Source organism: Dermacentor albipictus, chromosome 8 (genome assembly GCF_038994185.2).
Source record: "Dermacentor albipictus isolate Rhodes 1998 colony chromosome 8, USDA_Dalb.pri_finalv2, whole genome shotgun sequence".
NCBI classification, from domain to species: domain Eukaryota; kingdom Metazoa; phylum Arthropoda; class Arachnida; order Ixodida; family Ixodidae; genus Dermacentor; species Dermacentor albipictus.
The window spans coordinates 38,174,140-38,246,228 of NC_091828.1; positions in this window are offsets into that span (position 1 = coordinate 38,174,140).

Sequence of the window (72,089 nt, forward strand, 5' to 3'; positions counted from 1 at the left end):
CTTATCGCCCAATGCGTAAACGCCTACCCGACGAGAAAGCAACTTAATTCCATCGCAGCAGCATATATGTTCTACGAATCAGTATTCATAGGTAGAGAGACGGAATATTGCACAGATAAAGAGGTAGGACCTCCAAATTATGGAAATAGCGTAACATTTACAACCAAACTTTGGCACATCGCTAGTTGCCCTTCGATGCACCTCTTCCCTGTTAAAAGAACATATGTGTGCACAATTTACCAAGCCTTTCTCAAAGGACAACTATGAACGCCACCCGAACAGCCCTAAAACCGTGTGATATTATATGGTCTGTTGAAGATATGCTTTACTCATTCAATTTGCAATGCATGTTCACCGTTTCGCTCGAACTCGAATTACAAGGATTGGGATATATATCAAATAAAATACATGAATATATGAAATGAAATACGTGCGTAATGCGAAACAAATCTGATACTCCTAAACACATATATAGCTGGATAAACTAATATTGCTGTTGGCAAAGCGTGATATATTGATGGCGTAAAGATTATTCAAGACTTTATTTAGGTTTATTTAGGTTTCCTGGTTTGATATATTCTAATGAATGAACCTTATTCGCCATTGCACACGCCCACATGGTGCGACTTACCCCTTCACAGATGCAGTAACGAAAGTCATCTATTGCCACTTGGAAAATACGCTCATATAGGAGATATTACATGTTATCACTGATATATAGAAAAAAGCAGCTTCTGAAAGAACATAATTTTTCCTCCTGTGGTAATGACACTGGACGATAAGGACCAGTTCCTTCCAGTGAACGAGAAATCAACTCTCACTTCTCAAATCATTGTGGTGCTTTAGTGGCTACGCCGTAGTGCTGCTAAGCACAAGGTCACGGCATCAAACCCTGGCCATGACGGCAGCATTTGGATAGGCAAATAGTGTAAAAAAAGCTCGTCTAACATGCCTTGAGGGCACGGTGAAGAACTCCAGGTGATACATTTTATTCCGGAGTCCCTGACTGGTGCGTGTCTCGTAATCAGCTCCTGGGCTTTGCATGTAAAACCTAATAATATTATTTGATTTTCAGTTAACGTTCAAACGATAGTTATTTATACTGCGGTAAGTTATCAATGCACAGAAGTAAAGTTTCTGCATCACAAAGCAAGGGCTGCAGCGCCAAGTTTCTGCAAAAAGTGAAAGGCACTTTTATATGTTTGAGTTAGATACATTCACTAATGGCGGCCTAGCTGAAACCTGAAACACCTAATCCCCTCTGTAAACAGCCATTCTCATTCGCCGCCCCTTCAGCTCGTATTTATTTTCTTCACCATGTTTTCTGCTGGAAGGCAACCTTCGCATACCTCTTGAACATGGAGCATGACTTGCTAGAAAAGAACAGAGTGTACAATTATGCTAATACCAGGAAACTGCCTTCAGTTTCAGTGATCCGAGAATTAGGTGCTCATTCTGGGAGCAATGCCGATTGGATTCTGTATGAATAAAACCAGTTTATGCAGAAGTTTAGGAAGCAGCTGTACGAAGTATTTTTTAATGGAGGTAGGATTTCATCCTTTTTTTTCATATTAGGCGCTTTTCACACACACAACTTTTCTTTGTCTCATCAGAGTTGATTAACCGTCAGCAGCTGCAATCGAATGACACGCCAGTAAGCACATTTAGTTCAACATAAAATGCGTGCGTACTGACTCGGTTCTAATAACACCAGCATTAGCTTTGAACCACTCATGCTTCCTTATCCGCTACAACGCTCAACCAGACGTCTAACGCCTGAGTTATTTTTACCTCACCATCTCTCTCTTTCCACACAGCTTTACGTCACAATCGCAATAAGGGCTTTTTGTTGCATTGACAGCGCAGATTTTGCAACTCTTGCTCTTCCTGATACATGAGAATGAGAGAATGAATGATACAGAATGAGAGCTGTCGGTCGCTTGTGTATTTAAGAACTCAGACCTACTAACACAAATTCCTTCCCAAGAAAATGTAGTCTAACACTAGTAACATTGCTACACGCGTGTGGTATTTGATTGTTTGAACGATGCGCGTGGGCGCAATCACTCGAGAAAAGAGGAGGAAGAACGAACTGGCCTTGCGCTGCCGACGCGTCTCCAGATCCTCATGGTTACCCGCAGGATGCCTTGAACCTCGACGACCCATTACATCCCATGGTCGCTCCGGACCCTGCAGCTGCCCTATATCGCCTTTTGCTTTCCTACCACGACATATTAAAGCGAAAGCTTTACTGGCCGCGAACTTGCTATTTCGCCGTGGCGGTGCTCCGAGGAGGCACATGCCGTCGAAACACACACCTCACCACGGATATGTCTCTCACTCTCTCTCGCTCACTAATCAGTAATGCGCAAGCGCCACTAGTAGCACCGAGCCACAGGTGCTCCGCCGCTGCGCAGCGCGGCGCCTTTCCACCGCCGCCATTTGGTATGACGTCAAACCGCGTTTCTCGTCGTTGCGCTCACCCCGCTCGCTTCGCCAGCTGCGTCGCATGCATGATAACATGTCGGAGGATTCAAAAGGAGAGCTTGTGTGCGCCGCAACCATAGTTGAGGCGGCAGCATGGATGGCGACGATTCTAATAAGCAAGAGGAGGTCTGGAATCGACATCGGAACGAGATGAAGAGGAAAAAATGGCCCAGGAAACAGATGAACAGCGCGCCGAACGACTGGATAAACGCCGCAACATAACTAGACAACCAGACTAACCTGGACTTGCAATCAAGATAGACCAAGGCTAACCATGCTTTGCCTTCAACACTGGTGATGCTGTTCCCATTCACCGCCGACCGTATCGCGTGTCCACGACAGAGTGGAAAGTTATTCAGCAGGGAGTAAACAAGATGCTCGCCAGAGGCATTGTTCAGCCCTCATCGAGTCCTTTGGCGTTGCCGGTCGTGCTCGTCACAAAGAAATATGGCACCTGGCGTTTCTGCATTGATTACCTCCACCTAAACCGAATTACTAAAAAGGATGTTTACCCTTTACCACGAATTGACGACGCTCTTGATTGTCTTCACGGTGCCAAATACTATTCGTCCATCGACTTTCGATCTGGTTATTGGCCGATTTCTGTCGATGAGTATCACCAAGAAAAGACCGCTTTCGTCACTCCAGATGGCCTCTACAAATTTAAGGTTATGCCGTTCGGTTGATACAATACCCCCGCCACGTTCGAACGCATTATCGACTCTCTGCTTCAAGGTTTCAAATGGTCAACTTGCCTTTGTTACCACGACGACGTCCTTGTGTTTTCTCCTACATTTGAGACGCACCTTGAGCGCGTCGCAGCTATCCATGACGTCTTCCGCAAGGCTGGGCTCCAACTAAACTCACCCAAGTACCACTTCGGGTGCCGACAGACTACAGTGCTAGGCCATGACGCTGATGCTTCCGAAGTTCAACCCGACCCGGAGAAGGTTCGAGCAGTAACGGCTTTTCCTGTACCTAAGTCTGTCAAAGACGCCCGGACTTTTGTGGGGCTCTGTTCTTATTTCCGACGGCTCGTGAAAGATTTCGAAGCAATCGCTCGACCCCTCACTGAACGTTCCTCTTACGTGGAGTTCTCCTCAGGCTGCCGCATTTTCATGCCTTATCACGATTCTCACCAGTCCACCGGTGTTGGCCCACTTTAATCCGTCCGCACCTACAGATGTCCGAACCGACACCAGTGGTTATGGGATCGCCGCCGTCTTATCGCAATGCCAACACTGACACGACCGCCTTACAGGCTACGCTAGCCAGACCCTCACAACTACAGAGCGCAACTATTCGATTACCCAGTGCGAATGTCTTGCTCTCGTTTGGGCTTTTTCAAACTTGCGCCCATATTTATATGGCGAGCCCTTCTCAGTAATCACAGACCAGCACGCGCTCTGTAGCTTTCGTCGCTGAGGGATCCTACTGGCCCGGCTGGGTCGTTGGGCCCTCCGACTACAAAATTATCCCTACAAAGTGACTTACAAGTCGGGACGCCAACACCAGGATGCAGATTGCCTCTTTCGCTACCCGGTTGAAGAAACGACCTCTACGTCCGATACAGACCCCGACGCCGGTGTTATCTCTGTTTTTCCACTGCTTCATGTCGCCGATGAGCAGCGCCGTGACCCGTCCTTGCGTATCATCATTGACCGCCTAGAATCGTCACTGGCCGACCGTTCCCTTTGCTTATTCACACTTCAAGATGGCGTACTCTACCGCCACAATGTTTACCCCGACGGCCCTGCATTACTTCTTGTGATCCCTAAACACCTTCGCTCGGCTGTTCCCCACGAACTTCACGACCTCCCCAATGCCGGTCCCCTCGGTGTGTCAAGTATCTACGACCGGATCTACCAACGCTTCTTTTGGCCAGGGCTTGCTCGCACCCTTCGAAGATACGTAGCTGCGTGTGAGAAATGCCAGCGACGCAAGACACCATCGACACTCCCTGCTGGTTACCTTCAAACACTCAACATTCCCACGGAACCATTCTTTCGGGTTGATTTGGAACTTACTTGGCCCTTTTCCTCTTTCTACTTCTGGAAACAGGTGGATCGCTGTGGCCACGGATTACGCCACGCACTACACCATGACCCGAGAGCTTCCTACAAGCTGCGCGACAGATGACGCCGATTTTCTTCTATGAGACATGATTTCATTACAGTGAGCTCCGCGACAACTTCTCACAGACTGTGGCCACACATTCTTATCAAAAGTTAACGCGGACCTCCTGCAATCCTCTGCCACGAGGCACAAGCTATCCACGACATACCATCCGCAAAAAAACGGCCTCACGATTCGTCTCAATCGCACTGTTACAGGCATTCTCGCGAAATATGCCTCTTCAGACCACACTGACTGGGACCTCGCTCTACCATTTGTCGCAGTTGCTTATACTTTCTCGCGCCACGACACTGCCCGGTGATCCCCAATTGTTCCTTCTGTTCTGCTGAGAACCTGCACTGCCCCTCGACACCACCCTTGCTGTTCACGCGGCACCGGCCAGTGAATATGCGCTTGACGCCATCGCCCGCTGTGCCCACGCAAGGTAAATTGCCCGTGACCACCTTGTGAAATGCCAAGAGTCAAAGGCGTTTGAACGACAGGCGACACCGAGACGCGCTCTTCTCGCCGGGTTCTTTGGGGCTTCTATGGTCTCCGTCGCGTCAGGTCGGCCTGTCAGAAAAGCTGCTGTCTTGTTACACAGGCCTATACTGAGTGCTTCTTGCCTTGACTCCCGTCCCCTACGAGATCGCCCCTGACGTCCAATCTGTGTCCTAGTCCAGTGATATCGTGCCCGTTACACGACTCAAGCAGTATCCTCCTTCTAGCGATGACATTTAGACGCTCCGGGAAGTCGCTTCTGCCACCGGGGGATCATGCTACACGCATGTGGTATTTGATTGTTTGAACGAGGCGCGTGGGCGCCATCACTCGAGAAAAGAGGAAGAATAACGAACTGCGCTCGCCATGTGAATCTAAACGGTCAGCGCTGCAACCGCTCTTGTAAATATAACATGAAAATTGTTGCTCGTCTTACTTACTCGTCTTTCGCGTAACTATATAACTGCGGTTCCTTTGGGCCTCTTGGATTATTTTCATCTTCTAGTAATTGGTACTAGCAGCATTTGAGCACTGATTACATGGTCATAAATGCGGTAATGGTGCGGGAATGAGAAATCTCCAAAAAAGGCCCTTTAACGTAAAAGTATTTTAGTCTGTTTTTATTACAATCTTCTCAACTCAAATTTACGTAGCCACCGTAGTAAGCATAGGGAGTTTACGCACAGCATTGTTTGAAAAACTCAGTCAAGCACTCACCCGTTTTATGGGAGATTGCTTCTGCTTGCTTTCAAAGCGCATGACAGTGCCTATAATTAGCAGTCTTCTATAAGTGGCTGACAAGATGCGTGGAGCCCGCTCAAATGGAGAGAGTTCCGATGGCGCCGAACCAAAGCAGTGAAAATAGATAACCGGATGAGGAGGCTAGTTCGGGCTGCTCTGATTCGTGTGGTTCCCCTTACTTAGCTTGCGGTGGGTATTTGAAGATCGCGGTGGTGTGCAACGGAAGCCTGATAATGCCGTTTAAATGGATCCTCAGCAAAGTAGAGTGGGCAGAGCAGTGTCGCATATGTGCCCAAAGCCTTCAATGGAGTTATACTGCTACGCAAAAATGTCTATTGTATGCAAATAAATACATGCTCTCACCCAGTTCCAAGTAACCAGTGCCTGACCGATTGGCAGGCACGCATCTTCAATTACTTTCGGAGCAGGGCAGTTACTTTCGCTGTGGCCACGGATTACGCCACGCGCTACGCCCTGACCCGAGAGCTTCCTACAAGCTGCGTGACAGATGACGCCAATTTTCTTCTACGAGACATGATTTTGTTGCATCGAGCTCCGCGACAACTTCTCACAGACTGTGGCCACACATTCTTATCAAAAGTCTCCGGCTATTGAAAAAAAAATTGGTTTTGTTCGGCATATTAATGCATCTTAACGCGTGCACATCAGTTTGACGCGGTGACTATTTGTGCTTCTGTGATGTGGCGTGACGGAGAGGCCGAGTGGGTGCAACCCGGAAAGGTTTGAGCAGAAATTGTTGCTTAGCGAGCTCGTTGATATCTGATGAGTACATTGCTGCTCTAACAGGACATAGACTTAGGAAGAGAATGAGGAAACGATAGGCCGAGCGCTGAACTTCATGTTTTATTATTACAGCAGAGCGGGGAAGTCAAGCAAATTGTCTGGACTGTGTCCACGCATAAGCCGCATTGACGAAAAGTCAGGACGCCAAAAGAACCAAACCAGATAGTACCTGAAATGTGCGACGTGAGATATATAGGACATTCCGCTGAAATTTCGGAAGACCTACGTGTGCCAAATGGGGAGATGTGTCAATGACCTGGAAGGGGAGCATGAATTGTCCGTGAACAAAACGAAAGGAATAAAAGAAATGTGCACTCACTTACGGAGTGCATGGTTTGCTTGGCCGGCAGATGTCAGCCACTGCTGCGTGAGACTACTAGAATTGGCAGGACTCGTGATAAGTTAGAAAGAGAGCTTTTAGAGGCACATCACATAAAAAGAGAGAGGCTCGAAGTGCACTTGTGACACCTCTGTTTTTCTGTTTGAGAAAGAGGTGGAGGTGTTCAAAACGTCGCTGTAATCGCTCTAGACGATACTGATGTACGTAGGTATGAGCATTTGTTGATTCTTCCTGTTTTGCTGTAAGAATAAAACAGTTGAAGTTGAGTGCTCGTCCTATCGCTCACTATGTTTCTTGCTAAGTCTTTATTTACTGTTACCGCTATAGGGTACCCATCCAAAAACCTGTGACTAATAGCAGAGGGCAACGGCGAAAAGCCGTCAAATCATAAATAACATTTTTTTTGTTCATTCGAATTGTGCACAATAATCGTGTACACGCCATATAAGATGGGGAGATATCGCGGTTTTCGTGACCTCAAATAAAAGACAAGCGAAGTGGGGGTAGTACGAAAATTTTTTGACCAATGCCGGAGGGTTGATTGCAGAATTGGAAAGGAAAAGTTTAAAATGGCGTTACGTTACAGCGCCCAAGTTCAGTGGGCGCGATGGCAGTTTTTCAGGCCATCTTGCGATATATAAGATCACGGATTTTTTTATTTATTTATTTATAGATACTGCGATCTGAAATCAGATCATAGCAGGGTGGGTATACATAGAAATATACAAGCATGTAAACACATACAAATCCATCACATATGCAGGCATTTTCAGACATTGGTGAAGAATACATACCATACAAGAAAAAAAACATACAAGCAGATAACGCACATGAATTCATAATATTTGCAAGCATTTTCAAACATTGATAAGAAATTCTGGGTAACAATATGAGAATTAAGATTCTCATATTAAGATTAAGAATTGATACTGGGCAATCCACTTTTCACACTGCCTCAAAGAGAAAAAATAAAGTAAGCAAGTCTGAATAAATAAGGAACGAGCGGGCGAAAAAAAAAAACAAAGGCTAGACAAAAAATATCACAAAAAGAAGTTGTTTAAAATTTCATGCAAATGTGCCAATTGCATCCATCCAATTTAAGAAGCCCGTTTCCCGCCATACGCACCTGCACTCGTTTTTCTTTTTTTACGAGTATATTACTGCTTCTATGGAGTATACGTACTGGAAGAATTTTGCGATTGTCAACCAGAAGAGTAATAATCGCATGAATGGCAGCCTGAAAATAATTCATTGAGCGCTACTCAGCATCAGGAAGCTGCTCTCAGATTGATGGTTGCTAAGTGCTGTATATATTTGCTAAAATATGCTCTGAAATTTCGATTCAGTTTTACCTTACATATTACTAGTGGAACCTAGCCTTATGGAAATTGATCCACATTAACACTGAATAGAAAAAAATTGACTGCGTAATGCGATACTTAGAGTCACTTTGATGCCTGAACGCCTTGGGGCCGCGTCGTGTTCGATTTGGTGTGTGTCGCACTTAAGAGTCCTGCAGTGGAAATATTTCCGGGGACGTTCCCAGCCTCGTCACCACTGCTACATTAGAGCTAGCTTTCTGCACTTGTGGCACTAACATGAGCTGCGTTGTCTTGAAATTGGTCGCTGATTCACAGTTGACGCCGAATATGTAAGACAAGAAAAACCGATGGAAAGAGTTCCTGAAGATCAGACGAAAGGTAAATGATGAAAGCTAGGCTTTGGCTTGAGCTAGCCGAGACAAGATAAGAGAAAGAAGAAATATCTTTTGGAAGCGAGTTGCCAAAGCAGGTTTCATGACGCTGATTTCATTGCTTCGGCCGAGCGTGATGACAAGAGCTAACTGATTCAGTTTTCTCGCTTGTGGAAATAATGTTTATTTATTTTTGAATCGCTTTGCATTGCACGCACTAAAACTAGGGTGTACACCTCGTGAAAAAAAGAGCATTTCACCCTCGGGGACCTGAAAGACCCACGACAACTCGTCGCCACTGCCAAGAGGGCAGTCGTAGCCTGTGGGTTCCTGGACTAAGGAGCCTTCCCACCTTAGCGTGATACCCAGCCTCGCTCGGAACACTGTTTCATATAATAAACGTTTCTTTCTCTCTCTCTCAGTGTATCAATGTGGTAAAGTGTAGACACAATCATTATAAGAAATATTATTAGGAATATCGGGTGATATGAAGTATGAATCTGTTATTACCCCTGTAACAAAGAAGTAGCAACAGGCGTCTCTCCTAAAAGAATTTTCGCTGATCTTCAGCTTACCATCCCATGTTCTTGACGCGCAAGAGGGCGGCTTATAATCTAACTCTCTAGAGATGGTGATTGTAGAGTAATGTAGGCACAAAAATAAATATATTCTTGCACGTGCGCTGACTCTCCTTCGTGCATGCTAGATTTTTTTTTTGTTTAGATCGGTGTTCTTGTTAGCAGAAGAAACGGTAATTTACTGCGCAAGTGCGTTGTCTCGCATAATTCTAATGAAAAAGTAAGGGCCTGATTCTAGCCGTGTCCGGCGCAAGCGACCATGCGTCCATTCGCGAAGATGAGGTGGACGGCCGGCGTGTTGGCCACAGCTTCGTAGGTGGCAGGCACTGTTCCGCTCAAGGCCCGGGCAGTTTCCTAGGTATTGATCAAGTGTTACTTCCGTGGCAGGTATACGAGAGGAACGAGAGCACGCAGTACACGCCTTCGCATAAAATATCTGCGTAAACAGCACAACTAGAGGTAATGCGAAGTGATCGCGCATGCTCCTAAGCGCAACATCTTCTCGGCGAGCTGAGCGTATCCACGCGGAGAAATACGTGAACGTGTGGCATGTCGTAGAGATTCGTTGTGCCGTAGTAATGTGTCAGCGGGAGACAGTTTCAAAAACGGTAAGGGATATGCCACATCCTGCGGATAACATGGAGCATGGGAGGCCATCTGTGCTGTGATCGTGGCGTTGCAGAACAGGTCAGGAAAGCGGTGGATCAACTACACCCGTAGAGCGCACGGGCACAGATCAATGTAATGCTGCCCGTGAAAAGTGATGTGACGATAGCTGATAAGTCTTCGCAACTCTGACTGCCTCCATAATACGAACATTTGCGGCACTCAGCCGGGCGAAGCAGACAAGGAATGCCGGTATTCAATCTGCAGCCTTCTGTATGTAAGTGTACGCATACATCAAGCCCAATCGTCGCAGCAGAATTTGCGGCATCTGACATCACCGTTCAGAGTCACGGGAGGCACAAAGCGGTCAAAGGCCAGTTTCGCTTGCTTGAACCCTTTGCCCATAGAAAGGAATCTGACAGAGCTGGCAACAGCTGAGGTGATGCAACGTCGATGTATGGATCAAATGCAGCTGCCGTGGGAGGAACTGGAGGCTACGAACGTTACGACTTTGATGGACGAGTTTGTCGATTGTTTTACGCTGTGCGTTTTTCTTCAAAGGCAAGAATATGTGTTGGGCGAGAGAGGCTTGATTAGATGGCGGTAAATATAATGCAGGAGAGCCTCCCCCGAACAAACCACGGTAATACCCTTTTGCCGTTGACGATGTGCTCTGAATAAAAGAAATAAGGTTACTCGCTTCGGATAGCTAAAAAGGTGAACTAGCTATACAGGGTCGGAGTCCACGTTTCTACTTATGAAGTAGTGCTACGGGAAGTACTAGGAATTCGGGCAGCACTTACATCAATTTGAACACCGCGAGCATCGGATTCCAAGTTAAACACTGAGAGCGCTCATCGCGACACAGGAAGCCGGAGAGGGCCCGCCGTACCTGTGCACCTGCACGTACGCAGGAGCGCTCACCAACCAACTAAAAATTGTAGTGAGGCCTGAGCGAGCATGTTTGAAATCTACAACCTCCCTGGGCCTGAACACGAGAGGCAACGGGTGGCATGGGAAGACAGTACAGGCGACAAAGGCTCCACGTTATCCACAAAGTTATCCACGTATGGGACAATAGTGATGATTCTTAGTTCAAGGCACAGGTTCACCCCTAACGTCAGCTTTGCTGAATATACTCGCATCAATATTTTTCAATACCTCTATTGTGTTGATTTATTATGCCGATACGTGTACACGGTTCGTTCACTGGCTCTTGGGAAATACCGAAGCGTTATTATTGATCACACAAAGGATATCACTGTACACAAAATAAGTCGACCCGCCGCGGAATTCCAGGGGTTATGGCGTTGCGCTTCTTAGCTCGAGGTCACTGCTTGTTGCCAGGCAGCGGCAGGCGCATTCCGATGGGGCTGTAAATCCAAAACGCTCGCGCAGCACGAATCACGTGTGCGAGAAAAAAAACAAGTGGCCAACATTTTTGTGATGCCCGCACTATGGCATGCCTCATAGTCATACCGTGGGTTGAGCAAGCTGGACACCAAATATAATTTTAATAGTTTGAACAGAAGAAAATTGCTTTTTAACTACACTTAGCTACTTGAGCTTAAGTGCTCGTAAAGCAGTGTCTAGCACTTAAGCTTCCCTGCATTTTAAGACGCAGTATTCGTGCACCTTTCAACGTTTGATATAGACAAAGTATTTCAACATTATTCGATCGGCATTGCATATCTTGGTGTACCCAGAGACAGAGCTCGGCGTACAATATGTTTTTTTTACTTACATTTTTCTGAGTACCAACAATGAGTGGCATAAACGGCAAACAACGCCAAAATTCCTAGGTTTCTTACAGACAAATAATATACTGCAACAGTGCTTAATTAATTTTACCTCTTACTGTTATGTGTATGTTTGCGGACCTATGCCTTGATACTGTGTTTTCTGGTACTGCATGTTTCCGTTTTCAACTCTTCTAGTAAAAAATTACCTGCACGGGGCCCTAACATTATCAGTTCCAAAGGCCATAGATCATAACACACCATAGTTTTCTTTTTCTTCGCTGCGTACTTTCTTTTTATAGACTGTCGGTCTGACCAAGCAACCAAGGGAAGCAAGCCACTTACAAAAAAAAAAATGTGGGGAATGGTTTTGTGATAGCTGTATTTGTTAAATTGGCATTATTATTGAATTCGGTATACGAGACATGCCCGCCCGCTCCTCGCCGATTTGTTATATTTGGGCCGGTTATCCTGTGATAGAACGCGATTTGGCTTTACAAGTTTTAATAAATGGTGGAATCAATCTGTCCCACAGCGCTTCTTTTAAATTAATCTAATTCCGTGGTGGCATTCACTGTTCAAAACTAAAAAAATTTTTCTGTCTTTTAATGCACGTGTGTATGCCATCACATTCAATGTTTCTGAAAGCACTTTGCTGCCTTAAATAAAAACGCTCCGTGGAGATTACATTTATTTCCTCATTTACCCTTATCATGAGTAGGAATCATATAGACGAGCAAAACAACTTTAATATTTACCCGATAATTGTTGTAAATGCTGTGGATTCTCTAAGCATTCAGCATTGGTCTTCAAATGTGAGCCTTTCAGAGCCATGAAGTTATCGGTTATAGCTGTTACCCAAGTGAAATTTTTTATTTTTGTTTTCCTATAAACAAGTAAGCAGGATTTCGAAATCTAACACAGCCTCATGGCGTCAGCACTAGATCAATAGTAGGACTCCTATCTAATCAGAAAAAGTGTGTCAGTCAGTTACATCTAACACGTTGGGATACGAAAATATTGATTAGGCATTAATGAGTAAATAAAAAATTCCTGAAGCAAATCATAAAGCAGAGAGAAGTAACTAATAAGCACTTGATTTATTTCATGGACCTGTCTCCTTGAGAGGTTATTGCATTTCTGAATATCACATACCCAAACTAAGGAGTGAGATATTGACGAAGTGTCTTCACCTGTTTCATCAAAATGAACATATATCAAAGGAACTAAATCATTATTAAACTTTATCGACACGTCTGCCCAGTGTTAAAGACGAGGACGTAAGATAGGACATAACACAGGCACTGAATTCAACTAAGCTCTATTTCGAGATCGCCAGAACTATATACTTGAGACTTGAGCCAAAAGCATTAAAAAACTCTTGCATGATGTCGCACATCTGCAGAAACCATGTCGCATTAGAGCCTGATAACCAGTTTAGTTACTGGTAAGGGCCATGGATGGCATGCTGATGCAAAGTTCACCCAGCCGATGTACCTTGTCAGCCTCAATAATTTTACGGGTAAGCTGTTTCCGGTATTTGGTGATTACAACGCATTTATCAAATTCAGGAACACAAGGGCCATCTCTGCAGTGAATGCCAAGATGACCTTGAACGGCTGTGTTAACATTATAAAAATGACCTTTCAATCTTTCATTTGCGCATCTGCCCGTTTGCCCGACGTATTTATTTCCGCATGTAAGGGGAACCATATAAATCACACCCATAGCGCACGCTCCCAAATACCTCCTCTGGTTAATGGTGCAAATATTTTGTCGTGTATCATGAGCATTCACGCGCATGCAGAGCGCTGATAATTTACCCCGAGAAAAAAAAGAACATTAACATCAGCTCTACTGCATATCTTCTTCAAGCTGCCCGATATCTTGTTCAAGTAAGGGAGCACCGTCACTGGCTTGTTGTCTCTGGCAGCGCATTGTAATGGCGCTTTTTCTCGCAGCCTGATTTTCTTTAATATGTTTTCTGCTACTGACACTAACCAAAGCCCGGGGTACCCAGCATATGCCAGGCGGGAGGCCTGCGCAAGGAGACTGTGCGGTAAAGAGTGGAAGCAAGACTTGTTTAGGGCATTTGTGAAGTAAAGATTTATCATGCCCCGTTTAAACAGCTCAGGATGGGCTGACTGATAAGGCAGATGTGGCTTAGCAGTCAGCTGAGAAACATTTTGAAAGCGAAATTAATTCTCGGCCGAAATTTTCCCGCTGTTTCAACAAACTTTTCTTGCACCAGCTTTTTTATACCTCAGCTTATAACTCAGAGCGCAAAATCTGCACCCTTCTCAGCACGACCCCGTCACAATATGCTATGAGTCACAGCCGTGTTCTCAATAGTGACGATAGTGAACAGCTCTCTAACAGAACGTAAACGAAGTGTTCCCTCTGCTTTAATAATAATATTTGGGGTTTTACGTGCCAAAATCACTTTCTGATTATGAGGCACGCCGTAGTGGAGGACTCTGGAAATTTTGACCACCTGGGGTTCTTTAACGTGCACCTAAATCTAAGCACACAGGTGTTTTCGCAGTTCGCCTCCATCGAAATGCGGCCGCCGTGGCCGGGATTCGATCCCGCGACCTCGTGCTCAGCAGCCCAACACCATAGCCACTGAGCAACCACAGCGGGTCCCTCTGCTTTACTCACACACCTTGAGTAACTACTTTCAATACTCGTGACAATATTTGATGGTTTGGAAAGAATGATCACTCACGCTCACCTACACTGGCGAAACCATCCAGGAACGGCAATTAAAGCGGTGGGAAAACGGCAGCGGATACGTGCAGGACGGCAAACGGGTGGGGATACCGTGAGAAAATGGCAATATTGTGCTTAGGTTTGTGGAACGCAACAGGCCATGGTATAATCGAACACAAACGCCATAAGCGGTCGCACTTCTCTTTCTTTATGTAGTGTTCATTTGGATTCTCAGTTCTCAAGAACACTGTCCCAACCAGCCCGTGAATGAATGGTCTTGTGCTTAGAAGGAGCAGATATCAGACTCTGGAAACACAGACATTGTATGGATGGAGATACCCGTGACCGGCAAAGCTTGTACAGGCTGCGTTGAAGTCGAATAGAATTGTTTCACGGGTTACCTGATACAATGTTTTTGAAAAGCGAATTATATAGATCCGCGCATGTAAACCGAGAAAAATGAAACACAGACAATATAGAATGGGGCTGATGTGTATAGGTTTGTATAACGATAAATCTGCCATATTAAGTTTGATTCGTGCTTTGTCCTCCATCTCCTCAATACATACTCAATGCATGGCGCTGCCGATCCTGCCAACTTGCTGCAAGACCTAGAAGTACCACAATTTGAATATCTTATATGAGATACTGAATGCACAGGAAGTGAAGCGTCCTCAACGTATGTCAATAAGCAATCCCAGAAAATTGCACTGAATGGCTTAGGAAACGAAAGAGATATTCCAACTTTATCAGCCATGCAATCTCAGCTTTAGAAGTGCTGAACTATTTATTTCAACAGTACAAGCGGCACACTGGGGCTTAAGGACATCGCTTTGCACTATTAAAAACGAAGCGCGATAAGGCGAGAAGCTCGGCTCGCGTGCTGTTATACACAGCAAACTTATTGCGTCGATTGAACGCACGGACATTCAAAATAGTTCGCTGGTGATGACTACGTATTGCACACTTAGTTTTCGGTGACTGTTTCCCACAATATTAACGCCGCTGTACTTTACAGATCAATAGGCAAGCTCTACACACCTTGAGTTTTCTGATAAATACTCCCAATGTACGTGAAGTCCAATAAATGCTTCAATGAATGCATAACCAATGGTTGAATCGCGCCCTATCTTTCATCATAGCAGCCCAATGCTCTTGCCGTTATGTCAAAAAAATTAATTATAGGGTTTTAACGTGCTAAAACCACGATTTGATTATGAGGAACGCTGTATAAGGGGACGTCGGATGTTTGGACTACCTGGGGCTCTATAACGTGCGCCTAAATCTAAGTACACGGGTGTTTTCGCATTTCGCCCCCATTTAAATGCGACTTCCGTGGCCGGGATTAAATACCGCGAACTCGTGCTTAGCAGCCCAACACCATAGCCACAAAGTAACCACAGCGGGTGCCTTTAGGTTATTATCGCACGCATGCTTCCATCGTGCCAAAGCCGCTCTTTCAAAGGTCTCGCACGAGCCTCTCGAGCCAGTTCCTCGCATTTTTCCGTCGCCACAGCGAGCAGTTTGAGACGATGTGTTAGACTACAGTGCCTTTGGATTGGTCAGGTGTCAGATGAAGTCCGCGAAGCCTGCCAGCATTCATTTATATCACATGCGTTATAACGGTTTTCTCAAAAAGTAACATAACCTATAGTAAAGACCAAAAGGAATTGCGTAGGGTAGTGAGAAATCGCAATTATGCTATTACTCTTTCTGAAACATAATTTTGTGAGTATCGGTAAAGATAACAGAAAAAAAAAGATTACATATCTTGCCTTGATTCCCTTTTGTCTCGCTCGGTACGCAGTCATCAGGCTATATTCTTCGCCTGTGTTTTAAATCCCACATAAAGCGAATATATCGATTATTACGACGGAGACAGACTACTACATTTCATTCACTAGGGCGGGAAAAATAATTCTCAGAAGCTGAAGGACGCTTCGTTCCCAGTGCAGACAACCTTCCTCCGATCTCGCATACTGTGCTGCAGTCTTGTGCTCCTGTGCTGCACCTTGAAATTGAGGCAAGGCTGGAAAATAGGAACCATTGGCCCGAACTAATAGACCGTACTACGTGAAATGGTCTAAAACAACGTGCTTACATGTGTAGATGCATGTGACATAGAAACAAATATATTTATTCGTGTGAGAGATAACAGCGTTTGAGCGTCTGGCAAGAAGAAAAATGTGGTACTTGTTCCACCAATTAACTATTTTCATTTTTACAGGCACCGCGAATAAGGCAGTTTCGAAATTGTTTACACTTAATTGGTCATTTCTTGTTTTGCTGGACAAGAATACATTTACAAAGAAAATCTAATAGAGAAAGAGGCTCTAATAGAAAACAATCTCAGGGAGACCTCCCGTTATTACATATAGGAAATGTAGAGCATATGATTAGCAACTAAGTTAAAACAGTGGGAAAGTACAAATCGATGTATTAGACGCAATTAATCAAAGATCTAGTCGCTGAAGCTCCCATGGAAATGAGCGATCGAGAACAATTCTATTTAGAAACAGACGTGCAAGTACAAACAGGGCAGTTATTGAATAGGAAAGTAATGCTTATATAACATCAAGAGTGCGCAATATAGCAGAGCAATGAAATGAATTGATAAACAAATAGTTGTCCAGGAACATAAACCGAGAAACGCAACGAAAGATGGCTATATATATATATATATATATATATATATATATATATATATATATATATATATATATATATATATATATATATATATATATATATTGTGGGAATTTATAAGCTATTCTTTGTCACCTGTACACGATCATCATCATATGCGGTTCATATTGTAACGGACAGTTAAGGAAATTGAGATAAAACTATTTATTGTGGGCGAACTTGTGCCCTGCCGGTAAATAAAAAGCACTGCCGCGTTCTAAACGGAAGATCAGGAAGGCCTTCTTCTTCTCTCTCGAGCGTCACTTCACCTCGTCTTCTTCATGTAGACGCCGACAACGGCCACCTGCGATGCGAGTGCGTGCGGCGAAAACACGTGCCATTATTTCTTCGTCTTTTCCTCCAATGCGCCGTTGTCGTCTTGAAGGGGCGAACGAACCTGCGCGCGTTGTTTAAATGTTTCTGCCTTGTATCATTATCCCCGCTCCAAAGCGCATCGTCCCGATGCGTAAAGCGACGAAATTGTTCACCAGCAGTTGTCCATACTAAAATGGTATATGGCACAGAAACGATGTTTGGTCGAATATTCACTGTCTGTCATAATATGGCTTCAGTCTGACCACATGTACAGTTTCTGTGCGACGCCGGCATCGTGATGAGCTCACTTGTGCTTCTGGCGTAACTTCGTAGTTCAGGGGACTGATGCGGCGAAGTACTCGGTAAGGGCCGAAATAACGGCGCAAAAGCTTTTCGGACCGGCCGCGCGTCCGCATGGGGGTCCACACCCATACTCTGTCGCCTGGTGCATACTAGACTTCCCTTCGCCGCAGGTTGTAACGGTCCGAGTCGATGCGCTGCCTTTGTCGAATGCGATGTCGCGCCAACTGACGTGCTTCTTCGGCCCTCTGTGTAAAGTCACTAATGTCAGGGTTCTGTTCTGTACTGTCGCTGACAGGCAGCATTGCATCCAAGGGTGTGGTAACTGTTCGACCAAAAACAAGTTGGAATGGTGTTACTTGAGTGGTCTCTTGCAATGCGGTATTGTAGGCGAATGTCGCATAGGGCAGGATCTTGTCCCATGTACCGTGCTCTAAGTCTACGTAAATTGACAACATATCGGTCAGCGTCCTGTTCAATCGCTCGGTTAGCCCATTTGTTTGAGGGTGATAGGCAGTTGTTTTCCTGTGGCTGGTATGAGTCAATTTCATGATGGATTGCATCAAATCGGCTGTGAACGAAGTTCCTCGGTCCGTGATAATAATTGCAGGGGCACCGTGTCGTAATACTATCTTGGTGACAAAGAATTCAGCCACTTCAACGGCTGTTGCACTTATCAGAGAGGATGTCTCGGCATATCGGGCTAAGTAATCGGTCGCTACAACAATCCATCGTTTTCCTGATGACGATGTCGGGAAGGGACCAAGCAAGTCCATTCCTACTTGTTCGAACGGGGCTCCTGGGGGTTCTATTGGTTGAAGGAGGCCTGCGGGTTTTAATGGAGGCGTTTTGCGTCTTTGGCAATCCCGACATGTTCGTACATAATGCTGTACTGAATTCAATAGCTTTGGCCAGTAGTACTTAGCATGAATTCGGGCGAACGTCCTGCTCACTCCGCGGTGCCCTGCTGATGGGTCATCGTGACAGGCTTCTAAGATTTCCGATCGCAAAGCTGAAAGAACGACGAGTAGAAATTTTTCTGTGCTGTGGTCAAAATTTCTTTTGTACAGGACGCCATTTCTCATCACATACGATGACAATCCCCGGCAGAAAACTCGCGGAACATGGACGGGGTGTCCCTCGAGGTGCCTGATGAGTAGAAGTAACTCGGCGTCAGACTGCTGGTGTTTGGCCATCTCAGATGTGGTCACGGCTCCAAGAAACGGAAATTCGTATCCATCTTTCACAGGGGCAGATTCGACCGGAGCACGTGATAAACAATCAGCGTCACTGTGCTTGCGACCTGACTTGTACACGACCGTTATGTCGTACTCCTGCAGCCTCAGACTCCATCTAGCAAGTCGTCCAGAAGGATCTTTCAGGTTTGCAAGCCAGCACAATGAGTGATGGTCACTGATTGCTCGGAACGGTCTACCGTATAAGTATGGTCGGAATTTTCCTATGGCCCATATTACTGCGAGGCATTCTTTTTCTGTGGCTGAATAGTTGGTTTCAGCCCTTGAAAGAGTGCGGCTAGCGTATGCAATCACTCTTTCCTCTCCGTTTTGCCATTGAACGAGGATGGCACCGAGTCCTAAATTGCTGGCGTCTGTGTGGATGTCTGTTTCCGCTTCCTCATCAAAGTGCGCAAGGACCGGGTGGTTTTGAAGTCGCCGTCGCAGCTCATTGAATGCATCTTCTTGGTCACTGTGCCATACGAAAGGCATATCTTCTTTCGTTAATCGCATTAACGGCTCGGCAATCTTCGAAAAATTTTTGACGAAACGCCTGTAATAGGAACAAAGTCCTAGGAATCGCCTAACGGCCTTTTTGTCGGCTGGTCTAGGAAACTGTTCTACTGCTGCGGTCTCCTCAGGGTCAGGACGGATGCTTTCGGAGCTAATCACATGGCCGAGAAAAAGGAGCTCATGGAAGCCGAAGTGACATTTTTGTGGCTTTATCGTCAGCCCTGCTGAACTAATAGCTTCGAGCACAGTCCTTAGTCGTTCCACATGCTGAGCAAAGGTGGTAGAAAAAATCACGACATCATCAAGATAAACCAGACAGGACTGCCACTTTAACCCGGAGAGCACAGTGTCCATCATCCGCTGAAAGGTGGCAGGTGCGGAACAAAGGCCGAACGGAAGCACCTTGAATTCGTATAGTCCGTCTGGTGTCACGAATGCTGTCTTCTCACGATCCCGTTCGTCCACTTCTGTTTGCCAATATCCGCTTTTCAGGTCGAGAGAGGAAAAGAATTGCGCATCCCGTAGTCTATCGAGGGTGTCATCGATCCTCGGAAGTGGATAGACATCCCGCTTTGTGACGCCGTTTAGCTTCCGATAATCAACGCAGAAGCGCAAGGTCTGATCCTTTTTCTTTACCAGCACCACAGGCGAAGCCCATGGGCTGGTAGATGGTTGAATTACGTCGTCTCTAAGCATTTCTTCGACTTGTTTGCTGATGATCTCTCTCTCCTTCGGTGACACTCGGTAGGGATGCTGGCAAATATGTCTCACAGCTTCGTCGACAATGATACGGTGTTTGGCGATGGATGTTCTCTGGACTTTCGATGTCGTTGAGAAACACGAGGCGAATTCTTGTACAAGGTTCTCTATTTGCTGCTTCTCGCTCGCTGATAGTGCTGCTTCGATGTTGACGGATGCAAGTATGGAGTCTACGTTGTCAGACTCAAGTATTGCAGCATCGGAAGAGCTCAAATTCGTAATCTGTTCATAATCGTTAAGGCGGGCAATGATGGTTCCCTTCGCAACATGCTGGACTTCATTTCCAATTTGTCAGGAAGACATCTGGGGCCCTATAACGTAAAACTATTCCAATATGTTTCTATTCCAATTTCCTGACGTCAAATTTGCGTAACCACCGACGCAAGCACCGGGCGGTCACCCATAGGGTTGTCTGCACAGACCAATCAAACGCTCTCCTCGTTCATAGGAGGTCCCTTTTGTTTGCTTGGAAAACGAATAACATTGCCTATGCTGAGCGGCTTGTTGTATCTAATTGGCTGACAAGAGGCGAGGAGAACGCTCAAGTGGAGAGGGATTCACTAGGGCAGAGCCAGTGCACTGAAAACCGATAACCGGATGAAGAGGGTGGTGCCGGCGTCTGCGATTGGTCGGCTTTCCCTTACTTAGCTTGTGGTGGCTAGTCAAAAATCGCGGCAGTATGCAACGGAAGCTTAAGAATGACGTTAAAATTGACCCTCAGCAAAGAAGAGTTGGCAGAATGAGGTAGTAAACGTGTCGAAAGTGCTTAAAAACGTTACACGGTCACGCAAGAAGTTTTATTATACGCAAATACACCCATGCTCTCCAGCAGGTGCGAGTAGCCAGCGTCTCAGCGATCGGCGGCAGCTATCTTTTATTCCTTTCGGAACGGGGCAGCCTGCGGCTATTCCGAAAAAAATTCAGTTTTGTTCGGCATATTAATGCATCTTTATCGCGCACACGTCACTTTGACGCGGTGAGTTCGTGCGGTTTTGTGACGTCGCGTAACAGGCAGGTGAAGTGGGTGCAGCCCGAAAACATTTTACCAATAGCCGAAGGCTAATGGCGAAAAGGAGTCGAATCAGAAATAACTGTTTTTCTTTTTTCTGTCAAATCATGCATAATCAGTGTGCACGCATCATATCAGATGGGGAGGTATTGCGGTTTTTGTAACGTCGCGTGACAGACAGGTGAAATAGGGGGTGGTCGAAAAATGTTTTTGACCAATCGCGGAGGGCTGATAGCAGAATTGGAATAGAAAAGTTTGGAATAGTTTTACGTTATAGCGCCCCTGAACACCCGTCACGCAGCCGAACAAGACCCCTCGCCATACAGATCCCTTTTTCGAGTAAGAGTCCAGTGTTACTGTCTGCTATTCCTTCACAGTCGCTGAATACGGTGCTTCTTACGGCGACAGCTATGCTGGATCTTGGGGGTATCGCGACGTCGTCGTCTATAATCTGAAGCGCATCGAATTGTTTGTCACACTCGAACGTCGCGATGGCGTGCTTCGTTGAGAACGACACACAGGATTCCTGCAAGTTGATAACTGCACCGTTCGCCTGCAAAAAGTCCATTCCAACAATTAAATCCCTTGAGCACTCTGATAGGACAATGAAACTGGCGACGTATGTAAAGCTGCGTATTCCGATTCTTGAGGTGCACCTGCCCACCGGGTTGATAAGGTGTCCACCGGCGGTTCGAATTTGCGGTCCTCTCCAAGGGGTCAGCACTTTTTTCAGTCTTCTTGCAAGTACTTTGCTCATAACGGAATAGTCTGCGCCTGTGTCTTCTAAAGCAGTAATTTCGCAGCCGTCTATAAACACACATAAATCGGAAGCTACGTCACTCTTTTCGCAACTGTTCTCGCGTCCGTCGTTATATTTCAGAATCAGCGCTGGAGGCTCCGTTCTTGCGTCGACAGCGGCCTCACCTCCACAGGTCGCCGGTATTAGTTTTCCCGACGTGGGCTTTGGGGGCGTCGCCTTGGGGAGCTGGAGGATGGACGCGGGCTTGGTGATCGATACCTCAGCGGCACTGTTGACCGAGGTTGGTGTTGCTGTGAAGGCTGCGGGCTTTGGCGCGTTGACAAATACTCCTGGATCTCGAAAGGGCGTTCACCGTTTCTTGGGCAGGGAGCGTTTACAGAAAACCCCCGAAGTCCCGCTCTGCGGTATTCGCACATCCTGTAGAGATGACCAGCTTCGCCGCAGTGGTAGCACAGCGGGATTCTATCAGGAGTGCGCCATATGTCAGCCTTCCGGAATCTCGTCCCCGGCGGAGACGGCAAGAACCGAGGTTCAGGTACATGCGCAGTTGCCGCTGCGAAAGTACGTCCTGGAGATCCTCTGAGTACCTCGGCGTACGATACCGTCGGCCGTACCGGTGACGACGCTTGCGGCTGTGCTGGCGGGTGCTGTTCGCGGACTGCTTGTCTCACTTCTTCGCGAACCACTTCTGCTAACGAAGAGACCGCTGTGGGGCCGTTGTTGAGCTGTTGCCTCTGGAGCTCTTCTCGAACCACAGATCTTATGAGTTCTCGTAAGACCTCGATGCTGTTCCCGAACATTGCCGACATTGCATCCATAGAGGTGACGTTCATATCGCGGTTGTAGAGTCTCGCACGCTGTTGAAGAGTCCTTTCCATAGTTGTCGCCTCGGAGCGGAATTCGGCGACGGTGCGTGGAGGGCTGCGAACCAAACCAGCAAAAAGCTCCTGCTTCACACCGCGCATCAGGTGCCGAAGCTTCTTGTCCTCGCTCATGCTCGGGTCGGCCCGGCGGAATAAGCGGGACATATCTTCGAGATACATTGCCACGATTTCGTTGTTTCGCTGGCTTCTTGCTTGCAAAGCGGCTTCAGCTCTTTCCCGGCGGTCTGTGCCCGGATACGTGGCCAACAGCTCCCGTCGGAAGTCATCCCACGACCGGAGGACAGCTTCATGGTTTTCAAACCAAGTTCGCGCACAGTCTTGCAACGCGAAGTAAACGTTGCGGAGCTTCCGGTTTTCGTCCCATCCATTGTAGTCAGCGACGCGCTCGAAGCCTTCCAACCAGTCCTCGGCATCTTCGAAGGTGTCGCCGTGAAAAGGCTCGGGCGTTCTCGGCTGATCAACAACGATGCAGGTTGAGGCTGTCTGGGATGTCATTTCAATGTTGTCCGCTGCTGCTATTGTGGCCTGCTCCGGCAAAAGAGGAAACTCAGGCAGCTCACCACGTAGGCGACGGCTCTTGCGCTGGTGGACAGGCGTAAGCTCGTTGGGTCTGAGATGGCGTGGTTCCGGGCTGCTTTCTCTAACTCGAATTGGGCTGGTAATCATTACCCAGCACCTCCACCAGAATTGTAACGGACAGTTAAGGGAATTGAGATAAAACTATTTATTGTGGGCGAACTTGTGCCCTGCCGGTAAATAAAAAGCACTGCCGCGTTCTAAACGGAAGATCAGGAAGGCCTTCTTCTTCTCTCTCGAGCGTCACTTCACCTCCGCTTCTTCTTGTAGACGCCGACAACGGCCACCTGCGATGCGAGTGCGTGCGGCGAAAACACGTGCCATTATTTCTTCGTCTTTTCCTCCAATGCGCCGTTGTCGTCTTGAGGGGGCGAACAAACCTGCGCGCGTTGTTTAAATGTTTCGGCCTTGTATCAATATGGGGTTCTTCTTCATTGGCTCTCGAGTGTGCTCCGTGCTGTGGGCGTGGTCGGTTCGCGTAATCTTTTGACGCGGAATAAAAGCCGTGATTACTGCTGCGTCACAAGTGGTGGAGTGTGCTCTTCGGTCCCCCGTCCTCTGACTCCCCGCTCAACCTCATGGAGTTTCGATCAGGTCGCCGATTGTGCCAGCTGTCCGCCAACATGTCGCAGGAGGAGCCAACAGGCACTTCTACTTCCACCATCTCGGCCTCGAATACCCCAGCCTCTCGATGGGGGCGAAATGCGAAAACACCCGTGTGCTTAGATTTAGGTTCACGTTAAAGAACCCCAGGTGGTCAAAATTTCCGGAGTCCTCCACTACGGCGTGCCTCATAATCAGAAAGTGGTTTTGGCACGTAAAACCCCAAATATTATTATTACCCCAGCCTCTCCGTATTGGGTTGTCAGTGGGTACCAGCGTGATCCCCACCTGTTTGATGGACTTCGCCGTGAAGACGTCGAGGATTGGCTGGACGACTATGACCGAGTGAGTTCGGCTAACCGTTGGGACGATGCGTCCAAGCTACGTCACGTCGCCTTTTATCTGACAGGCGTAGCGAAGACTTGGTTTTTCAACCATGATGTTGATTTCACGAACCGGGGCGCTTTCAAACAGCAGCTCCGCCAAATCTTCGGCACACCGGCTGTTCGTTCTGCCCTCGCACAAAAAAAAGACGCTCGACACTCGCAAGCAACAACCCGGTGAATCTTATACGTCGTACATCGAGGATGTGCTTGCTCTTTGTCGACGCGTGAACACGGCCATGACCGAATCAGACAGGGTTCGCCACATCCTCAAAGGCATCGGAGCTATTGCTTTCAATGCTTTAGCCATCCAGAACCCCGCTACCGTCGCTGATATCGTCGCTACTTGCCAGCGCCTTGACGAGCTCGAGTCAGTACGGTTGCAGCCGGACACCACTGCAAACACTAGCGCCGACGACCCTACGTTACGAGCAATGATACGCGCAATAATTCGAGAAGAGCTCCAGTATCTTGGCTTAGCAGCAGGACCTATGCCTTCTCATGCCTCCGATACCAATCTGCGAGATGTCACCAAGGAGGAATTGGCATCCATGGCTGGTGCAGCGTACATGGACCCTCTAACACCTAGGGCCCCATCGACGTACGCACAAGTAGCCGCAGCTACTCCAGTCATCGTCCCACAGATGCCTCCAAAACCAACGCCGGCTCACATCGCTTCCATGACTACCAGCGCATTTACCCAAACCAGCTATCCCCAGTGGCGTCCTCCTCGTCCCATCTGCTACTACTGCAGCTATCGTGGCCACATAGCGCGTTTTTGTCGCAAGCGCCAGCAAGACGAGCGTCGCGGATATGACGAATACGAACGGGATGACTTTTCGCCCGGAGCTACTTTCCAACGTCTAGGGTGCTTCCATGACCAACGCCGTCCTTATGGTCCACCGCGCGGACGCTCTCCATTGCCTACTGTAGCATCCGAGACGGCTTACCGTCCTGCGAGACGCCGCTCGCCGTCACCCCTTCGCCGCTCTACGTCCCCACTGAGACCTGCTTCGCAATTCGCCGAGCGTCGTCCGGAAAACCTGAATTATGCAGCTTTTGGAGGAAAAGCTGCATCGAACGACAGGACAGAAATTCCTCCATCGCGTCCGTACAATGTGATATTGGTTGTAGTAGAAGGTGCACAAGTAGAAGCTTTAATAGACACTGGTGCTAGTGCTTCAGTCATTCACCGTGATTTGTGTTCGCGACTTCGGAAAGTTACGACCCCCTATGATGGACCTACGCTACTCGCTGCTCAAGGGGCCTCCATTCGACCTATCGTCATGTGCACAGCTCGTATTTCCATCGATGGACTTCTACATCACGTACAATTTGCAGTGCTAAGTTCGTGTGCCCAGCAGCTCATATTGGGTTGGGATTTCCTTTCTACGGCCTCCGCCTGCATCTGCTGTGGACAACGCGTTCTCCACATGACCGACACGACCTATTCACTTCATGCAGATGACACACCCCTTCACTTCCTTGCTGCCGAAGATACCGCGTTACCTGCTCGCCATCAAAGCATCGTTACTATCACGTCTGATGTGATTGACTGCGGCGACGTGCTCATCTTACCATCTGCACGCTGTCTTGCAAGAGGGATAGCCTTTGCATCAGGGCTCGTTAGGCTTGATCATGGCTCTGCACTTCTCTACGCTACAAACGCGACATTCGAAAAGATTCTCATTCCTAAAGGCACTACATTGGCTTCCGCCACTGCATCAGAGTCTATATCTGTTATTTCATTTAAACCAGCTTCCTCTGAAGGTCCTTGTACCGGACGGGCCGCATCTCCTTCAGCTCTTGCAGCTGCCATCAGTTTTTATCTGGCACCTTCGCAGTCACAACAATTGCTTGCTTTGCTCCAAAAACATGAAGTTTCCTTTGACGCGCATTCATCTTCGTTGGGAAAGACTTCGATTACGACGCATCGGATAGAGACAGATGGTACAGCCATCGTACAATCGCACAATCCATCGCGCCATATATATATATATATACATATATATATATATATATATATATATATATATATATACAAACACATAGTTCACGTACTGTATGTTGTTTGTTGTTGGTCAAAACTGTTATAGAAGCTACCGGAAATAGCGTACTGATTTGATCATAACACTCACTTATCTTCATTTAATTTTTCAATAATCATGGCATGATTTATTGTAGCATGGTACAGAATGCGAAAATGAAATTGCAGAAAAGAGGGCTCTCATTTCACCTAAGTGTTCACTTTGAGAAGCAAGGGGTCATTATTTTCACGAAACCGTGTTTTATTTGTATCGTAAGGTTGCACTGAAGGAACTAACGCAGTTGTATGTCACTGTTTCTCCAACTAAACAATAGAAGGACTAGTTTATATGGCAATGCGCAGGGTAATGGTATAATTTTAAATGAGTGAGAAAAATGGGTTCGTCTGATGCGGTGTACGAACTGTGGGTAATTATTCTGAATGCCCGGTTCTGAATGTGATTGAGGGATGTCAAGTGCGTTGGGTATGTCTTGCCCCACGATGAAATGCAGCAAGGTGACTTTTAATGAAAGCGGTGTAAAGCGATTTTCGAACATGTTGCTGAAAACACTGTTATGGTTGCAAAAGCTGCCTTTGCCGGGAAGCGGCAACCGTGTGGCAGGTCTATACATGGTGGCACACGTCACGGCTCTGTCAGTCAGTGCGGTGCTCGGTGCGATGCCTCAGTATATCGCGAAATGAAAACACGTAAGAACTGCGCTCAAATTTCGCATTCGGGAGTGTCACCACTCACCGGTCTCTCCTCATCGCGTATCGTTGAAGGCAAAGCTCTCGTGGTCGCCTACCTTAGCGCTACCGCACCCGCTTGGTCGTGTTCGCCTGTTCTGACCACTTTGGGCAACCACGCTGCGAGGCGTACAATATGGAAGTCACATGGTAGTTCTTAAATTTTAATGACCTTGCTAAATGGGACAGTACAGTGATTGGAACAATTACCTTAGGCATCTCTGAGCTGTCAACACTTTTAAATGTGCAAGCTACCCCACAAAAAGAAGAAAAATATAAATATAGGCTCGCGTTGAGGTGGTTATTGTACATGACTGCTTCATTACTGCATAAGAATACTGTGATATGGAGACATGTACGTTAGTATTCATGCATCGAGATGGGGGAAGAGAGCTGCACTTATGTGAGTCAAGTAGGTTATGACAGTGCACTTATACTCCGGCTCTAGTGAGGTGAGAGATCATGTACAGGAATCGTTCATCTCTCTCTCTCTCTCTCTATATATATATATATATATATATATATATATATATATATATATATATATATATATATATGTATATGTATATATATATATATATATATATATATACTTTGACTTGCAGTGCGGTGCGTCAGCCCCAGCATCGCGATTCCCATTTCTCTAGCCCTACTTTTTGCAGCGTTCTTTATTCTAAGAACGACTCTTTTTGCATAATACCAGACAAAGAATACGCGTAACCGTAATTATATACAGCTTGCAAATGCGCTTGAACGGCAGTAGTTTTCCAGTTTTTTTTTTTTTCCGTACGCCTTGCTTTCAGTTAGATTTCAGCTCCATTATTTACTTCACCTGAGAAATTAAACGTTTCGACTGAGTGCACTAGAAAGAATAAATAAGTGAGCCAAGCGGTTTGCAAGTTCATCGCTCTGTCTGACCTGGTGTCACGAGAACAGAAGCCCAAGCATCGCTGCTAATTACCTTTGGACAGAACTCCAATTATAATATCCCTTTCAAAGGAGACTTTTTTTGCAGCGCATGTTGTGTCTTTACTTTAATTAAATAGTGCCGCTGACCTTGTAACTACATAGCAAGAAAAATCTCAAGAGACTGCAGACAACTGAGGCTACATAAAATTCATCGTTTGAATTTATGTTGGCATAATGAAATTTTAACGTGACCTCTCCCGTCGTCTTTCGTGTCGTGTATAATATTTAGCGCTGCTTTTTTATTATTCTAGCAAACTGTCAGAACAGCACTACGGAAGCGTTGATGTTGGTAATGAGACATTGAAGCCCAATTTTTCATTTATCGGAGTGAATTCATAACGCTATTGGTTATCCCTCAAAACATACACTGAATTTGTTCCACATCGCCCATACCTTAATTCTACAACTGCGAGGTGGGCAATGAAAGCGTTGCTGAAGTTCTTGCATGACACGAAAGTAAACTAACTTTGTTTAATGGGATCTTTGTCTAATGTCTTAAGCATTCACAGCTATTCTTGCGCTCGTCATCATTGACGCTAATACTTTCACTGCGCTTCCCTCTTTCCAAGTGCAGACTCGAGCACACCAGCTTAGGTCGATCCCTCTGATTCCCTCGCAACAATATCTCTCTCTCTCTATCTTTTCTCGACATGAAGCCGACCTGTGAGAGCGTGGTTGACTGCAATGCAACGAAACAAAAAGCGGGGTAAATTTTCGTGAATACTCCCAAGATTAGATGCCGTTTCTTTTAAATTTCTATCCACACATTGCTCCTTTTAGTCTACCTCTCTACCTTAAAGTAAGGAAAACTTATGCCATTGACAAGTTCCACTCGTAATCTTACGTTCGTTTCAAAATTTTATAGCAGTCCATCGGATAAATGAAAGGTCGCAATTTTGGGGGATTTTTGTATACACTTCTTTTGCCACTCCCTATACCGGCAAGCCTGCAACCTTGATCACTGGATGTGGTGTATGTGCCATCGACATAGTCGGAAAGCTTGCCTCTGAGTAAATCAAACTGAAGTGAAGGATATGCTTTGAAACAATATTGCAATATAAATACGTGTTATCAGTGGCGTAGCAACAAGGTGGGGGGGGGGGGGGGGGGTCTGGGGGCCCGTGGGCCCAGGGTGCAAGGGGCCAGTGGGAGGGGGGGGGCAGGTGTCATACGCCTGAAGACCCTCCTTTTTCCGCCGGGTTGACTGGGCGCAAATGGCAAAGAACGCTCCGATATCCAGTACCCCGAGCTCATGTACCCGATGCGTTGCGCCACAGAATTGTCGGCTGCAGCTCTATCAACACCCCATGACATATTTGAGCGAATGTGCGGACTCAAAAATTTAATTCCCATAATGGTTGCTAAACTATTCGTCTTAACGGAATGTTTCATGTGGAGTGGGCCGTGCGTTCATGCTGGTAGCAGGAGTCGCTAAACATACAGTAAGGCGTTGTAAGGCGTTGAGGCTCTTGGGTCCCTCTTCCGTTCAGAACGCGCAGCGAAGACGAACAAAGACAGCAGCAAGAGGGCGTTGAGCGAGCGCGCCCGGCGCTCTAGTTTACGGCGAAGCGTTCATTAAGAGCGACGTTGCATAAGTGCGGCCGTCAAAAATCGCGAATGGGATTCTCTGGATCGTCTTCAGACTCGGTGCGGCCGAAGAGTTTGGCGGCGTATGACTCGACAAGCTGTACATAGTCGCGGGCGCCGCGATGTTCAGCTCGCTTTTACTTCCCCTCTCCCGCTCGCTCCGAGAAGCCGCTGCGAAACCTGCCGTTATGTTTCCCGCTTTCCTTCTTACCCTCGAACGTTTCAAAAAACCGTTGCTATTGTGTGACTTCATGTGACAAGTACAGTGTCTGTGTCAGCTGCACAGAATTTTAAAAAAACGTGAATTATGCAAGGATATTTCCCGATATTCTATGAATTAATGTGTCTGTGATTACTATGAACTCGGTAGCGTGAAAAATATGGCAGGTAAGTAATAACCATATCCTTAATAATCCCCTAATTAGCACTTATAGAGGAAGCACTTCTATTCCAGAATTGAGGATTCAAAGTCATATTATTAACTCAACAAAAACGTCTTAAAAAAATTGTTTTGGGTGCTACAACATACAGTACTTTGGCACTGCGGGCGGCGCCCAGTATGGTAGTAATGACAGAAATATGATACAGTGAACCAGTGAGGTTGATCTCTCAACCCTCTCCACTGCGAGTGCAGACCAACAGGTTTCGCCGGCAAGGGCTCCATCGAGGTCCTTTTTGTTTATAGTGAAGCCAAGAATCGATGCGAAGCATGCTCTATTCTGTTCCCAATCTTTTGGTGGTACTGCAGCTAGGATAATCATGTTTGTCCGTATAGCACCAAATAAAAACAAGGCTTTATTGATCACAATGAAGAGAAGTCGTAATTGTCATAACATTGGCGCCCGCGCAGCAGGGAGGCAGGTGCCGTTTTCCGTTTTTCTAATATGGTGGGGAGATCAGCGTCACTGAGACACAATTTGATTTTCGTTTGCGTTCAGGGCTGCCCACAGCCAAAATTCTGCGGGCCATAGTACCTACGACAATTTTTGTGAACTTGTTGTTGGGCAAGATATGAATGTCGGCCTTAAATTTCGCAAAGGCAATGTTACCGCTAAAATTGGTAATTACAACACTATAACATTTTTTTTAACTTGTGACGTGAGTCATATTTGCCACGATGCCGCATTTATATTGGTTGCCAAGCCTTACAGTCTGACAGAAGATCTGCACATGCGCTTATCACAAGTTATCAGTGCAGCACATTGCGTTATTTGGCGCAGAAAAAACAGCGTGTATTGGCCTCGAGCTCCATCACAGGAAAAGCTGGCGCTACCGTCAGCGTGACGTGCTATTAGGGATCACGTGGACATAGCGGCTGCGTTGACTGCTTCGGGAGCGCCGAATCGAGCTGAAAAGGAAAGTTTAAGTTCCTTCGTACGCTGCGGTCCTCATTTATCGGCGAGATTTTCCCGCTGCACGTGTCTCCATTACAACGATTGAAAGCACTAGAATAGGTAGTGGCTGCCTTTGAAGGTGCGCAACATGGTAGGCTACTGTTCGGTGCCGCAGTGCCGGACGTTCGCAAGGGAGCCCGGTGTCAGCCTTATTCACACGTAGCCGCAGGACAAGAAGCTGCGTGAAGCTTGGCTCGCGAAACATAAAACCGGCAAGCAGTCATCGCCTACAACTCGGGCATGCAGCAAGCACAGACGCAAGGAAGATTTCTGCTTCAGCGCTGGGTTTGCAATGTTCGAAAAACGCGCACTGAGACGCTCGCCCGAGTCCGCTGTCTGACTAATTTCATGATGGTTTGGTCTATGAAATTGTCGATGTTATAGATACTGGCATATTCACTGGAGTGGATAGGGAGCGGTAAGAAGCACATAAAAAAAAGCATGGCATATGGTCATGTTTGTGTTATGAATTAATGCACTGGATTACAAAAAAAGGAAGCAGCGGGAAATCGCACGCTGAGAACACCGATAAACATATAGTGCGACGCAACTGGAGCAATAATATTGAAAGGTCCAAGAATTTAGAAAAAAAAAGAAGCTTGGATCGTCGTGACGTCTGGCACATCAGTCCCCGTAGGCGTCGAAGTCTCTACAATGAAATTATTTTTGCACAGCTCGGATATCGCCCACGCAACATCGGTTGCTTTTATACAGTAATATGCAGATATTCTGCGGCCTAAAGCTCATGGCACGGTGCGAAAACGCGCACGCGGCGAAAGCGAAACAGTGCGCGGACAAGCATGCAGACACGGAGTCGGTCACTGCGAATCTGCGCGATCGCTGCATTGAGGCTTCATTCTATTACGCTCGATTTGGATATACAAACACTATAAGAACATATTTCACATAGTTTTGTCTCGGCGTTTGCCTACTTTTCACGCAAAAAGCCGGTTCGTGAGACTAAAACGCGGCGCCTGCGCACAGTGGCGTTCACTGTACGTATACGGTAAAGAGATAGCGTCTGTAAACGATTCTGTGCTTTCAGTTTGCCGAAGATTATTATTTAGACAGTAAAAATCTTCTCTCGTTTCTTAGGTACTTACAGAAATTTCTGGGAGCGCTCCCTCGTGGTGCTTTCAGTGAGCGCTCACAGCAAAACCTATGAGGAGCATGCCGCGTGATCCCTCGTACTACGCCAGCGAGGTGCTTCCGATAGATGGCTACTCCGTAACTCCTCGCCGCCAATACCTGCTGTATTCGCGACCTCTCGGAAAGAAAGCGAAGGAGAGGGGGACCCGGGAGACGTGCGCGGCGTCCAAGGCGGCTGTACTTGTGCTGAAACCCGGAAATTGTCGGTATCCACGCGTTCCTCGACTACAGCCGGGGGAGGGGGGGATGACAGAAGACCTATGGGCCCCGGGTAACAGACGACCTAGCTACGCCACCAGGTGTTATATATACATATATGTGTGTGTGCAATAAGCTGAAGAATCCATGAACATGTTTTCAAGCGAAGCATCATGCACTAATACCACTACTACTCTCTAGTTAACCTCCACGGAGCTAGGTGACGCGAGGGGTCGCATTACGCAACGTTGATCTAGCCCATTATTTTTTGCTACAGCGCAATCCATGCGAATTTCGCTCATTATCTCCAGCAAATGGCTGTAGTGCACAGAGTCTTGCCTCATGGCAGTCACCACATCGTAACGGTAACACTGAAGGAGATAATGTCGTCGTTTCTATTCGCGCTCTTGAATAAAAAAAAAGTTTACTGAATGGCAGCCTCTTGTTTAAGGGTCGTGAGCCGATGTCGGGCAGCTACCATCTCGGTTCTACTGTTTCTACGGGCAAAGCCTTAAGCAAAGTAATGTGACGTACAAGTTACTCAAGATAGAGAAATTAAATATTCTCGGAAGCAGAATCTCTAGACAAACAGTACCGGCTTAAAATATATCAGATTCACTAAGATCGAATAAAGTTTTCTGCTGTATATGCGCTCTTCTGCCAGCTGCGTATAATGCTCTTCTTCTCCATTCTTCTTTCATTACCATTTGATTTCCTTTACAATTTGCATTTTTTTATCAGCATTTCAGTCCACATTGGCATGGTCCACCTTGCGAAACCAAACAATTTAGTTTGCAGACTGCGTTATAGATAGAGGCTCCAGACGTCTTTATTTGCTTTCGTATACTAGCTTTCGTTAAAGACTCTAAAGTACAGCACTCAATTTTTCTCTTATGCGATCGGGAGTGCAATACACAGTGGGCGTAGAGCAGGTCAAGTTAGAGAAATCCCTCTTTTTCCCTTTAACCAGGTTAAGGTCCCTTCTTGAGCATTTAAGCGGGGTTTGTGCGGCCGGGTAAATTATTTTTGAAAAACTCATAATTTGGTTTCCTTCTGCATGACTGTACTTTCTTTTGCGAAGCATAGTGAATGATAAGATGACGAAAAGTCTGAGTAATTCATGGCTGAGCTGGTTAGTTTATTAGAGCAGTACACGGCGCCAGAGAACACGACAAAAAGAAAAAGAGTGATTGTGCTCATCTCCTTTTCTTCTTCGTCATGTTCTTTTGGGGCGTTTGCCACTACGAGAATTTTGCACATGGCAAAGCCACGAGCTCCGTCAATTATGCGTGGCTGATGGGGGGGCAGGCACGACGAACTTGCCCATATCGAATGCTAAAATGTGCACACTCAGAAGTCGCAGTATAAAGGAGTGACAAAAGAAACTCATTGCATTATTTACTTGGCTTTTTTCACCGGCCTCCCTTCTGTAGCCATGTATACATAACTCCCATAGCATACGTCACACCAAGAGGCGGAGACACACGTATCCATTTCGTATATAACACTTTCACAAGATCACGCTTATAAAACAAGATAAGTTGTACAGAATAGCACTAAATGGTTACTATCGTCAGATTCGTATCATGTCATTGCTTTCATACTTAATGTGGAGTCGAGTTTCAACGTTCTGGAATATTTCATGCGCTTTTGTGTGCATGCGTGCGTGTGTGTGTGTGTGTGTGTGTGTGTGTATGTATGTGTATGTATGTGTGTGTGTGTGTGTGTGCGTGTGTGTGTATGCAGCTTCAATTTTTTTAATCGCCTGGCAGATATACCGAAATTCGCCCAAATGAGGCGAAAGCCTAAAGAGAGATAGTACAGTTTGATTGTCCAAGCGGCTGAATATAACTATTCACTAGTCAAGTGTGGTTACTTATTTTAGATCTGATGTTCAAATAACACAACTGAAGCCGAGCAGTCCAAAAATGGAGTCATGTCTACTTACTTTGCTAATCAGAAGTACTAAAACTAACACCACTTTCGAAATATACGCTCCAATCTGTTAAGTAATGGCTTGGCGTTAGTGGTAATAATAAACTGAACAGCTTGACGCTCGCTTTTCGGAAACTATTAGCAGAAAGTCCATAATATTTCGTAACGCCAGTTTATGCCTGATATAATAAATGTGCTGCACTTTTTCTGCCAACGAACTGCAACTTCATTGGTGCCCACCTTAAATTTCGCAATTGCAGTGTCTGCCCTACATTGAGAAACTAAACGCATCACCAGTATTTCATTTATCTACGTGGACAAAGCGTTTGGTCCCAAAAGAAATGTGCACTTCTTAACATATTGCGTTTATAAAGGCAGAACAACGTTATCTGTTTTATGTGATTTCTAAAAAGTGATTATAAAGAAATCAGCCTCAATTCCACCGGGTCAATAGGGATGTACAGCGAAGCTGTTGCCGACGGTAAACAAGCACCACCACCGCCAGCAACGTACGTAACACTCGAACGCACGTGTGCCGAAGTGCAGCAAACATCCTCATTCTTTAAAGGCACCCAGTAAACGCAAGTGCTATATTGAAATAAATAAATGTTTGAAAGTGAAATGCATCGGAAAAGGCCTAAAATGTAACTCACGCACAAGCTGCAGACATGATAGCTTCTAGTTGTAAATCTAATATACGAGAAAACATAATTCTGTTATCATGAGCGAAAACTGAAATACAAAAGCCTTTTCCAGCTGCCGTTAGAGGTTTCTCTGAGTGGCCACTGGCGCTAGGTGGCGGTACCGCTTTTAGAGATTGTTTTCCATAATGTCAGAACGGCCTTCTTTGATTAATCTCCCCAGCACTGCCATAATAAGTTCGTCCGTTCTTTTTGGATGAAATAACTGTGTTTGATACATGCCATTATCATGACAAATTGATCAAAATAATTCAGTGCTCGCCCCAAAGTAAGTGCTACCCATATACCGTCGACGACAGCGTTTCTAGGCTGCTGAAACAAAACCCACGTGTTTGCTCGGCTTGCGAAAGCTAATTCCTAGCAAATTATTGTCAGTAATCGCTCCAATTATGTACGTTCAAAGCACTGAGATATACGTATTATATGTTAAACGAGAACACAGTAGCCGTAAAGTATTTCTTCTCAATTACAGTACATGCCCGAAAAATAGAATATGCCGTGAGCAACAAATCGCTGTGACAAGTATAAAAAAAGAAACATTGATTGCAGCATAGTGCTGATTGAACCTTACTACAGTAGGTGTTGTCATCAATTTCTTGCAGCTAAGAAGCCAACAAAACAGTGTATGCAGCCATATCAATCAAACAAATTTTTAAGGTGACCCTATGAAGCGGGATGCAATAGAGAAATGTGAATTAAAAAAATACCCCAACTGTCAGAGCTTTCGTTCGTCCCTCCTGATGTTGACACGCTCCGAGCAATGCGGCAGGAAGAAAAATAAAATAAAATTGTCATATTAATCTTTTTTTTTAATTTACACGGACAGCACACTCGAGTCCTCATATATGTTGCACCGATTCGCTCCTTGTCTTGGGCGCGTTGCCGTTCAACTGTGCGTGCGCCAACAGCGTAAAGCGCTGGATCCGTGGTGTTGTGTAGCGAACTGGCTGCTAGGAACTGTATTCCGGCCGTCAAGATGAGGTCACGAAAACCGCAGAATTCATATTTCGCTTAAAAACGTACTTAAATTAGGCGCTACGGTAATTTGGGTGTGCAACTAAAGCAGACTACAGCTGTCTGCTGCTGTGGTCACCAAAATGACACATTTTGAAGGATAGCATATACGCGTCCGTCTCAGCGTTTCCTTTATTTAGCATGACGCTCATTCGCCTAAATGCACTAATTAGATTTTCGCTAGTTACGTCAAGGCACATATTGCAAGTAACAACTTGTAGCCGCTGAGTTTGGATGGTGCATTCACTTGGAGTAAATTTACAGAACAGTGCCAGTTTTGAGATGTGCGCCATCAAACTCGTCGCAACAGTGCACTGTTGCTCCACTTACTTTTTTAAAAAAATTCTCTCACATCTAATGAATCTCAAAAGCAGCTGAAATGGATGTATGTATTTACAGATGGATAGATTGACTTAAATGTGGTTCTTTAGGGAGCGCGTTAAAGCGCAGTGGACCGCTCCCATGGCGGGACATTGAGATCAAACCTATCCGCCGCGTCGCGGGCCCGTTGGACCATCCATAACTGTTTTCATGAAGTGCCCATGTGCTTTCTCCCACACTTTGGGAAATATTATCTCAGAACTGATGTAATCCTGGAGACTCATTTCAAGTGGGGACATCTTGCCGCCTCATTGGCTAAAATTCACAAATTGTGAACACATGAAGTAAATAATAAATAAATAATTAATTAGGAAGGCAATTCTTCCATTTTTGGTAATTAGATGACTACGCGTTTTGCTTCCTCGTGCTCTTAATGTACCCGTCTTCGAACAATCCAGCTCAACGACAAGAATCCTGCAACATGACCAAAACATTCTGAAAACCTAAATATAGTTGTTCCGCACGCTGACAGCGTACAAATGGAAGAAGCATAAGTTCCGCCCTGCTATCTCAAGTAGGCTCATGGCAGACGTTTACCGCTTTCTGCTTTTTAAGCACAAATCACACGTTGGTGATGAGTCTAGCGATACAATTCGCGGCATTTTATATGGTGCAACGGGAACCAATTTAGCGGCCTGAACCGCGGCGCAGTGTTCTCTAAATTATTGAAAAGGTGGAAAAACGATGGAGCTCCCTTATGGTATTCGCAAAGAAACGAATATTATTGCGAAAGAACTTAACGGCAATAAAGACGCCATGACGTGAAACAAGAAACTATTTTCCTACTCGCGTTTTTTCTGACTCGTGTTTTTAGCGCTGTAGTTTTGTTTGCATGTTTTACTATGCCTGCAACCTACTCGACCACCTTTCAGCAATTGTACATATAACGTAAGAGCACTCTTGACCAAATCAACTCGTTTGAACCCTGCAGTTTTTTGTAGTTGTTTTTTTAGTGTGGAGAGCAGAGTAGAAATCCTCAGTGCTTACGTGGGCCAATTTAGCGGCCGCATTGGTTATGTTCATATCACCTCAGTACCGCAGGAAATCCTCACGTGCTGGGGCCCTCGCTGTACGAGGCAAAGAAACCCACAACAGCATAATTCACCGGCACAATGAGCAACTTTTCTTCAAGAAAAGCTGCGAACGAGAACGGCATATTTTTCAGACGCACATCAGCCATGTAAGTCGATCTTATGCACGAAAGGTACTGTTGGATAAGATCAGAAACCGTGTCCAGCATTGCACAGCCTGCTTTTACATTCCTTTTGCCCTTCATTCGGTTCCAATGTGAAAATACTATCGCGCCTCCGTTATTGCTCGAATTTGTCACTGGGCAGAGCACGTGATATCATTACCAAAAATAACGCTGAAATATCTAGGGGCCGGAACCGGCTTTTAAACTCCTAACGCCAGCTTCGTCTGACAGATGCTGGCGCTTGAACGGCACGCAGCTTCAATCTAAGCTGTATGCGTTCTCCAGTACCTGCCACATGAGCCAAAGTATTTTGACTGAGTATGGCATATGAGGCAGCGCTCTTTGCAAGCGGGATTCAACGAAAGACAATTTCGTCGGAGGGCTGCGGTGGTCTTCGTTGGCACGTATGATGATGTTTGAGGTTTAATGGCGCAAGGGCCAGTTATGGCCAAAGAGCGCCATGCAAGTGGTAATTAATATGTCGTGGTCCGATGGGCTCTGTGAATTTAATGTGACTTTGCTGTAGAGGGGCCTAAAGGAGTTTGTGTAAATTGCATAAAAATTGCCCGTAATAAAATTATGACAATGATTAAAGACATGTACTATGATCACTAAAATACATTAAAAAGAATGATGCATTATATAAAATATGCGAGAGACTGAAATTGTCTAAGAGCACTACTGCCACGCCAGAGCCCTTGAAACGCAAGGGCCGAGAGGCATGTGCTATACAAAATAGCTATCACAGCGGCATTCTCTGGAGAGAGGATACGCTATGAACGTATAGGGCTAATTACATGTAACACAACATCTTTCAGGAAGTCTAGGACTGCGTTAGTGTCAAAGAGTGGTTCTTGGCCGAGTAACGTTACAGAATGAAGGGGAATGTGCTGACAGTATGCTAATGGAAAATGTTTCTTTCTGTCAGATTCGGCTTTCCGACACTCCAGGAGGACATGGAGGACTATCAGCCTCTCCCCGCATCTCCCACAGGTTGGGGGCTCATTTCCAGTAAGTAAAAAGTTATGCGTGCCAAAAGTGAGTCCCATTCTTAGACGACAGAATAGGACATCTGTCCGGCGTGATTTTGTTACAGGAGGCCAGAAACCTAATTGTGGCTTTATTACATGCAGCTTATTATTTGTTTCCAGGTCCCACAAGCGCTGCCAGTAGTTTCGCAGTTTCCTTCTTAAGAAAGGCTTCAGGTCTGCGACAGGGACTGTAGCGGTAGAATTAACAGTGTGTGATGCAATTGATGTGGCCATTTGGTCCACTAACACGTTACCCTGGATGCCCCTATGTCCAGGCACCCAGCATATTATCACATGCTGGTTAGATACATATGCTTTACTTAGGGCGGAATGGAGTTCAATGATTATAGGATTTTTGTGCTTACAGAACGATATCAAACACTCCACAACACTTAGGGAGTCCGTGTATATAATTTATTTTTTGAGTTTTGATTTCCTTATATGCTTCACGGTCGACAGTATTGCGTAGGCCTCAGCCGTGAAGATACTAGTTTCCGGATGCAGTAAATCGTATTCCGAGAAGGATGGACCGACGGCTGCAAAGGACACCCCGTCGCGTGACTTCGATGCATCTGTGTAGAACTCAGTGCAGGAGTATTTGTACTGGAGTTCCCGGAACTGCATTTGGATTTCAATCTCCGGAGCATGCTTTGTGACTTCCACGAAAGATATATCACATTGTATGAGCTGCCACTCCCACGGAGGCAGCAGCTTGGCTGGATGCATTAGGGGAAGCTCGAGGAGTGGAACGTGCATTTCTTCACTAAGCTCTCTCACACGCAGCGAGAAAGGCTGTCTTACGGAGGGACGATTGCGAAAGAGTGTAGCATATGTCATGTCATTAATGCTATTAAAACAGGGATGTTGTGGATTTGAGTGGACATTCAGAAAATATGTTTGGCTGATGCATGTTCTCTGCAGATGAAGTGACCACTCATTTGATTCCACGTATATACTTTGTGTGGGACTCGAATGAGGCTCTTATAGATATTCATTAAACACTTTCTGTCACTACCCCATGTAGTCTGGGATAGAAGTTTGATTATGTTCATTGTTTTCAGACATTTTTTTTAAAGATATTTAATGTGGGGGACGAAAGTGAGTCTGTAGTCAAATATGACAACTAGGAATTTGTGCTCTTTGCTGATAGGTATTCGTTGTCCACACAGTTTTAAGGAAGGATCCGGAACCAGGCCTCTCTTTCTTGTAAAAATAACGCAAGAGCTTTTGTTAGGATTGATCGTAAATCCATTCTTGTCTGCCCACACTGAGACTTTGTTCAGGCCATGCTGTACCTGTCTCTCGCAGACTGCGAGGTTACAAGATTTGAAGGCTATTTGAATGTCGTCCACGTAGACAGAGTAAAAGATGGCGGGTGGTAATGAAGCACGAAGCGTGTTCATCTTCACGACAAAGAGCGTGCAGCTCAGCACGCCTCCTTGGGGTACACCCGTTTCTTGCGTAAAAGGGCGTGAGAGTGCATTGCCGACTTTTACCCGGAAAGTACGATTTGACAGACAGCTTTCTATTATATTATGCATATTACCGTGGATGCCCATTTCTGACACGTCTCTTAAGATTCCGTAACGCCACGTCGTATCGTACGCCTTCTCCATATCGAGGAATATGGATAAGAAGAATTGTTTGTGTACAAATGCGTCACGGATATTCGCTTCTACACGTACAAGATGGTCAGTTGTGGATCGCCCTTCTCGGAAGCCGCACTGATAGGGATCAAGGATTTTGCTCAGTTCAAGGAAATGAATGAGTCGCCGATTAATCATTTTTTCAAACACGTTACAAATGCAGCTCGTGAGGGCTATCGGGCGGTAACTTGACACTGAGGAAGGGTCCTTGCCTTGTTTCAAAACAGGGACCACAATGGCTTCCTTCCATGCAGTAGGAAGGTACCCTGCATCCCAAATGGTGTTGAAAAGTGTGACTAGTGTATCCTGCGTGTCATTGTGTAAGTTTTTGAGCATTTCATACATGATTCTATCAGATCCTGGTGCGGAGCTGTTGCATGCGCTCAAGGCAGCTCTCAATTCGGCAATACAAAAAGGACGGTTGTAAGGCTCATTCTCTCAACCTTTTCTTGTTAATGGCTTACGTTCTTCTGTTTGTTTGTATTTGAGAAAGGATTGTGTATAATTTGCTTGACTTGACACGCTCTCAAAATATTCCCCAAGTGAGTCTGCCTGGTCTTGCAGTGTATCGCCCTGTGTGTTTACCAGGGGGAGCGAATGATTTTCTCGCCCTCTAATCCTATTAACTCTGTTCCAGCCTTTGGCCTCATCCCTAAACGAGTTAATACTCGATAAAAACTTGTGCCAGCTTTCTCTTCTGGCCTGTCGGCGGGTTCGCCTGCCTTGGGATTTTACTTGCTTAAAGTTGACTAGATTCTCTGCAGTGGGAGAAGCACGTAGCAACCCCCACGCTTTGTTTTGTTTCTTGCGAGCGATCCTGCAGTCTTCGTTCCACCGCGGGACCCACCGTTTACATGCTAAGCCATTTACTTCTGATATGCATTTAGATGCAATATGTATAATGAAGGCTGTGAGATACTGCACAGCAGCATCAATTCCTACACAAGACATGTCATTCCATGAGATATTAGTTAAATTTCGGAACTTCTCCCAGTCGGCTGTATCGATCTTGCACCTAGGAGCTTGTGGTAGACATTCTTTTTCTTTGTATGTTTTTAGCAGTATGGGGAAGTGGTCGCTTCCGTAAGGATTCTTGGTGACTTCCCATTCGAGTTCAGACAGTATACAAGTAGAAACTGGGCTGAGGTCAATTGAAGAAAATGTTCTGTTTGCGAGAGAATAATATGTGGGTGTCTTCTTATTCAGCAGACACGCACCGCACGAAAAAAGAAATTGTTCAACGAGGCGACCTCGCGCATCGATACGAGAGTCTCCCCACAGGCTGCTGTGCGCATTGAGATCGCCAAGAACAACATAGGGTTCTGGCAATTGATTTATCAAGGACTGAAATTCATGTTTGTATAGTTGGTAATGCGGGGGTATGTAAAGCGAGCAAATGGTGATGAGTTTGTTTAGTAGGACAGCTCGAACCGCCAGTGCTTCAAGGGGCGTTTGTAGCTGTAAAGGATGGCACGCTATATTTCAATGAGTGACTATGGCAACACCGCCCGATGATGCGACGGCATCATCGCGATCTTTGCGAAAAGTTAGATACTGTCGAAGAAAGTTTGTGTGTTTGTTTTTTAAATGTGTTTCCTGTAAACACAGCACTTTTGGATTGTGTTTTTGTATAAGTTCCTGCACATCATCAAGGTTTCTGAGAAGACCTCTGACGTTCCATTGAATTATTTGTGCATCCATATTGGGAGATAATATGTGCTGTGTGTAAAGAAACAGAAGTAGTGTTTATGGAAATTACAGTGATTAAATTACAGAGCCCTTTCGAGCCCCTGTAACGGGAGTTTTGCTCTTTCTGGAGCGTTCGAGGGAGCCTCGCCGCTCCTTAGGCGCTTGGCGTGCCGTGGGGATAGGTGTTGTGTCCATTGCCTCTTGTGAGGCGCCGGACACGTGCTCTTGCGAGCGAGAAGTTATCAGGAAGAGTCCCGCCTTGGAGGGCAAGACCGCTGCGCCCACCAGCCCGGAGGTCGATGGGGCTCCCTGGGGGATTTGGCTGCGCCGGCCGTTGACAGCGCTGGAAGGGACCGGGGAGGTTGAGGCAGCCTCGGCTGCGCCCACCTGCAGGATCGATGGTCCCTTCTCCACGGTTGACGGAGCAGCGCTAGCTGCAACCACCGCTGGGGCAGACGGCGTAACTGCCGACTCACTGCTTGTGGGTCGGACAGCCGCCGGAGGCCGTTGTGACGCTGCCCCCTGACGCGCCACTTCGGCAAAGCTTTTCTTGGGCAGGGATGAAACCCGCCTGCGTGCCTCTTTGAAAGTGATATTTTCCTTGACTTTAATTGTTAAATTTCCTTTTCTTTCTTCCAGGATGGGCACGACCGCGAGTACGCGGCGTGCTCCCCATCGAAGTTTACACAGCGGAGAGCGTTCTCACAGGTTTCAGTGGTGTGTTCTTTGGCACTGCATTTAGCACAAGTTTGGCAGCCTCGGCAGCTGTGCGAGCTGTGGCCGAAGCGCTGGCATTTGAAACATCGGAGTGGATTAGGCACGTAAGGCCTGACACGGAGCTTTATGTACCCGGCCTCAATTGATTCGGGCAGGACACTTGAATTGAAGGTGAGAATTAGGTGTTTGGTTGCAATTTCTTTACCATCGCGCCTCATCTTTATTCTTTTCACATTAACAACATTTTGCTCATTGAAGCCCTCTAGGAGCTCTGCCTCTGTCAGCTGAAGCAGGTCATCATCTGAGACAGCGCCGCGTGAAGTGTTCATAGTGCGGTGCGGAGTCACTGTCACTTGAACGTCCCCAAATGACACGAGATTGGATAACTTTTCAAATTGTTTCAGATCCTGGAGCTCCAAGAGGAGATCTCCACTTGCCATCCTTGTCGCCTTGTAACCTGGACCAAGGGCGTCAGTTAAAGACTTTGATACTAGAAATGGGGAAATTGCACGCACTTGTGTGTCTGACTTTTCGGAGTGAATCACATGAAATCGTGGGAAGTTGGGTCTTTCACGACCAAAGAACTTGAATACATCTTCGGTGCGCCCTCTTTTGTGAGGGCGATCAAGGAGGGGAGGGAAGGAACTAGCCATAGAATAATGTAATTTTCGGCAATAACGCCAACCACCCACCGTGGAGCCCTACAAGGGGACGTTACAGGGACTGTAGAAACATGTCCTGCAAACGCCAGCTGTACGTTATCATTATAACCAAATATGAGATAACCTAGGTTGGTTATTCACACAAGGTTAACCCTTGCTGCCTGGAAAAATTGGAAGTAAACGGAAGCTAGGAGAAGACAGGAAAGGCGGAAAGTGAGAGAAAGACGAAGGCTGGAGGGAGAGAGAAAAAGGCAACTACCAATTTCCCCCGGGTGGGTCAGTCCGGGGGTGCCGTCTACGTGTGCCGTCTACGGGGGTGCCGTCTACGTCTACGTGCCAAAGAGGTGTCTACACACCTCTTTGGCAACACACCAAAGAGGTGTGTTGCCTCTGCCGGGGGGCCTTAACGGTCCGAGCACCCGGCATCGGCTCAACCTCCAGGTTCCCCCTTTCCCCGGACCCGGCTAAGCCGCGCACGGCTACACGCGGGAGGGTCCAACCCGCATGTGCTCGGGTCCGTGGTGTCGCAACGCACCAAACGACTGCTGGCGCAGACGCCCCTGCGGGGTTCGTTGGGACGTATTCGCGCGTGTTCTGCTGAAGGGCAAGTGTGTGTCTGCAGATAAACTTCACCTGCGCTTGATACTTCACATAAAACTGTAAAACAATACGAAGGACATAGGCGCCGGCATACACTGCACAACGTTTGCAAAAGTAAATATAAAACTTCTGTGTGTCCTGCGAATTGAAATTTCGAAAGTGACCTATTGGTCTGCGATAGGTTTATTCATTTTTTATTTTCAGAATTGTAGAGTTCGTTTTTATGAAGCCATTTCCGCTTGAAAGGTTGCACATCTTACTACCACTTGCATATTTTTCTCAACATTTATTATTTCGATGTGTCGCTTTTATTTCTTCGAAACTCGTACGGAATTATTGCTCTGTGAGCAATTTGAGTGTTGATAACGGTGTGTTTCATATTCTTTTTTTTCTGGCAAACCTCATGTAGCATGCGACTAATGCGCTCTTAAACTTCATAATGTTTAAGAGCGCATTTTTATGCAAGCAAATATACGTATCTAATACTTCACAAATCGTCTTGTTGACTCACTACCCGTTCTTCGTCCGCACGGATTTGCTCTGCCCAATGTTTTACGAAGTAAGACACGTCCTAAAATAAAAGAGCACTAACAACAATGATAGACCGCAATGAAGCTGTAAGGAACTCGCCTCTGTGGCTCAAGGCAATGGCTAATGTTTCCTAATAAATTGTGTGAAGTGAGCACAGCTTCAATCTATCAAGAAGGTTTAGGCTTGTCCCTGCGGGCATTCCTACGCGCTGGTTTCACTGCGTTGGCGACAGGCGCTCTCTGGGCTAATGTTAATTTTCGTCCCGTCAACCGGCAAGCCGCTTCAAGTCCATGAATCGCGTGCAATATGCAAACGTGTCAAACTTGCGATAAAGTAACCCGAATGACCTGCCAGAGGGGCGATTGAATGTAGAAACGTCCGTGATAGTGTATTCGCTAGAAGAAGCACACAGATAAAGTAGAGAGAGATGTAATTGAAGCGAGGTATACCATACACTTTACCACTTTGTTCCCAGCGCAAACACTGACGTAAAGTGAAGGAGAGAGAGAAAAGACAAAATTTCACAACAATCACCGGCGTTATAGATAAGGCACAGCGTATACCTACAGTCGGGCCATTCACGTATGCTACACTCAAGTACCTTAGATGCGATCGTGTGCAATACGCATTGAAACATTCAAAGCTGCTTTGATGCTGACTTTGCTTTGGGGACAGTCCTGAATGGCCTAGATATTTCTCCACCTTGAGTATGTAATTTGCATGCGCAAAAAACTGTTTGCAATGCCTTTAACTGAATCCAGCCGAACAGGGAGTGGGTTAAATTTTTTAACGTTATAAATTGCCCTCTGCACCAGTTGGCAAACTTCGTTTCGCTGTTTGTCTCAAAAGAACCCTAAAGAGGTTGCAGTCTATCTTTCAGAAAAATGGAGGGCTCGGAGGGGTTTCAGGAGTAAATACAAGGACGTTAATACACTTTAGATTGTTGGTTAGCCTGTGTATGCACAGAGAGTAATGCCCTATCGACAAGCAGGGTTACTATGTAGCCCCTTGTAACATGCTTTGCAAGCGAAATCATTACGGCATTCAAAACCGCGGGAAAATGTCGTGCGCAACCTGAGCGTCGTCCCGCCATCTCGCTGGTATTCTATCACTGCACTAAAATAGAAGCGCGAATAAAACCGTTCCCTTTGCTTCTGTAAAAGTGTTACAAGAGGAATACTCATTCATATCCGGTGTAAGAACGAAATGAACATGTTTTGTACACCAGGAAAGTGTAAATTTTACAGCCTGGAAGGGCCCCTGAAACATTGTTTTAACTAATTATAGAATGGCCTCACAAGTAAAGTGCGCCAAATTAAAAATTTCCCGCCAGAAAATTTTTTCGAATACTTCAACTATATCCGGAGTTATAAAATGTGCTTACGCATTGACGTGCGGCTGTCTTTCTTCTTCCTTCGTACTCGCACGCTGGAAGCTGCACCAACGGAACTTGCAAGGGCAAAGGTCCCGCGCATTGCACATTTTCGGTTTTCTTTTTGTGTCCGTTATGACGGTACTTCAGGTACGGGCATGCGCGCTGCTCTCGCTTCTTATTTCTCTATATCAGGTGGACGCTCAGGCTGCCTCCAGCCGCCACGCCCATTGAGCTGCGTCACCAACAGACGCCAATCAGAGCACGCAGTTTTCGGCAGCCAGAGGGCTCGTCATGACACCTCGCGGCGGCCACGGTAGTTACGCAGCCTAGCATGCCAGTCCGGTCTCTGTTGCCGCATGCATGAGACTCAGCTTCTCGCCGAGTTCGAGTGTCGGCCACAACTACACCCTACACACACGTATATATATATATATATATATATATATATATATTGAAGTGGGGTTTATGTAGCTCGTTCGAGGGATCGCAGGTAGCTCTAGATACGAGTCCTAGCGCTTCGCACCAACAACCCGCGCTCGTGTCTCGCGCCGCAGCGGTGGCAGTCCGCACAGTGCCACATGCATATTACCCACTACAACTACAGTGCCACATGCATATTACCCGCTACAACTTCCCCCGGGGCGAAGAGGAGCCATCCTGGCGACCTAAGGCGATGCTACGATAAGGGGGTCGTGGTACGGCTTCAGGCGGCTGATGTGAACAGTCTCGCGGCCACGGCGGCGTTTGTCCGAAGATGGCGTCACCGGTTCGACCACATAATTCACAGGCGAAGTACACGCGACGATCCGGTACGGACCTTGATATTTCGGGGCAAGCTTTGGGCTAAGGCCTGGAGCTTGGAAGGGCAGCCGAAGCCAGACGTGAGAGTCCACGGCGAAGGACTGTGTGGGCTGATCGTTGCGGATTCCTTGGGTATCCGACGTGAACGAGCGAGCCAGTTGGCGGCACTCTTCAGCATGGCGAGCAACTTCGGAAAGAGGGGTGAATTCAGAGGCATCCGGGTGATATGGTAGTACGGTGTCGAGGGTAGTGGATGGTTCACGCCCATAAAGAAGGAAAAATGGTGAGAAGCCTGTGGTAGCCTGAACGGCGGTATTGTATGCGTACGTCACAAAAGGGAGGACATCGTCCCAATTGGAATGATCCGACGCAACATACATGGTGAGCATGTCCCCAAGGGTGCGGTTGAATCGTTCCGTTAGACCGTTAGTTTGTGGGTGATACGCCGTAGTGGTGCGGTGAATAGTGCGGCACGCGGCGAGTAGCTCATTAACAACTTCGGACAAGAAGACACGGCCTCGGTCACTGAGCAGTTCTCGCGGTGCGCCGTGCCGTAAGACGAAATGCCGTAAGATGAATGCGGCGACGTCGCGAGCAGCAGCCGAAGCAAGTGCAGCAGTCTCAGCATATCTTGTCAGGTGGTCTACTGCGACAATTATCCAACGATTTCCGGTAGAGCTGCATGGAAGAGGCCCATAAAGGTCGATGCCAACCCGATCAAAAGGACGTGCAGGACACGGTAAAGGTTGCAGAGGGCCTGTCGCATGAGAAGATGTCTTGCGTCGCTGACAGGCTGCACATGACCGAATGTATTTGCGGACATAAGAATACATGCCGCGCCAGTAGTACCGCTGGCGGAGCCGCTCGTAGGTTTTCAGGACGCCAGCATGAGCTTGTTGTGGGTCTGCATGGAAATACGTGCATACGTCGGAACGCAAATGGCGAGGGATGACTAGTAGCCATTTGCGACCGTCGGGCTGATAGTTTCGGCGGTACAAGATGGCGTCCCGTAGCACGAAGTGGGTGGCTTGGCGACGAATGGCTCGAGGGCATGTAGACGTTGAAGAACTGCTAAGAATGTCAATAAGAGAAACAATCCACGGATCTTTTCTCTGTTCAGACGGCATGTCAGTAACAGCAAGCGTAGCAACCGGGCACTCTGTGGATGAAGGTGGCCTTTCGTCGGATCGCATGGGCGCACGGGAGAGCGCATCTGCATCAGAATGTTGGCGCCCGGATCGATAAATGACGCGAATGTCAAATTCTTGGATCCGAAGAGCCCAACGTCCAAGACGCCCCGACGGGTCTTTCAGTGACGCAAGCCAGCAGAGCGCGTGGTGGTCTGTCACAACGTCGAACGGACGGCCATACAAGTAAGGGCGAAATTTGTTTAAGGCCCAAACAATAGCTAAACATTCTTTTTCCGTGACAGAATAATTGGATTCTGCCTTCGTGAGAGCACGACTCGCATATGCAACCACATATTCTGCAAAGCCAGGCTTCCGTTGTGCAAGGACGGCCCCAAGACCAACGCCGCTGGCGTCGGTATGAACTTCAGTCGGTGCACTCGGGTCGTAGTGGCGTAGGACAGGCGGTGAGGTAAGCCGACGACGCAAAGTGGTGAAGGCTTGGTCACACGCCGGAGTCCAGTCGCGAAGGTCACCAGAGCCAGCCAGGAGCTTCGTCAGGGGAGCGATGATGCAGGCAAAATTGCGCACAAAGCGGCGAAAATAAGAGCAAAGACCGACGAAACTGCGGAGCTCTTTCACTGTAGTCGGCCGCGGAAATTCTGCGACAGCACGAAGTTTGTCAGGGTCGGGAAGGACGCCGTCTTTGGACACGACATGGCCAAGTATGGTCAGCTGGCGGGCTCCGAAGCGGCACTTTTTCAAGTTAAGTTGAAGGCCGGCGGTGGTAAGGCAAGTAAGGACTTCGCGTAGACGAGAGAGGTGAGTGGTGAAATCAGGGGAGAAAACTACCACGTCGTCTAAATAACATAAGCATGTCTTCCATTTGAGGCCTCGTAGAAGATTGTCCATCATCCTTTCGAATGTCGCGGGTGCATTGCAGAGGCCGAATGGCATTACAGTAAACTCATACAGGCCATCAGGCGTAATAAAAGCTGTCTTGGAGCGGTCGGATTCATCCACTGGCACTTGCCAATAGCCCGATCGCAAGTCCAAAGAAGAAAAGAATTCGGCACCATGAAGACAATCTAAGGCGTCATCTATGCGCGGTAGAGGATAGACATCTTTTCGTGTAATCTTGTTGAGGCGACGATAGTCCACACAGAAACGAATCGAGCCATCTTTTTTCTTAATGAGTACTACAGGAGATGACCAAGGGCTGCAGGATGGCTTGATAACACCACGTTCAAGCATGTCTTCAACTTGCTCGGCGATGACACGACGCTCGGTGGATGACACGCGGTACGGACGCTGGCGTAATGGTGCGTGATGTCCCGTATCAATGTGGTGAGAGACGGTACTTGTGCGGCCTAATGATGCTTGGTTGCAGTCAAAAGAGGCGTGAAAATCATTTAAAAGAGTAATAAGCCGCTCACGTTGTGTCGGCTCGAGGTCAGCGGCAATAGAGCGACAAAAAACATCCGGTGGTACTCGGTTAGATGGCACATGGGGTGCCAGTGCTGTTACGTTGGCAGTATCCACGTCGTCGGGAACAGGGAAAGGCACAATAACGTCAGCGTCCACGGTCTGGATGGTACCAATAGTCTCGCCACAGTGCAAAGCCAAAGTGTACGAATTTGGGTTAGAAATCAGTATTTCTGCAGCTCCATGGTGCACCGTGAGGAGAGCGAAAGGCAACAATATAGGCTGGCGGCGAATGAAGACGGCAGCGGGTGAAAACATGACCGTCGCTTCGGCAAGCGATGCGCATGAAAGAGGGACAAATACCGCGCTGTGAGGGGGAAGGTCAGTATCGGAAGCTACACAGATCCTGGTAACATCATGAACTTTAACGTCGTGAGATGGCATATCGCACAGAACGGAGAACTGAACCTCAGCACGTGCACAGTCAATGACGGCGTGATGGCGCGACAGAAAATCCCAACCGAGAATCACATCGTGGGAGCAACAAGTTAGCACAAAGAAATCAATCGGATACAAAATGTCTCGAATCAACACCCTGGCAGTGCACATAGCGACTGGCTGAACTTGCTGTGCACTGGCTGTTCTAAGCAATAATACCGAAGGCATCATGGTCACTTTCCGTAATTTACGGCAAAGTTTCTCACTAATCACAGATACAGCAGCACCTGTATCGACGAGGGCAAGACATTTGATGCTATCAACAGACACTTCAATAACGTTAGCGGGGGAAAAACGAGGACTTTGATGTTCCGACGATGACGCAGTTCGTGCCTCAGGAACTGCGGAAATCAGTTTTCCGCCTCAGTAGTACTGGCACTGGGCCTACGACGCATGGGTGAGAGTGAGCGCCGACGAGGGGAAGGCGAGCGACGAGTATTGTAGAGCTGTGACTGCGGTGCTGGTATGTCATCAGCAGCGTAGACTTCCGATGGTGGTCGCTGAGGCATACGGTATGGTCGGAATCCGGTGCTGGGTGGTCGCGCGGTGCCCACGAAGGCCGGCAAGCGCCGGCGGCAGAAGCGCGCTACATGCCCCGGTGTACCGCAGGCATAGCATATTGGGCGGTTGTCAGGAGTACGCCAAGGATTTGTGCCTTGCTGCTGTGCGCTGAAAAAGGGAGCGACCTGCTGGCGAGGCGAGGGCGGATGAGAGAACACAGGCTGGAGAGGCGCTGAAGGCGGAGGAGAGAATCCCGGCAGACGAGGCGCCCGTGCAGCGGCTTCAGCATACGTCAGAGGCGCGGCCACGGGAGCCGGCTGACACGGAGGTGGAAGAGCTTCGGTCACTTGCTCTTGAATTACCTGTCGGATCGCTGGAGCCAAATATTGAGAAGGCTTCTCCGTGGTCGGCAAAATCGAGAGCTGTCGCGCGACCTCCTCGCGCACAAATTCTTTTATTTGCGTCAGCAAAGTTGTGTGGTTGTCGCCAATAACCAATGCTGCTAACGAATCTTCCGTAGGCGGTGGGCGCCGAGCTAAGATGCGTTGTTTCCGTAGCTCGTCAAAACTTTGGCACAAGTTGATAACTTCGGCCACCGTACGCGGATCCTTCGCTAGCAACATTTGAAATGCGTCCTCATCAATGCCTTTCATAATGTGTTTTATCTTGTCCTGTTCCGCCATTGACGGATTCACGCGCTTACACAGGTCAATGACATCTTCGATGTAACTTGTGAACGTTTCACCGTGATGTTGCGCGCGCCCCCGTAAGCGTTGTTCTGCGCGAAGCTTGCGCACAGCGGGGCGCCCGAACACTTCTGTGAAACTTGTCTTGAATCTGCTCCACGTTGTGAAATCGTGTTCGTGGTTTCGGAACCAGAGGTTCGCGACGCCGGTTAAGTAAAACAGCACATTGTGCAACTTTGTGACGTCGTCCCACTTGTTATGCTGGCTCACCCTTTCGTAAGATGACAACCAATCCTCCACGTCATGATCATCGGTGCCGCTAAAGATGGCAGGATCACGCTGGCGCAATGCACCGGAAACGATGGCCGTCGGAGGCTGGGGTGCATCTTCCTGGGTGGTTTCGTCAGGCATGGTCGCAGCAGTCGGTAGCGTCCTGCTTCGGAGTTCCAGTTTTTGAGGTTACCCCGCAGCTCCACCAAATGAAGTGGGGTTTATGTAGCTCGTTCGAGGGATCGCAGGTAGCTCTAGATACGAGTCCTAGCGCTTCGCACCAACAACCCGCGCTCGTGTCTCGCGCCGCAACGGTGGCAGTCCGCACAGTGCCACATGCATATTACCCGCTACAATATATATATATATATATATATATATATATATATATATATATATATATATATATATATATATATATATATATATATATATGTATATGTATATATATATATATATATGTATATGTATATATATATATATATATATATATATATATATATATATATATATATATATATATATATATATATATATATATATATATATATATATATATATATATATATGCTCTGATGCTCTGAAATCCAGCGATTTGTTACTGGCGTAACCTCCACAGAAAACTGTTGTTATCTACGGCTCATGATTCCAAGAGAGAGAGAGGGGGAGAACCTTTATTCGAACCATCGAGGTGGTTGTTCTTGAGGTCGAGTAGGTGGTGTCCGCATTCCAGGACTCCACTGGCCATGGCTGCTCGACGTGCTTGCTAGACGAGAGCTTCTTAGTGCAACTTCCAAGTGAAATGGCTCACATCCCCCGTAGGCCGGGGCCACAAGCACTCAGCAAACAGAAGTGAACAGTGCATCATTCTTTAGAATTACGCATACGGCACACAGAACAGCCTACGTTTCAATACACAACAAGCTCAAAACAAATATCCAAACCACATAATTGATGAGAAGGCGCTCCTGCGCCTATATGCAATTGGAAGCACATTGCGCTATCCGCATACGTTTCCCGGGAGAGATTCCTGTTGGGCAAGCTGCCGCGGCGACAGCAGTTTGACTGCCGCCTATGAAGCCGGCAATGAGGTAACTACACTTTCGGACGTAAAAGAAGCGCTCACCTACCAAATTATTTGTGTTGCGACAGTGCTATGAGAAAGCCACGAATAATAAGAGCTTACGAAGAGCAGCGCGCCTATGCAAAACGCGGCAAATTTAGCTCCTCTCTGGTCCTCTCTTTGTAGGTGCACGAAGCAGCGGCGCAAGCCAAGTCGAAGGCCATCGAAATGTCTTAGGCTAATATTTAGGTAAACTAGACGTGAATGTGGCCACGTGAATAAGTTTAACCGAATTCGCAATGATTACTCGTCCTAGTAGTCGTTTACAGATTCCCTGTCCAACCACCTTCAGAGCGTGAATGGGAGACTATTTTTTTTAAAACTCTTTTACGGCACTTTTTTCTCTACATGCTCCCACGTAAAGTTAATTCCGGCATCCAAGAGTATTGTTTTTAGAAGCAGATATAACCTTAGTAAAGCCATTTCCTGACGCTTACTTCAATATAGACTCCACTGTGGTAATTGGGTACAATTTGTCTCATGTCAAAGCATTGTCTCTTTTTAGTATGAGGTACATAAACAAGTCCAACAGTACCGCATCTGGACTATGAAATGGCTAAGGGGATTGGTGCAATGGTTCGGGGAGCAGTAAATGAGTAAAAGTTGTTTGATAGGCAACGAGACATGAAAGAAGTACTAGTAAAAACATTGAACGCGATTTTTAAGTAGGTCAAAAGATGGTGTGGCTCGTGTTATCGATACGCTTGTTAGAAATGGTAGGACTTCTGCACTTCACTTACAGTGGAACACGCAGACAATAAGATAAATGTGCAAACAAATTATTTCATAAACGAAAATTTGAGGGCTGCAGTCTCTGTCTTTCTTGAGCAGCCCATAGATTTGTAAACCGGAAGTGTTCACCATTCTGTTTCCGTGTGTGCACCTAAACTATTTCTTGTTCTCATCTACATTTCCAAGCGCATTGCATTTGCTTACCTTGAACAGCACACGTTTTTGTTTCCTTTCGGTTGCCGAAAGTACGTGGAAACAAGATTACGAGGAACAAAACCAAAGGTGTAATTCGCTTTTGCCTTCACGCACTCAGCTTTCGTGAAAGGAAACCAAGGCTTCATCTCGCCATTAATGATAAAATGGAGCAAAAAATCCTTGATTCACAATCTGGTTTGTGCGCAAGAATGTGGAACGTGTTTCTGTTGCTGAAGCAGACGGCCAGCTATAGACGTTATTTTTCTAGTTCCAATCTAGTCTTCGTGTATTTTGCACTCTTTTCGCCGCACCAAGCGTTTCTCGCCGACAAGCCAATTCCCAAAAGTTCGAGCTGGCACCGCCTAGAGGCCCCATAAAGTCCACTAACGTAGTTATTTAATAAAAGGTGATAAAGCGCGGAAGCAATAAGTTAGCTCTACATTGAAGAACCCGATAAATAAATGGCAGTTGTCGAGTGGTAGCGCACAGCATCGCCAACAAGCCGAGTACAAGCAACGGGCCTCCTTGTTCCATGTTCTACGTGCGAGGCATTCCGCGAGGCTTCAATAGGATCGGTTGGCTAAGTGCTGAGAAAAAAAAGCTGTTTTGTCTGCGGGAATTCAGCTAGAAGTGAAGTGGCTGCCGTCTGCAAGAAAACGAAATTGTTCTCCATGTCAGCGGACAGCATGTGCAGACCAACGAGTGCCTGTACACGTAGCCTGAGTAAATAGGGTTGCTGACGGTGCTTTCTCCACCTGCGATAGCTACCGTGCTGGACAAAGCAAGCCCTATTGCAGGGATCCAATTACAGTGAGCGGTAATGAAGTAAAAGATGCACTAGCAGAAGGATAGGACTGCTATTGAGCATTCTTCAACGGAACTTCCTAATTTCCTCCACTACATTTTCAAAGAAAATGTCGTTTGTTTAGCAGAAATGGTTGTGCAGCATTACACGTTATATGGCGTTTATGTTCTTTTCCATCGGAATCATTGCTCATACACTTGAGAAAGCTGGGCCGGTATTTTGTAGTGATGCCTTTTCCGATTCTATGCTTTCTCAGGCTTTTTGCGCTTGGCCGGTGGTCAGAGCGACGGTCTGCCCACATTATCAACGGGATCAGGCGGCCGTGTGTGGTGGATGATAAGAATAGCATAGAATAAGGCATAAGGCATCTCTACAAAATAGCGGCTCTGTTAATGCATGCCATGGAACAAATTTTTTTTAACAAGCCCAATTGCCACATAAAGGACAGTTGAGATGGCGATCCAGCAGCAGATGTTACGCGAAAGGCCTCAATTAGCGGTCAAGTGCCAAATTATAAGAATGACATTTTCTGAAGCGCTCGCTTTTCCCAGCAGGTTGCTCAGTATTGCGTCGTTGATGCCGTCCACAATGGTGGGCCGATCTTCCAGATGGTGTAGTTGGCAGTTTTCATGGGTATGTGAAGCTTGGTTATGTCATCGTGTACCACTGGCTACAATTGACGAATTAACGTCATCAGACCCTCGTTGTCTCGCTGTCTTCATCACGTCCTTGTCGTCATACCGTCTGACGCGTTCAACGTCATATAGTAATTGTCGTTAGGCTCTCGTCATACAGTCATAGTTACGCAGTTTTCACCCCGCCATTGTTGCCTAAAGCCGTCGTCACGTTACTGTCGTCATGCACCGATTGTTATGCGGTCGTCGCCGTACCGCGCTCGCAGTTTCATCGACGTCTTCCTTCTTCGTCATTCTATCGCCATCATGTTGTTATTATTCTATCAGAATTAAAATAAAATTTTATTGCTATATACAAAGTTATCACAGTATAAGATATACAAAACAGGTGCCTTGGCCAGAGTCTAAATGGGCACTTCCTGGAATGCATAGAGGAGATCAAAGATAAATTAAGTTATAGCGACGCAGTGAAAACACGATCACAATAAATACAAAATAAGAAATGTCCCAATTATAACAGCATACTAGAACAAGAAAAAAAGAATCATGCAACAAGCCTAACCAGCAAGATATGAGAACTATGATAAAGAATAAACAAAAAAACGGCATACATTAATCAATTCTTGCGTAATATCCAACAAGAATTAATTAACAACGAGGACTACGTTTATGCAGGTGAACGGCTGACAGGGGGCCCTGATCATGAGAAGGAAACTTACAAACGAATAAAAAATTAGTTAGAGGGCAGGCTGCAGGCATTACAAATTATTACGGTTAGCTTGCAAGTGCCGTTAAAAGGAAATGTGTAGAGTCATAGCATTGTACCGGTGCTAACATGCGGGGCAGAAACACGGATATTGACACACAAGCTAAAGAACAAGTTAAGGACGGCGCAAAGAGCGACTAAACGAGAAATGTCAGGCGTAACGCTAACAAAGAGGAAGAGACCAGTGTGGATCAGAGACCAAGTGGGCGTAGCTAATATTCTAGTTGACAATAGCAGAGAAAAAATGAGCTGGTCAGCCCATGTTGAGCGTAGGGCAGACAACCGGAGGACCGTTAGAGTTACAGAATGGCTGCCAAAGGAAGGGAAGCGCTGTCGAGGACGGCGGAAGACTAGGTGGGGTGGCGGAATCATAACATTTTCAGGTGTAAGCTTGAATAAGTATGCGCAAGACAGGAGAAATTGGTGGTCACTGGCAGAGGCCTTCGACCTGCAGTGGTCATAAAATAAAAGGCTGATGCAGATATAAAAAGTCTCAGTTTCGCGCAAAAGACGAAGCATGCATTGCAATAAGTTAGTAGGGAGCTATACGAGCGCCACGTGTTTCCGTGTGTGCGAAGTGCCCGCCAGCTACTCCCTGTCGGTCGCTGCGTGGCAGGCGCCCGCTACGCGCTAAGCGCGTCCTGCAGGACCACAATAAACTTTTCCACTCCAATCTTATTTGTCCTGTCTTTTAACCGTTCTACGGTAACACCTATCCAACAGCTATAAAGAGTAAGGATAGTAGCTTTACCGGCCGGATAAACTCGCAAACATTCGGTTAATAACTAAATTAACGAGCGTGATATCCCGCGTGCACAACATCAACGCATCTCACTCGATGAGCGTGGACACTCACTGTCGAAACGCTGGCGTGAGGAAGAGTGCAAGCAGCAGCGAGCGAATTGACCTGCGTGCTGCCTCTCGCTTCAACGCAAGCTAAGTCGAGAAAACACAGCGCACAGGAAACTATATGTCCACGGCGCTCCTAGACTGTATTCATCGCAGATTGCTTTCAATGTAAGACCCGCGGCCGCTCCATACACAGCCGCCGCCGGAGTAAAACTTCCCCGGCCCACTGCCTCCCCTCCTCCAGTGCTTTGCCCATGACTGATGATGACACGCTTCCTGCCCGCTTTCCTCCCTTCCGCGCGTGATGTTGAGCCGGTATGTTTCATAAAACCACGACTTGCTTCGAAGCTTCAGTTTTCTTGACTGCGAACCTCATTAAAGTGCTTGGAATCGACAGCCACCAGCTCTCAATTCTTAGAGCCGCTAAAACATCTGAAATTCCGCAGGTTGCTCACCGCCAGCCTCAAGGGGGTTGTCTGTGTAGCGTAAACCAAGCAAGCAGTCTTGAAACAAGCAGCTTGATGCCATAACTCAGACTTCAAAATTTTTTCCTTGTTTTAGCGATATTCCAAGAAGGCTTCAATGCTTCGAAAGTGACACCAACTTCCTGTGTAATCATTATCTTGCATTAGCAAAATTCGTATCTTCTCACTCGGCAAGTGGGGCTGATGGTGTGGGCGATGAACAGATCGATCAGTGGCGAAAAATGCTGAGGACTTATGAAAGAGCCCAGGTTACTATAAATACACTTCAGGAAGACTGAGTCCTGAACTAGCTCGTCTTGCATTGTAACTATCGTAATTTAGCGCGAAATAATAAACGGTCACAAAAGAACAAAGTGGACAATGACGGGCGCTACTAGCGACTGTTAACCCATTAGGGACCGGTTTCTGTTTTTCCTCGCTATCTTGAAATAAATCTAATATAATAACTTACCTTTATACTAATAATTCACATGCGAGAAATTATTACCCTTGCCTAATTAGTTTTCGAAATATAGCCCGTGACCATATGGTCACACTGGGCCCTTACGTTACAGCAAAATACGCGAAGTTCAAAACATTTATTTCAAGCCATAAAACATCACAAAAAACATACATAGCGAATAGTCGAGCACTTATTTAGTGTGATATGGCTTAAATCATGGAATACACATGCCGACATCATAGTTTGTGCATTGTGTACGCAACCCGCTGTTGCAATTATCTCATGCACACCTTCACCTCTTGCCATTAGGTATTGGTGCAACAAAGAGGTCCACTTGGTCCTACCGTGTACCATTCAGGACATCACCAGTCTTTGGGATTCTGCGTTGACCAGGTCCTCTCGGCTTATAGTCCCATCGCATCAGGTAGCTTTGTGCAATTTGCCTGCGGAATTCCACCTGCGTGACGTTGAACCCTGTGCTACGAATTAGGGCCCAAGCGTTGCTGATAGATACATCACAAAGTCAAGTGAAAATCGGCCACCACCATTTTTTGCCACGGAGTGCAATCCTATAGGCGCCTACATTTGCATCCATCTGGTCTGTACCTCCTATAAAACCTGTGCTGAGCAACAGTGTTTGGATGGGCCACCTTGATTCGCTTCCTCTCAACATGAGAGTACCTGTCTGCAGATGACATTGGCTCTACGCAGTGAATGGTGCTTACGGTCGTTACTACAGAATTGTCCATCGAGCGGGCAACAATTATCCCATTGTCGCTCAGCACGGGATCTTCGTGCCCACGAGGTTGGTGCTTGACGAATTCTGGTCAAATGATAAGGCACTCTTTGGGAACACGGTTCTGCTTCACTGTTCCCGTGCCTTCGTAGCCCTGTGCCTTGAGATGTCTGAGTAGCTCCATGCTTGTGAATAAATTATCAAAAAAGAAAAAGAAGGGAAAGTCGTGCGTCTCTGCTGCGAATTCTTCCACCATTTGAAGGAGTGGCGCCGCTGCTTTTCCGAAGTGCTTTTCATATTTTTCAACTGTTCCGGGATCCGCTGCTTGCCTTGATACACTTTGAAGTTTACAAGGTATTTGTTCTTGGCATTTAGGCACCATACTTTATACCCGAAGCGGATAGGCTTTCCGCGCATTTATATCGAGCCTCTGGCGGCTCGATATAAATCACTGACACGTCGTCATCTTCCTCTCCGACTATCTTCGCCATTTATTCCAATAACAACCTATTCAGACAATAAAATAAGAAATAACCACTGCGAGACCGCGCCAGCAGCCGTGCAATAGATGAGAATGCAGTTAAAAAAATAAAAACTTAGGTAGCCTAAAGGCCCAGCGTGACCATATGGCAACGCGTAAGATAACACGCTCGTTCATGGATAAATCAAACATTAATCTTTCACAAATGCTTATCGAAGGTCACATATTCAAAGAACAATACGGAGGTAAGGATATCTGACTATTGCTTAAACAAGTAGTGAAAAAAACACGCTTACCCCTTGGAAAAATGTATGGCAATGCTACTCCCAGAGCAACACTTATTCCCGCCTTTGCGAGGGGCTCCCACAAAACGACTGACAGCTGCTGCCACTTGGTATCCATAAAGGGAACTCTAATCTGTCAAACTGCACGTCAAAGGCGATTTTGGTACCGTTTTGTTAATCTTAATTAATTGAAATCCACTGTGCATACTACCGTGACCATATGGTCACGCTGGTCTTTATTGGGTTAACTCTTATGCCACCCGCCGACATTTAGAAAAGAATAAACAGTTGCGAGTAGCGCCCGTACTCTTCTATATTGTTCTTTTGCGTCTGCTTATTAGTATGCGCCAAATTGCCATTTTCCATCCATCCATCCGTCCGTCCGTCCGTCCGTCCGTCCGTCCGTCCGTCCGTCCATCCATCCATCCATCCATCCATCCATCCATCCATCCATCCATCCGTCCGTCCGTCCGTCCGTGGACGGACGGACGGACGGACGGATGGATGGATGGATGGATGGATGGATGGATGGATGGATGCATGGATGCATGGATGGATGGATGGATGGATGGATGGATTTTCTGCAAATATTAAAAGAGCAGCCTAGGACAGCGGGAAATCGGCACACTTGGAAACATCGCGTAGGAAATATATGTTAAACCAGGAGTTCCTTCCGTGAGCGCCTGCATTACGGCCTTCGGACTAGTAAAAGATAGGCATATAGACTCCTATTCACATACTTTGATATTTAAATCAGCTACAATTTCTTGTTATATTCTTTTGTTTTTGGTGCGCCTTAGGGAAACTGTTCTTAATCTCCTCTGTCCAAGTTATGGTTTCTGGGATTTCTTGTAACAAATGGCACCACCCTTCCGGGCCCTTTTATAGCTCACTTTAATGACCGTGAAAAATTAGGTAACCATTGTATGTTATACAGTCGCTATTGTCTCGCTAACACTCGAACTAAGGTGAGAAATTTATGCATCTTTTGAGGTGCCGAAACTCCCGTTGGCATAGAAAATTTGGCTTTCATATTTATTAAAATTGTGGAGCTTAACGTGCGCGAGGAAATGACAGATAATAAGAGAGGTCGTATTAGAGGATTCGGAAAGCTTAGACCTTTGGGAGTTCTACGACATCCATGATGTGCACGGTGCTCAAGCGTAAAATGCATTGCTGTTATATTTCGCACATTTCCGCGCTATGTTTTGTCACTGTGCGTAAGTACATAGATATGAGAAACAATTGAATAGGCTGCATAGTTAAGCTATTTATTTTTGAAACTGGTAAAACGCACAAAGGTTTAGGAAGACGTTTTTCCTTAAGCAGTACCTGACTTCAATTCCTCAATTTTGTTGTAGTCCTGCTGTCCATATGCCTATATTTTAAAGTAGTAAAGCTTTTGTAAATGACAGTTTCTGAGCCAACGTAAAGAAAAACTTTACGTGAACCACGTAGGACCACGTTGTGGTGCCATTGCCAGATCAATAATTCAAAGCTTCAAAAAGAACAGAACCTACTGGCAAAAACATGTGTTGGAAATTCCACACACAAAAAAATCGCATTATACGGAATACCAAAGTGGGAATTTTTGCCCATACTTCCAATAGCTCAACGAAAGCATTGATATAAACATGCGAATTTCACTGCCAGTAAACATGGACACCAAGAAATGCCCTAAGGCAACAAACACACCGCTATCAGATGTACATACAGTCTCAGCTTAGAAGGTGAATGCCCTCGTTTACATATTCTTGTCGCTAGAAATTCGCATCATGCGGTAGTTTTGAGCAGCAGTTCGGCGTTGCTAAACAGCCTAGTTTGCTAATCATGCGATGTTTTAAGCTATAGCTACTCAAAGATAGTCACCTTGCCGAAACAATGCGAGAAGCCCACACAATTCTGTCATTGGTATCAATGTAGAGGAAGACTCGAAAAATATGTTTTTAACAGGAGATAATAAAACAGGCGCTGGTAAATTATTCTTCTCCAACACCAAAGAAGCCACTCTTACCGCAACAAAGGGCCTGACAAGAGAGAAAAGTAGCTAACACAAAAGACGAGTGACGATGCCCCCTCTAAGTTCCTGCACCAGTTCATCATGACGTTGTAAATTTTAAAACGCCTGCTCCTGCCTAGTGCATTGTTAATACGCAAATATTGATTATATTTCATTCTAGAGGAAGCCAATAATGAAGTTGTGAAGCTTCAAGACCTCTTACTTCACCATGGCGGCACCGTTACGAGAATATACTTCTGCTTTCCTAACGTGACATTGACGTAGCGGCGCGAATTTCAGAAATGTTAACGTGGCCTTAATTTATTATCTCATAATCAACGTGTACCTTTGAAATAACAGAAATAGAGCAGTATAAGGATATCTTGTCAGCTAAGCGGATTTAGTACTTCTTTTTAGTGTTGCTTAAAGCAGACCTGAAGATTTACTAACCACATAAACGCTCAAAGACGGTAGAAAATCGTGAAGATAACTGTTCCCTGTAGAGAAAGCCTGTGACAGAAATAGAAACAAGAAGGTTGTGCCAATGTGTTCCTTGAAAGCGTCCAGTGTTCCAAATACATCTTCCATGCCAACGTACGAAAACACTTTGTTTTTGTTTTGATAGTTTCGGCGTCATCGAGCGACATAATCGGTTCTGTGATATATTTGTTGTAAATATCGTGAATGCAATTCTGCGGTTCTATGTTCCAAAACCACCACTTCATTATGAAGCACGCTGTAGAGGGTGGCTGTGGTATAATTTTGTCCACTATAGGTTCTTTTACGTGCCGCCAATGCAGGGCACAGGCGGGCTTTTGCATTTCCCCCTCATCGAAATACGGCCTCCGCGGCCGGGAATTGATTCCGCAGCCTCGTGCTCAGCAACGCAACCCCATAGTTGCTAAGCCACCTCATAGGGTTTGTAATATCGTGCATACGAGCTCTCCTTACAGTGGCTGCTGTCTGCCACACGCTCTTACCACACGCAGTAGTAAAAGCGAAAAAAAGTTCCAGCATCCGCAAGCGTTTCTTTAGCAGCAATCGTCCGGCTGCCACCACTGAAGCCCTCATCATGATTTATTGAAATTCGATGACGAATATTTTTATGTAGCGAGTACAACAGAACCTCGGTTGTAACTTTTCTTCGCAGCACTGCAGAAACTAATCCCAAAAACACGATTTTAAATGCAGCTAACCTTGCACAATGTGTTTCTCAAGAAAGCTAATTAAAGAGCTCCTTGCACCACCGAACAAAATAGTTGACAGTGATGATTCACTAAGAAAGGATACAGGAAGCAACTCTTGTAAGGCGCAAATCTGCCGGCCTCAAGTTTGTGCAAAGCACCGTACAAAACAGAATGAGCACGCTTCCTTGCAAAAAATTATTCATAGACGAATGACACGGTTCCTCGAAAAGCGATGTATATAACCTCGATAAAATTAATGGCTTTCGGCAGAATATATCAATACTGGACAATATAAGCTCCCTAATTTCCTACATTGAAGAGCATCTAACTGTTGGATATATTCCAATCGTCATCTTTCTTCCCGTTAAAGCTGCCTTCGATTCTTTTTCACATCACCCAGTTCTTGAGGCCCTTGAAGCTGTGGGCTTTGGGGGACGCCATTATACCATCATCATAATATTATACATCATCATAATCAGCCTGATTACGCCCACTGCAGGGCAAAGGCCTCTCCCTTACTTCTCCAACAACCCCGGTCATATATTAATTGTGGCCATGTCGTCCCTGCAAACTTCTTAATCTCATCCGCCCGCCTAACTTTCTGCCGCCCCCTGCTACGCTTCCCTTCGCTTGGAATCCAGTCCGTAACCCTTAATGGCCATCGGTTATCTTCCCTCCTCATTAAATGTCCTGCCCATGCCCATTTCTTTTTCTTGATTTCAACTAAGATGTCATTAACTCGCGGCTGTTCCCTCACCCAATCTGCTCTTTACTTATCCGTTAACGTCACACCTATCATTCTTCTTTCCATAGCTCGTTGCGTCGTCCTCAATTTGAATAGAACCCTTTTCGTAAGCTCCCAGGTTTCTGCCCCGTAGGTGAGTACTGGTAAGACACAGCCATTATACACTTTTCTCTTGAGGGATAATAGCAACCTGCTGTTCATGATCTGAGAATGCCTGCCAAATGCACCCCAGCCCATTCTTATTCTTCCGATTATTTCCGTCACATGATCCGGATCCGCCGTCACTACCTGCCCTAAATGAATGTATTCCCTTACCACTTCCAGTGCCTCGCTACCTATTGTATATTCCTGTTCTCTTCCAAGACTGTTAAACATTACTTTAGTTTTCTGCAGTTTAATTTTTAGACCCACTCTTCTGCTTTGCCTCTCCAGGTCATTGAGCATGCATTACAATTGGTCCCCTCAGGTACTAAGCAAGACAATATCATCAGTTAATCGCAAGTTACGAAGGCATTCTCCATTAACTCTTACCCCAATTCTTCACAATCCAGGTCTCTGAATAACTACTGTAAATAAGCTGTGAATAGCAATCGAGAGATCGTATCTCCCTGTCTGACGCCTTTCCTTATGGGGATTTCGCTGCTTTCTTTATGGAGGACTACGGTGGCTGTGGAGCAGCTATAGATATATTTAAGCATTTTTACAATCGGCTCGTCTACACCCTGATTCCCTAATGCTTCCATGACTGCTGAGGTTTCGACTGAATCAAACGCTTTCTCGTAATCAATGAAAGCTATATATAAGGATAGATTATATTCCGCACATTTCTCCATCACCTGAGTGATAGTGTTAATATCATCTATGGTTGAGTAGCTTTTACGGAATCCTGCCTTGTCTTTTGGTTGACAGTAGTCTAAAGTGTTCCTGATTCTATTTGCGATTACCTTAGTTAATACTTTGTAGGCAACGGACTGAAAGCTGAGCGGTGTATAATTTTTCAAGTTTTTGGCGTCCCATTTCTTATGGATTAGGATTATGTTAGCGTTTTTCCAAGATACCGGTACGCTCGAAGTCATGACGCATTGCGTATACAGGGTGGCCAGTTTTTCTAGAACAATGTTTCCACCATCCTTCAACAAATCTGCAGTTACCAGATCGTCCCCAGCTGCCTTCCCCCTTTGCATAGCTCCCACGGCTTTCTTTACTTCTTCCGGCGTTACTTGTGGGATTTCAAATTCCTCTATACTTTTCTCTTTTCCATTATCGTCGTCGGTGCCACTGGTATTGCACAAATCTCTATAGAACTCCTGAGCCTCTTAAGCTATCTCATCCGTATTGGTAATTATGTTGCCGGCTTTGTCTCTTAACGCATACATCTGATTCTTGTATATTCCTAGTTTCTTCTTCACCGATTTTAGACGTCCTACGTTCCTGAGAGCGTGTTTATTTATATCCATAATATACTTCCTATGTCAGCTGTCTTTCACTTGTTGATCAACATGGAACGTTCTGCTAGTTCTATTCTATCTGTAGTGTTAGAGGCTTTCATACATAGGCGCTTCTTGATCAGGTCTTTCGTCTTCTGTGATAGCTTACTGGCATCCTCTCTAACAGAGTTACCACTGACTTCTATTGCACACACCTTAATGATGCCCGTAAGATTGCCGTTCATTGTTTCAATACTAAGTTCCTATTGCTGAGTTAAAGCCGAATACCTGTTCTGTAGCTTGATCCGGAATTCCTATGTTTCCCCTCTTACCACTAACTCATTTATGGGCTTCTTATGCACCAGTTTCTTCCGTTCCCTCGTAAAGTCCAGGCTAATTCGAGTTCTTAGCATCCTATGGACACTGCAGCACACTTTGCCGAGCACGTTCACATCTTGTATGATGCCAGGGTTAGCGCAGAGTATAAAGACTGCCATAACTCTGGCATCATACAAGATGTGGACTTGTCTATTCACTAAAAAGTGTTAGGATCGGCCTGCAGGGGCACTGCTCTGCAAAGCTATTTCAGCCCGCTGCACGTGCTTCGATCGACCCGCGGTGCTGGCGCCCTTCGGGGAACCAGCGAGGACAACAGCGCCAACCCACCATGCGCCTCGTTTGGAGAATCAGTGACGACAGCAGGACGGGCAACGTTTGACGCCTAACGTATTGTTGGTTGATTTGCCAGGTCTTCATGGTGCTACTTCAGTGGAAAGAGCTTCCCTAACAAGAGGGTGCTTTGCGATACGAGGGCCCCAGTATTCATCACAGTCTGCTGACACTCGTGGCGTCTGCAGGAGAAAGGCAGCTCGGGAATTTAGAGGGGCAAGACAATCGGCAACCACCGGCCGTGCTGCGGGGGTCGGCTCCGAGTTCTGCGTAGGCCGTCTGACGTAGTGTTGGGGACCGTGAACCTCGCGAAAAAAGTGCGTGTGTAATCCTTCGTGCAGAGAGGTGACTCGTTGACGATGACGTCGAACGGTTCTCTCACCTAGGGATCTAGGGAGAACGGAGTGTTTGTAAGCGGCTATTTGTCGGCTGCTTGGCTGTGCTGTGCTCGCCGTCGTGCTCTATGCTCGTAGTGTGCTCGTCTAGGTGCTCTGTGAGCGTACTCGTGAGCTGTGTGCTCGTTTGCTGTATGCTTCGTCTTGCGGGCTCCATTTGGGAGCCACGCTACACTGTCCTTGTATCTCTTGTTTAAAATGTAAATACTGTAAATAAACACTGTTCGCCCAGTTCCTCCCAAGTTCCTGTCTACGACCTTCCACCCTTACAACGGATGCCAGCGGTGGGATCATCCTACAACCCCGACGACAACTCTTTCAAAAGGAAGGAACGCATTCCAATCTTTATCATAATACATGTTCATCAAGAGAACTGTCCATTGGGTCTGCCCCTCTAATCGCTGATTTAGAATAGTATGCCATCAGAAATCTATTTGAAAGTGACCACATCCCGGTAAATCTAATCCTAGTAACAAAACAGAACTCCCCTGGTCATCTTCCTTGCTGAAACTAGCCAAAGGTAATTAGAATTTTTTAAGCTATCTATACAGCTATCACGCGATTTTATAAGTAATTATATTATAGTTTTTATGGTGTCATATTTTACCGCTTCGATCATTGACAGAGCAGAAAAATTAATCCCTGAAACAAAAGGTCGTGCACGTGGAAGACGAATTCCCTGTTGAAACGATGACTGGAGGCAAGCTGGGAAGAAGCAAAACAATGCATGGGGCATTCTGCGCTAATACCAAAACGCAGAAAACATGGTTCCGTTCAAGCAGTCTAAATCACAGGGAAGGCACAGGTGACTGTTGGATAGGAGAGCAAACTCGGAGAGGTTTCTTTGTAGAATAAATTTGTATACACAAGAAACCAAAATGTGGAATGCGCTCAGAAGGAAGAAGGAGCAGCAATCACATCCGCTGGCCTTGGTAAATAATCAAGAAGACGGGTTGGAAAGCCAGGCATATTCTCATGGCAAACATTTTGACTATGTTCCTAAATCCGCAAACAGGCATTCCTTAAATAGGAAGAAATAGAAAAGCGCAAGACACGGGATTGCCAATGCGGAGGAAACGATCTATGTAACTGTCCATGCAACACTGCCAAGCTTAAATCGGCATTGAATGTCTGGAAAAGCTCTGCGCCAGGAGCATTCAGTATCATGAAGACAGACACATAAATTTCATGCATTTCTTCAATATTTGTCAGCCGGATGCCCTCCAGCTCCATGGAAAGGAGCTATCATTGTAGCAGTCTTAAACAGGGTAAAGATCAACCCTTGCTAACAAGCTACCGGCCGATAGAGCTTAGAAGGTGTCTTTGTAAGTTTTTTAAAGAAATGTTATATCGCCGTCTTTTCCATTTCCTAACATCAAAGAACATGCTTGATCCCTACTAATGTGGTTTTAGAGAAGGAAGGTCCACAACCGACAATCTTGTGCGCATTGAGGGAAAAACCTGCGATGCATTTGCCCATAAACAATTTTTCTTGTCAGTTTTTCTACGTAGGAAGAACGCCTATGACACACCGTGGCACTGCGGTATGATCAGAGACCTGTCGCAAATGCACATTCGGGGCAGCAAGCTTAGCATAGTTGAAAGCTATTTTTCACACCGTCCTTTACGTGTTTGAATTGCTGAAGCTCTGTCTAGGTCATTTGCACAAGAAACTCGTGTACCGCAGGCTGGCGTACTTAGCTGTACCCTTTTTATTGTTAAAATGTATTCTTTACTTTCATATATTCCACAAGATATGTTTTATTCAGCATGGTTCGATGATGGGCCGATTGGATTTCAATCGTGTAAGCTCTCAGTCTGGGAGCGGCATGTTCGGGTTGGTCTGAACAAACTCTCGACGTGGGCAAATCATAACGGCTTTAAGCTGAATCCCCGAAAAAGCTCCTGAACCCTCTTTTACAGGAAAAGGATCCTTGTTCCAGAGCACAATATCCAGTTGCATGATGAAGGCTTACCTTTGAACACATAGCACAAATTTCTTGGTGTCATGCTTGAATGTAAACTGATATTCTTTTCACATATAAAGTATCTCAAAGCGAAATGTTTGAAAACAATGAACATCCTTAAAATTCTTGAGCGCACGACTGGGGCAGTTACAGGGGATCCTTAATGAGTCTTTACAGGAGCCTCATATGGTCACGTCCGGACTATCTTTCCCCGGTGTATCAAACTACCGCTCCATGTGAATTGAATAATTTGGAGGTTCCGTTCATCATTTAGGTATCCGTCTGGCCACCGGCGCCTTTAGAACATTTTCTATAGAGGGTTCATAGCTAGAATCCAATGAGTGGTCACTCCATCAGCAAAGAACATATATAAGATTCAGATGTATCCTCAAACTGCAGTCTAATCCTGAACACCCGATTTATCAAACCGTTAATGATTTCACTTCTGCCACACCATTTCAAAGCCGACCTTCAATCAGACAGCCATTCTCAATAGACGTGAGGAAGTGAGCAAGAAAATGAGCGTTCCACTGCTGTGGATCCACTGATGGCTCCAACAAGGCTGTTGCCACCGCTGCTGTGGTAACCCACAAAATGCGACACGTGCTTTGTCGTCGTTACAAACCTTGTTCTAGATGTGCACATCCGCGTGCACTTTCTGGAACTCCAGCCGAAATACTCCTGTTCAGAATATTATACCGACGCATCGAAGTCACCTATTGGCATATCTTACGCGAAAGTCAAACCATCCTTCTCGGAATGGGATATTCTGCACGCAGACACGAGCATCTTAACGGCAGAGGTTTATACATTACTCCAGGTTCTAAATACATGAACTCACTGAAATTACAAATAGCTGTTATATCTACAGACTTTGTAGGTGTGGTTAGAACTTTAGTGTCTCTGTGAAAACATAAGAATCTAGTAGTCAATCACCTCTACTCACTTTTGCGTCCTCAGAGTACAATGTTCTGCACGAAGTGACGAGCACCTTTACGGCAGAGGTTTATGCAACATTCACGGCTGTAAAACACATGCAGTCTTTAAAACTACAAAACCTTGTCACAGACTCCCTATGCGTTGCAAGAGCTTCAATGTCTTTACGGAAGCATTAGAATTCAGTGGTCAATCACCTTTGCTCATGTGTGCACAGTATGTATGCATGTGACCAACTTATCGCAGTATGATGGGTGCCAGGCCACAGAGGCATAGTGTGCAATATGTTTGCAGACGATTTGGCTACATCTATAGCAACGAGAGCCTGTAACACCACTATAGCTATCCCTCCCACAGACATAAGCTTTATCTTGTGCAGAACGCTGAGAAAGTTTTGGCAATGCATAAGGGAACCTGAAACCACTAGTAAACCTCATTTAATTAAGCCAAGCGTACAAAATTGGCCTTCGGTAACAAAAACACGACAAACTGGTGTCTTGTTCTGTCCACTAAGAATAGCCCACTTATACGGTACTCTTACTTGTTGACTGAAAGTGTGGTGAAGGCAGACCCTCCTGCACGTCTTGATAGAGTATGGGGAAGCAGAAGCTGAACGAAAAATGCACTTTCCTCTAGCATGCCATTCCCGCATTATCCTTCATCCGGCATTGTTTGCTGGAGCAGAAACATTTTTTTATCATTAAATCAGTTTCAAATTTTCTACACGATGTCTATTTATGGCGCGTTTTAAGCTCACAATGTTTATAGCACATTCTCTCATGAGAGGCTGATGCTGGAATAGTAGAGACCTGTATGGCACATGCCTCCGAGCGCTTGTGCTTAAGGGCCTTGAGGAGGCAGTGCTACTTGTAGCGACGTATTTTAGTACACCACCTCTTCGTAGTGCATTGTGTTTCCATAGCATATGTAATCTATCATTGACTAGTTTTATTAGGAATTTATTTACATATTTTATATTTACATATTTATATATTCATATTTACATACTTACAGTAGCGCTTACTCTAGAAAATATTTTAGGCCCCTATTCAGCCCTGTTTCATCCACGTATCAACATTTATTATTCATTTAACGAAGCTAGTCTATTATCATAGCCTTGGTCCCCTTCGGCCACTTCTGACCGTTGCGCCAATAAACTCTAATCATCATCATCATCATGCTATTTCTGTTGCGCAATCTGACAGATGAAAATCTAAATGCTTTTCCGGCTTGGGGCCTTCTCAGTCAGGATCACAAACTTAAAGAAGTTTGCAAAACTGCAAGTTTGCATACTGTTTGCAAAAGAGCGCCAACACTTTCTCCTCAGCATAATATGTGACTGAAAGGCTCCATTTACCTTTTGTGCCTCCCTGTAATAAATAGACCATCTAGTGAAAACGAATTTGTGACGGCACGTTCACTCAGAGGGCCGCAGTGTTTTTACTCAATCACTGTAAGCGGCAGTAGCTGGCAGTACCATCGCAGTGTTCTTCGGGAGAATATCTTATTACGACCAGAGCATCTTGAGCCAAGGTGTACCAGTGTGCAGAGGAACACACATCACGCAAAGCTAAATCTGCGTAATGGAAAACGCATAAACTTATGACAAACAACCTGAATATGCTGAAGTTATGCCATACCAACAAGGCCCTATTGCTATCCTAACTGAATTTAGAGCATAGTTGATAAAGAACCACAGAAATATCTAGGTTCTGTGGTCTTACGTGCAATACCAATGATCTGACAATGTGGAATACCGTAGGAGGGCGCCACTGATTCATTTTCACCACCTTGGGTTCTCATTTGCACCTTGTGCACAGTATAGTAGTCTTTTTGCAATTCGCCTTGATTGAAATGCGGCCACCGCGGCCTGGATTTCATAACGTGCCCTTGGGCTCAGCACCGCAATTTCAAAGCCCCTACGCCCCTTCGGCGAGTGATGAAGACACCCTTGCGAAAGCAGTGACATGCATAACGCCATCGTGTTTTATTTAGGACACAGAACCTACGAACAAAGCTGTAGAGCGCGTGTTATGTAATTTTTGCAATTTGTTGGTGTCCGCGAGCCTCTTGCTGTAATTCGGCTTCCACAACATTCCGCCAACACGCCTAGAAGAGATTGCTGCCTTAGCTGCAACAAGAGTATATCTTGGCACACTTGCTCGGGTGTTTACACCAAAGCTGTTCTTTCAACAAGGTATGGTAGAGAACGTCCATTACAACTGTAGAGAAAGTCCTTTAAAAAGGCAGCAGTAAACTTATAAGCGCAATAAAGTCCGAAAGTCTCAAAGGAATTTTCAGGGAAATGTTACAAGTATATGTAGAAACCGGGCATGCTCTGTAAACTTACTGAGTTTTGTGTTCATTTTGTTTTGAGCATTCTACACATGGTACATATAGGAGAATGCCTGGCATAATCAACAATGAATAATTAAAATACGACTAATAAAAAGTGTGCCTTAGCATACACACACTGGAGAAGTTTCAAATGTCTATGTGTGCTGATGATGCCGCGTACATTTTTAAACGTATAAGCAAGCATTTAAAATAATCATTCAAGGCACCCCTGTCTACTGGGATTGCTGCTGCAAGAACGCGGCTAGATACCACTGCTAGAAACTTTGCGAGTCTGTACAGAAGATACACTATGAATATACTAAACAGTTGAAACAACTAGTTTAAGACAGCACTCAGCATTGATCAGAAAGGTTTAACTTTACCCTGTCGCATTCACACCAGATGCGGCTCAACGTGGTGCATGGTGCTTTTGAGGAAGGTGTACTGAAAAGGCTTAAAATTTGTGAAAACAAGCAGAAACACCATTTTTTTTTCAGGAACACGCTCGTAAACTATAGCAATAAGAGTGCGGGGGACCGGGGGCGCTTAGTCGTCGGCTCCGGTTTGCTGAAAGCTTGTGTATCTTGTGGAGGAAACAGCCACAGCAAAATAGTTGGAGCACGTTGTGCGTCATACGACTAAATGAAATGAAACCAACATTACCTCACTGGTAATTAATGTAATGAAAGGTACAATTGATTGTAACAGCAAATTCCAGCTAGTCACGATGCTGGAGATGGTAACGAAGATAGCCCGGCATTACCATATAACAACTTAAGGTAGAAAAGCATGTGAATAAGGCACCTTATCAACTGGCATCCGAGGTCAAATTTTAACGCAATCTTTGACCTGCCACCAGATGACGTAAACTTACATGCTCATGCAAAAGGTAACCTTAGACCTTTTGAAGAGCGACTGCGTTGTTTACAGCGAATTCGCAGGTGTTATGACAACATCCCTTTTATGTTTCAGCGTGATATGAAGTCTTATTCAGTATTGCGCTAAAATCGCCCATGCCACTTAATCTTCAAAAATGTAAGTTCAGGACTCTTTCCAACATCTCGTGCCCGCCCAGTGTTACAGGGCCACTTACGGCACATTTTTCAGACTGTTACGAAGGAATGTGGCTAAAATTTTGCCCCTCATATCGAGGTCAACATTAGATAGTGATCCACAAGCCTCCTAAATGAAGCTACTCGAAAGCGTCCTCACGATTCCGCGCCAATTATCAGGGCGGAACCACTCCTGCCAACTTGGGGCCCAATAACGGCAGTCTATACCGCCCTTTTTATCATCTATTTTTGCGCTGTGGGATTGGTCAAAAGTTGTCAGGTCATGCTCACTTCGCCTGTCCATCATACAACGTTCGCGAAAAGCGCGAAAATGACCTTATCTGACATAACGTGTTTACACTGACTATGCATGATTAGGTCGAAACAAAGGAGGAAGAAACTGCTATTTCCAATGGTACACCTTCTTCGCCTTAGCGCTCTGCAATTGGCCAATATTTTTCAAACTCCCCTCAAACACATATCGGCAACGCAAAGCCCTAAAACCGCAAGAACTTACGCTCTCAACGGCTTTTTTTAAAGAGCCGAAGACTATCCCGCTCCTAATGGAATAAAAGATTGCTGCCCGCCGATCGCTCAAGCACTCATTACTAGGAGAAACCGGCGAGCTTGTATTTGCTTCCGAGTAAAA